This window comes from Mesoplodon bidens (genome assembly GCF_964165515.1).
Source record: "Mesoplodon bidens genome assembly, contig: HAP1_SCAFFOLD_210, whole genome shotgun sequence".
NCBI classification, from domain to species: domain Eukaryota; kingdom Metazoa; phylum Chordata; class Mammalia; order Artiodactyla; family Ziphiidae; genus Mesoplodon; species Mesoplodon bidens.
The window spans coordinates 705,362-775,231 of record NW_027671695.1 but is presented as its reverse complement, the minus strand read 5'-3'; the positions used below and the strand labels follow the sequence as shown (position 1 = coordinate 775,231).

General features: G+C 45.0%; 1 pseudogene across 1 annotated transcript; it reads right to left on the bottom strand.

Annotated features, from left to right (window-relative positions):
* Positions 1-12,350: 12,350 nt before the first annotated feature.
* Positions 12,351-40,024, bottom strand: LOC308611149 (transcription termination factor 1-like; annotated as a pseudogene). Its single transcript has 11 exons — positions 39,854-40,024; positions 37,142-37,346; positions 32,131-32,804; positions 30,575-30,801; positions 29,276-29,461; positions 28,261-28,339; positions 24,847-24,977; positions 21,547-21,781; positions 18,725-18,814; positions 17,065-17,130; positions 12,351-12,839 (listed from the first exon to the last, which is right to left on the bottom strand). The product of its transcript is annotated as a transcription termination factor 1-like (transcript).
* Between the last annotated feature and the right edge of the window lie 29,846 nt (positions 40,025-69,870).

Below are 69,870 nucleotides of genomic sequence, written 5' to 3'. Positions count from 1 at the left end.
TGCAGTCAACTGCAACTTTGAAAAAATCAAGGTACTGAAGTACAAATAAAATGTTGTATACATTTTTTTTTTTCTTTTTGCGGTACACGGGCCTCTCACTGCTGTGGCCTCTCTCGTCGCAGAGCACAGGCTCCGGACGCGCAGGCTCAGCGGCCATGGCTCACGGGCCTAGCCGCTCCGTGCAGCATGTGGGATCTTCCAGGACTGGGGCACGAACCAGTGTCCCCTGCGTCGGCAGGTGGACTCTCAACCACTGCGCCTCCGGGGAAGCCCAAAATGTTGTATACTTTAAAATAATTATTAACAGAGAAGTTAGTTAGCAAAATAAACTTTCTAGTAAAAAAAAAAATTATGGAGGCTGCTTTTTATTTCACTCACTCAGAGAGCTGGCTTACTTCCACATTCCAGAAAGCAAACTAAATGTTCTCAAAGTAGATAGGAGGTACTGCCATATAACAGATAAGTGCCATGGAATTTAGAAAACAGAGAGAACAGTGCTACAGCAAATCAACAATAGAAACATGTTTCCATAGTTCCTCTCAAAGGCCATAAGTGGGTGTGGTTATGTTCCTAAAACTAAAATCATCATTGGCCTGATAGCTAAGCCCAAAAAAATCTCAACAGGGTATACTGAAATTTTTCTTTTAAGGGAAAACTGCTGGTAGATGACTATGAATCTTGCAAATTTTTGTACAATTCAGTTCTTCTGGAGGACAGTTTTGTTAAGTTCATCAGTGTTTTTACTGCTTGGAATCATTACTGAACCACAAATGGGGGAGTCCAGGGAATCCTCAAGCTGCATGACAGAAGTAAGAGCGGCTCCTGTGCATCAGAGAGACAGTATTTTTGCCAATAACATAGGATGCTTCACCAGAGGTATAACTGTAATTTTCTATTGACTTATCCAGGGGATATCATTTATCAATAATAGCTGGACAGAAACTTCAAATAACAATCACTTTCTTCTATCCTTCCTAGCTAAACTTTTTGAAAATTTATTTATTTTAAACTTCTTCACAATTGCTTTTATTTATTTTTTTCCTCGGCCACGCTGAGCGACTCGAGGGATCTTAGTTTAGATCCCTGACAAGGGATTGAACCCGGGCCACGGCTGTGAAAGCGCCGAGTCCTAACCACTGGACCACCAGGGAACTCCCCTTGAAAAAATAATTTAGATTCACTTCTTTAGCTCCTTTGCACTCTGGCCTCTACCTTATGTTTCACTGTATGTTTTCACAAAAGTCCCTAATAATCTCTTTAATACCAAATCCAGTAGGTTCTTTAATGGACTCCTCTAAAGCATATGAAACTGCTAAGCATGTATTCCTTAGCTACGACAACACAGCATTCTTCTCTCACTTCCTCTACCCAGCCCCCATAATCATCTGTTCCTTTTCCCCCTGCTTCATATCAACATTTCCAAAGGTTTGTCCTCAGGACTCTAACCCTTCATTCAATATCCTCTTTGTGGGTGACAATTCAACCTATTTCTTCAACTACTATTTATAATGAAGCTTCCCCAAAGACTGAGAACGTAGGTAAAACTCAATGCCATGTTTGTGTTTCAGCTACTCAATAAATGATAGCCTAGCCTAGAATTCCACAAAGATATACAGCTGCCCTTCAGTTTCTGCAGGGGATTGGTTCCAGGAGTACCCCCCATGCACACCAAAATCTGCAGATGCTCAAGTCCCTTCCATAAAATAGTGGAGTACAGGGAACACAGTTGGCCCTCTATATCCACACATGGGAAACCCAAAGATATGGAAGGCTGACCGTACTCAATATCCAACTGTACAGTGAATCTATACTCACTTGACAGTTGCCTCAAAGTAAACAGGACCAGAACAGAACAAAGTCCTTCCCGTCAATGTGTTATCTGTCCTGTATTCTCTGTATCCACGGTATTACCATGACTTCACTTTTCAAACCAGTAACCTGTGAATTCTCCTATGCTATCCTCCCTTAGCCCCCATCTCTACAAGTTCTATACAGTCTACCACCTTGATTACCTCTGTACTTTACTCTCAGTGAGACTGCCATTTCCTTAGTTCAATACATTTTCATTATTTGTCTGGATTACAGAAGAAACCTAAATGATCTGCCTCTTGTTTGATCCACCATCAATTCTTCCTCCAAAGTGCTGCCAAAGGCCAAAGCCAAAACCAGACTCTAAAAGCACAAATGACTCCTCTACCTTTGGCCGATAAAATTAAAATTTCTGACCTCACCACACAAGGCTCTCCATGACCTGGCTTCAGCATCATCTCTTGACATTCCCCCTCACTTGCACTTCCTAAAATGCTTCCTGGTGTTTGGCATTACCTGCCTTTATGGAAGCTCTTCCATCTGCCTTGGACACCTACTCTTCATACCTTTGCCTGCTTCTTAACCCTGGATGTGCCTCAGACTCACCAAAGGAACTTGGCAAAAAAAATTAGCAAAGGCACATGGTGAGATACCACTGAGAAAATTCAGATGCGTTCTAAAAAAGACTCCACCAGTACGTCTGATAAAAAGCCAGATTTGGGGGACATCCCTGGTGGTCCAGGGGGTAAGACTCTGCACTCCCAATGCAGTGGGCCGGGGTTCGAGCCCTGGACTGGGAACTAGATCCCACATGCATGCCGCCACTGAGAGTTCGCAAGCCACAACTAAGACCCAGCACAGCCAAAATAAATAAATAAGTAAATATTTCGGGGGCGGGGGTGGGAGGAGCCAGATTTGAGAACTACCTCTGAGCATCATCATGCCTGGAGGCTTGTCTGACTCATTCCCTACCTTCCAATCTGTCTTTGATGACTTTTTTCTCCATCCCCTCAGGACTTTGTACATGGTCTCTATCACTGCATTTACCATGTTAGGCTGAGCTGTTTACTTATCTGTCTCCCACCTACAAGCTCCATCCTCAGCAATTCTGCGTGTGTTAGGGGGCAAGGATCCGTTCTGTATTTTTTTTTCTTTTGTCTTACTTCTCAGTGCTTGGCACATAATAAGTGCCTGAAAAAAAAAGTCTTAAGTGTCTATTTAACAAATAACTGCCGGCACTTCCCTGGTGGCACACTGGTTAAGACTCCGCGCTGCCAATGCAGGGGGCCCAGGTTCGATCCCTGGGTCTGGGAACTAGATCCAACATGCATGCCACAACTAAGAGTTCGCATGCCACAACTAAGGAGCCCGCCTGCTGCAACTAAGACCCAATGCAACCAAATAAATAATAAAACATGTAAACATTTAAAATTAAAAAAAAAAAAAAAACAAATAATTACCTGGGGTAATGGCCTACAGCGAAGCCATCCTTTCAGTCGAGATTCCTGGGTTTATTTGAGAATGGGTGAGGATCTGCATTCATATATAACCAGACTCTGGCCCCCAACATTTCTGAAAAAGCAAAACAAAACAAAACTGAGGAAGTGGTTTTTAGACTCGCTCTCTCACCTGGGCTTCACATCAATCCTTATAAAGAACCACCAAATATTACCATTTGATGACAGGGCTCAAGCTCCCAGAGGTTAGACAACATGCCTGTGGATCTAACAAGGAATGAAGAAACAGTGCAACTGCCATTCTGACTCCACAGGGGGAGTGGCTCCACGGGGGACCTCGTCCCCACGCTGGGGACAGCGAGGCACTTTGTCATTAAGTCCCGCAATTAGCAGGTGAGTTCAGCCCTACGATCGTCAGTAGCTAACATCTCTGCCGCTTTGACTGACCAGCCAAGGGCTCTTCTTCCTTCGAGCCTCGGGCCCGATTCCTTCTGGGCCACACAGGTCTTGCCACATCGTCGCTCCTGGAAGGTGGGGAGGACGGCAAAGGGCCCTCTGGCTGGCTGTCAGCGCTCCATCGCCTTCAGGTGGGGCAGGGAGGGCTCAGGTGGCCACTCGGGAGGGGCACACTCTCCAAAGGCACGAACCCCAGCAGGAGAAAGCAGGGGGCGCCGAGCGGACAGAGACTTTCTGTAGTGAGACACCCCACTCACTCCCACAGAAACTACGCAGCGCCCAGACTCAGAAGAGCTCACACGGGACGGCACTGCAGACGACGCGAAGGGAGAGGACCGGAGGGCGCCCCAATGGGCGCCGCAACTGTCCTGAGGGACGCGGCCGAGCTCACGCCGCCCCTACCCCACCCGCCCGGGCCTCACACGCTGCGACGGTTACACCGTGCGCACTCCCACGCTCACCGGGCCAGCAGCCGTGAGTTCAACGCTCTCCTCACCCGTCTCGGCCTCCCCCCGGCCGCTAACCAGCCTCCGCCTCCATGCCTCAACTCAACAGTCGGCCGAGAACGGAAGTGCGGGCCTGCGATCAGTCGCCAACATCCGTAACCGACCACCCAACCGAAGAAGCCCCGAGCGCAGGACCCGCCCTCTGCGTGGCGTCGGCCGTCCGCAGGCCCCGCCCCGGCCGCCGCTTTCTTGTTTTGGTGCCCCGAGGGGCGGGGCGTGGGAAGAGACACGCCCGGGCTCCGCCTGGAGGCCGGGAAGCCCGGCGCGGCGTCACTTCCGGGCTCCCAGGGCCGCCCAATCAGGAGCGTCCGTGAGGGGCGGGGTCTGGGGGAAAGCTTGAGGCCGAGGTTCCACCGCGGCCTTGACCCGGATTTCTCCGGGTAGCGGCCGCCCACCGATGCGCCCACCCCGGGCGACCTGGACGCTTACCCTGCTGTCTTTTCCGCCCAGTCCTTTTTCTTCCCTTTTAGACGCCTCAGGAGTTTCAGCAGGGGTGTTACGGGTTGCGAAGGAATTGTTTTTCTCTTTCGATTTCCTTTAAAGACCTAAAATATAATATGTAATCAACACGTACTTTGGGGGAAGTATATACTTTGTATCATAGAAAAGGGATACATTAAGTATTGGAAAGAGGAAAAACAGTACAGAATATAACAGTAAAACCCCCTGGGAAGCCTACCCATTTTTTTTTTTCTTTTAACGCTTACTGCTGACTTCGACGATGAGGCGTCACCACTAGCTTATACTCTAATAGAGGAGACAGAAAAACAAATAATTACTAGTTCTGATCAAGGCTCTAAAGGAAAGCAGAGGCTGAGTTAGGCCCGATCCAGACCGGTCAGCCAGCGACGATCTTACTGAGCAGAAATCCCTAACCAAAGAATGAGAAGGGGTGAGCCAGGGAAGAAGTGGGCAGGGTCCTGCTGAAGAACATTCCAGAAAGAGGGCGTGGCTTATCGGAAAGCCCCGATGCCTGTTATGGAAATTTAACAATCCCAGCGGGAGGCAAAGACTGTTATTCTCGTTTCTAGATTTTTCTCTGTCAGGCAGACTGTTGGCCAAATTCAAATCCAGTGTTCAAATACGAAAGTTACAAAACTGTGCGGAACTATATTGCACTATAAATTGCGTAGGTATCCTTTTTAAAATAATATTAATACTTTTGTAAAATAGGGATCTGGCTGGCTATTAAAAAAAAAAAAAAAAACTTTTTCTGAAAGAGAAGATGGAAAAAAAAATCACTGGAATCTCTATTTCCCTGAGATAACCATTTTAATGTGTATCCTTGAAGAATGTATTACATACGTTTTTATTAAAGTAGCCATGAAAGGATATTTATAAAATGCTAAGCTACTCACCACAGTGTAAGAAACGGAATATTACCGTGAATCCTGAACAGAGGGGCTCCTCCATTTTATAGGGTAGCTTGGGCTAGGGACACACAGAAATGTTTTAACTTCTTATAAAATCAGAAAAACAAGTGGAATATTACGTTGAAGAAAATCTTTTAATATTTACCATTTATTTGTCTTTATACCAATACAGTCATAAAATATAAATTTTGGTATTTTTAAGGAGGAGAGTGCCCCTGAAGGCAAAAAGTGCCTAGGGCCACTGAAGCCATAATTTCATCCTGCTTTGGAGCCCGCTGTGGGTCTTTCCTTATGATATTACCACGTTTGTCTTTAATCTGTAAACATATGAAGCTTAGCGTGTTTTTGAGCTTTATCAAATTAGACTGAATGCATTTTTCCGTGAATTGCTTTTTATACTCAGAGATTCATTGACCCAAGGTATGCTCAGGAGTTGTAGAGCAAAAAGTTTACAAAACTTGAGGGGTGTCTTTAATATTTATTTGAAATGAATAGCACAAATTACAAATTTTTTAAATGGACAAACCCCACAAATACTAAAAATTCAGAAAAAAAAATATTTAAGCTGCAAACACAACTCTATAAAAGTTATATATTTGGGCTTCATACACTTTTATCTCAGCAATGAGGTTGAAGATCATTTTCTATACAAGGAACACAAATGTAATTCAGTCTCTTTTCTAGTAAGATTGATGAAATTTTATGGTGTTTATGAACATTTCAAATTAATACTTCGTTTGATAATATGCACATTTTAGGATTGTCAAGTTTAAAAAATTTGGATCAAGCCTTTTTTCACAGATAAGCTGTAAGAATTCAGAACACATAAAGTTTCTGGTGTAATGATTGAACCTAAGTACTTGGAATTGATAACACATTACTACTAGGTTGTCATAGATTTTCTCATTTTTAGATACAGATTGTGAGTTTTATATGTCAGTATTTTATGTCAAATTTTCAGTACTTTTTCCAGTTTGATCATTTGACTCATTACTCATCATTATTTGGATCATCAACAATCCAAGAACATGTTACACATTATTTCTATTTGAAATGGATCTGTTCTTAATGAATTACTAAAATATTTGTTATATTATAATTTCTATTGACTTCATCAACATTAACCTTCATTGTAGCCTCTTAGTCCATTATTCTGTCAACTTTATATAATTTATATACAATTATACACAATAAGTACACATTTTAGGTGTATGGTTGAGAGATTTTAACAACTCCATAATTTCATGTAACCATCTCTAATCATGATATAAAACATTTTCTTCCTGCCAGAAAAGTGCCCTTGGGACACTTGGCAGAAAATCTTCTCCCCATTCACCCAATGGAAACATTGATTTGACTTCTATCAACATATCTATCATCATAGATTAATTTAGACTATTCTAGAACTCTATCAATGGAATTATACACTATGTATTCTTTTGACCATCTGCTTTTGTTCAACAGGAAGTGTATGAAGTCCACAGATGTTACTGTATGTATCAGCAATTCATTTTTATTGCAGAGAAGGGTATCATTCAATGAATACACCACAATTGGGTTTTTTTCTTTTAGTCATCTACTGATGAATATTGGGTGGTTTCAAGTTTTCCACTGTTAATAGATAAAGCTGTTGTGAACACTACTGTACAAGTCTTTTTATGCTCATATGTTTTCATTTAACATGGATAAATATGCAGGAGTGGAATTGCTGGGTTACAGGGTAGGTGTGCCTTTAACATTACAAGAATTTACAAGCCATTTCCAAAGTGATTTTACCATCTTCAATTACCATAAACAAAGTATAAGACTGCCATTTGCTCCACATCCTTGTCAATACTACCCCTATTGTAAGTATTTTAAATTTCAGTCATCCCAATGGGTTAAAATGGTGCCTCATTTGTATTTCCCTAATGAATAATGATGTAGAACATCTTTTCTTTTCTTTTCTTTTGTGGAATGCGGGCCTCTCACTGTTGCGGCCTCTCCTGTTGCGGAGCACAGGCTCCGGAAGCACAGGCTCAGCGGCCATGGCTCACGGGCCCAGCTGGTCCGCAGCATGTGGGATCTTCCAGGACTGGGGCACGAACCCGTGTCCCCTGAATCGGCAGAAGGACTCTCAACCACTGCGCCACGGGGGAAGCCCTAGAACACCTATTCATGTGCAGATTGAGAATTAGTGTATCTTCTTTGTGAACTGACTGAGCTTTCAGGCAGAGCACAGAGGATTTTTAGGGCAGTGAAAGTACTCTGATATTAAAGGACTGATACAGGTCAGTATACATTTGTCCAAATCCATAGAATGTACATATCAAGAGTGAACCCTAATGAAAACTATGGACTCTGGGTGATAATGATGTGTCACCGCAGGTTCCTCAGTCGTAACAAATGTACTACACTGGTAGGGAATGTTGGTAATGGGGGATACTATGCATATGGCGGGGGGCAGCAGCGGGTATATCAGAAATCTCTGTAGCTTCCTCTGAATTTTGCTGTGAACCTAAAACTGCTCTGAGAAACTAAAGTCCTTTTTAACCTTATGGTCAAACAGCTCAGACGTTTGAATGGAAATGGCAGGTAGGTAGATTAATATTTTAGCCTGGAGTTTGGGGGAGAATCTGACCTATAACTACACATTTGGGAGCCATCAGCACATAGATGTTATTTCGAGGCACCGGGAGAATGTGAAGAGTCCAAAAAGTCTCGAGGAACATGAGCATTTAGAAGTTGGGGGCAGTTGGGGGAGTGTAGCAGAAAGTGGTAATTGATTCTACCTGTATAGAATCAAAGATAGCTAATACTGGGCTTCCCTGGTGGCACAGTGGTTGGGGGTCCGCTTGCCAGTGCAGGGGGTGTGGGTCCGTGCCCCCGTCCGGGAGGATCCCGCATGCCGCGGAGCACCTGGGCCCGTGGGCCATGGCCGCTGGGCCTGCGCGTCCGCAGCCTGTGCTCTGCGGCGGGAGGGTCCGCAGCGTTGAGGGGCCCACGTACCACAAAAAAAAAATAAAAAATAAAAAAGATAGCTAACACCATGGCTTGTTTGTATGGTGATAACAATGCAGAATAGAGATGAAAATTGGGAACAATTGTCCACAGGGGTATTTACCCTTTCAGCCATTTAAGGAAGGTTGAGCTAAATCCGAGCTCCAGACATGAGCCCAGATGGGTTGAAGACCATCCTATTTTTTGTGGCTACAGTGATGGCTCAGAGTTGGGCACAAGCTCTAATTTGGGCACTGGGAACGAAACCCAGGACTTAAGCAAGAGCTATTGTTCTCTTCTCTGAATGGCATCCTCTATTTAAGTAATAATAAGGATGCTATAACATGGGGCTCTATGAAGGCACCCCTCAGGACCAAGGGGCCCCTTGTGTGGATTGAAGATGAAGTGGATTCTGGAGAAGGGAGAGCTGAGAATCAGCAAGAAAACACATTTTGGGGACTCCGAGTAGCTGGATCCATCCTCTCCCTCTGGATTTTCAGTCTGAGAGTCCCCGGATTCCTTTGAGCTATCTGAGTCTCATTTTCTGGCACTTGCAAGTCAAGACTTCTAACCTATAAACTCACAATCCCACTCCCCGGAGAGAACCACTGTCAACACTTTGGGTTTAATTCCTCCGTTACTCTGTAATGCAACTCTATTTACACATTTTTTTTTCTTTTTTGGCTGCACCACGCGGCATGTGGGATATTAGTTCCCCCAACAGGGATCGAACCTGTGCCCCCTGAATTGGAAGCAAGGTGTCTTAACCACTGGACCACCAGGAAGTCCCTATTTTTTTTTTACTGTTACAAAATTAAGAAGATAATATGTACACTTCTGAATGAAAAACAGTATATATTTTAGTTGATGATACTGTTTACCTTGTATGTTAAACAAATCTATCACTATCATTATTTTTTTTAATTTATCTATTTATTCATGTCTGTGTTGGGTCTTTGTTGTCATGCGTGGGCTTTCTCTAGCTGCTGCGAGCAGAGGCTGCTCTTTGTTGTGGTGCGTGGGCTTCTCATTGCAGTGGCTTCTCTTGTTGTGGAGCACGGGCTCTAGGAGCGTGGGCTTCGGTAGTTGTGACACACAGGCTCAGTAGTTGTGGCCTGCGGGCTCTAGAGCGCAGGCTCAGTAGTTGCGGTGCATGGGCTTAGTTGCTCTGTGGCATGTGGGATCTTCCCAGACCGGGGATTGAACCCATGTCCCCTGCATTGGCAGGCAGATTCTTAACCACTGCATCACCCGGGAAGTCCCTCATTATCATTCTTTAATTACTGCCTAATATTCCATTCTAGGAATACACCATCATATATAGTAAATTTCCTATGAAAGAACATTCATTTTTCTAGTTTCCATATTATAAATGTGCCATTCTTTTACACTAGTTCTATTATTTCTTTAGGTCCTAGAAGTGAAATTGCTGGACCTCAGAATATGTACATTCTTAAGGCTTTGATGTATTCTACCCGATTGTCCTCCAAAAGGAACATGTAATTTATATTCCCATCAGCCTGAAGATTGGTATGTTTGACAGATAGAAGGAGGTGACTAAAGGCAAGATGCTTATTAAAAAGAAAATATTCATTTGTTCTGGGACTTCCCTGGTGGCGCAGTGGTTAAGAGTCCGCCTGCCAATGCAGGGGACATGGGTTCACCTCCTGGTCCAGGAAGATCCCACATCCTGCGGAGCAGCTAAGCCTGTGCACCACAACTAATGAGCCCATGGGCCACAACTACTGAAGCCCACATACCTATAGCCCGTGCTCCACAACAAGAGAAGCAACCAGAGTGAGAAGCCCGTGCACTGCAATGAAGAGTAGCCCCTGCTCTCCGCAACCAGAGAAAGCCTCTGCAGCAACGGAGACCCAACACAGCCAAAAATAAATTAATTAATTAACTTTTAAAAAGAAAATACTCATTTGTGCCCTGAATATTTATCGAGTGTCTATTATTTGCACAACACCATGATAGGTGCTGTGGATATACTGGTGAATGAGGACTCCTAAACTTGTTTCTCTCTATTCTTCCTTCTCTGATGACGGCAAGCTTGGAAACATGTCTAGCTTTGTGGATGAATTAACCAACATCACACAGCATGATGCTACACTCAGGAGACAAGGGTGCTGCACCTTGGCCCAGAGGGTGGCCTCACTGTATGGGATATTGCTCACCCACACCTTCCTTTCTATGTTCTCCCCTGTACAGATGAGGCTAGAAGCCTGGGCACTTTATTCCCCTTGCCAGCAAGGGAAGTCTAACAGAGGCAGTTTTTCCAGAAGCAATGGAAGAGACTGCTGGATTCTTTGTTTTTTCCAGTTAAACACCAGAAGAATTCTGTGACTGGCTTTGAGAGGGCATCTTGTATGAAAAATACTTATCTTTGAACACTAGAATCACACTCGGGAAGATGAGATACGCACACCATGACAGGCACATGGGAACCGAAACCAGCTTCCAGGAACACAAACGTCCCTGTACCACTTACCTAATACGCACACACACTAAAATATACATCTAAACAACTGAAACACAGAAAAAAATGGCATGCATTATTAAAATTGTTAACATTCTCTGTTTTGCTGAATGCACGTATAGTTGAATCCACACCATGAAAATGTTCATTGGGGAATTCCCTGGCGGTCCAGGGGTTAGGACTCTGCGTTTTCACTGCCGAGGGCCTGGGTTCAATCCCCGGTGGGGAACTAAGATCCCATAAGCTATGTGGCACAGCCATAAAAAAAAAAAAAAACAAAAAGAAAATGTTCCTTGGACATGACTACCCTCTGCTGCCATTAGAGGGACTTGGGATCCTGTTGTTGTATGAAAACCATTAGTTGTAAGTATTTTCAATATGATAATTTTCAATATAATAGCACAGAAAATATTAAATCAACTCATGTACTCGCCTTTCTTTTCACATTCAGACAAACTTGAATATGAAATGTGAATCAATTTTTAATGTTCCACAGTATGTTATTATTTTCATACCCTTCCTTTGGCTGTTGCACCTTCTTCAGTAAAATCAATAGTGGAAATAGCATTATTGACACGTACATAAACACAACCAGACCTAGAAAAATGGACAAGAGAGTATCAGCCGCTTAACATTGTTCATCTCCGTCTTCTCCCTCACTGTCATCGTCACAACAAAAGATGTCTCGAAACAGGAAGACTGGCTTGGGGGTTGCCAGAGTCTGGATCTCAGTCCCGTTTTTCTCCATCTTCTTCTCTAATTTTTCTTTAAGCAACGGTAGACTAGTCTCATGAAGGTAGTCTATAATCTCTAAAGAAAAGAAACTGAATCTTGAGATGATCTGACAAAGCCTCTTCCCAAGGTCAAAGGACGGACGGCACAGATGATGACAATGCATTGTTACTGGCACTACTGTGTGCAAGACCTGGCTCTAACTGCTTTATTCATAGTCACTCATTCAATCCTCTCAAAAATGCTATGAGGTAGGCACTATTGTTCACCCGTGTTTCAAATGAGGCATAAAGACATGAAGCTCATCCAAAGTCATAGAGTCAGGAGGGCGAAGCCAGGATTCAAACCCAGGAAGTGCTGTCCGCTGAAAGCAAGGAGCATTTTGTCACACACTGCAGGGTGCAGTGTTACCCGAACCAGTGGTTCCCAAACAATGATGCTGGGCAGGCCACTGGCGACTCATCTGTGAGCTTGTTAGAGAAAAATCTAGCCTCTGGACCCAGACTAGAGACTAGGATCGACTGGGTCTGGGATGAGACCCAGGTATGTATCTTTTTTCCCAAGTTCCCCAACTGACTCCGATAGTCCAGGTTTGGGAATTACATATGTAAACCACCTACAAATGGCTGCAGAGAAGAAACTGTACCTCCAGTTTTTTGTGGATCAGTGGGTGTGCAGGCATGTGGTGTGAGCATGTGTGCTGTGCAATCCAGAAGCACTCGCAGCTCCTCACCCAGTGCTTGCTAAACGCCCGGCGGCCTGGTGACCACACTTCTCAAGCTCATTATCTCATTTAGTACTTTTGAAAGTCCTGTCAGGTAGGGGTTATAATTTGCCAATTTTTACCATTTTCCATTTGAAGAATCTGAGGTTCCCAAAAGTCACTACCCAAGGTCACACTACCAGCGTGTGTCCCCATATGCTGCGTTTTTAACTATTCAGATATCGAAAATACTGACCTGGAAAAGTCTTCTTCTGCCAAAACGGAACACAGGAAGCTTTCAGCTTATAAAATTTACTTTGGACATAAGATGGAGGAACACCCCTTTAGAAAGGAAAAGGTGTCAAAAAGTTAGTGGCAGTTTAAAAATTAATCATTTCAGTCCTGTGTACTAAGTGCATTGATTGAGGGGTGGTCTACAGACCTAAGCAGCTTTCTTAATCCTCATGTCTACACATGTGAGAAAAATAAGACACGTATGAAAAGCTATTGTTCATCTGGTTAAACACACACACACAAAAGGAAGAAAAACAGAAGTACAACAACACGGATTCTGTCTAAACTAGAATAATCTAAACTACCAGTTGAGAAGACAAGGTGTAACACTAGCTCACAGGGGCTGATGCTAACATTGTCTTCAGCCCCACCCTGAGGGCTCTCCGCAGAGCAACAAATAACGCTCACGACCACTCTGTGTGGGGCCTCCTATGCTTATCCCTCGTTTTGGAGATGGGGAACCCAAGAGAAGATGCCCAAGATCTTACAGTGAATAGGGGGGAAGGGCTGGGACTTCAATTGGGTCCACTCCAAATTCTACTTTTTTCTTTCTTTTTTTTTGATATCAGTGTTTTTTAATGGAAGTATAGTTAATTTATAATGTGTTAGTTTCAAGGGTACAGCAGAAAGATTCAGTTGTACATATATATATATATATATATATATATATATATATATATATAATTTTTTCAGATTTTTTTCCATTATAGATTATTACAAGATATTGAGTATAGTTCCCTGTGCTATACAGTAGGTCCTTATTGTTTATGTATTTTACATACTGTAGTGTGTATATGTTAATCCAAGCCTCCTAAGTTATCCCCCTACCTCCCGCCCGCTAACCCTTTGGTAACCATAAGTCTGTTCTCTATGTCTGTGAGTCTATTTGTGTTTTGTAAGTAAGTTCATTTGTATCAGTTTTTTAAAGATTCCACATATAATTGATATCCTATGCTATTTGTCTTTCTCTGTGTGGCTTATTTCACTTAGTATGATCATCTCTAGGTCCATCCGTGTTGCTGCCAATGGCAACATTTCACAAATCCTACACTCTTAACCACTACCTTCAGGCTAACTATATATTTGTCACAATGCAAAAGCAGGGGTCTGGATTTTTTACTTTACAAAGCTAAATAAAGTGGATGCTTACGATATTCTGGTGAGTCAAATCCACTTTTCATTTACAATAAGTAGGACGGAAACAACCACATCTTAAATATTTTTTTAAAGTGAAAATCACTAACTTCACTTCCTGGGCACTCATTTCCTAAGCCACAAAAGCGTGGCATATTTGTTTCAGTAATTAATTAATCTAGTTGTTATATGATTAGTGGGAATAACTGGATCTGCTAGGTATGTGGAAGTACAAGATGGCTGGGCTCTCTCTGCCTCTTCATGGCAGCAGCTGCCCGCCGCGTGTGCATGGCATGACACGCACTGTCTCCTTGCTGTCGTCCTCATCACGGTGCTGTTACAATGCTGCGCAGATGAGGAAACCGTGACGCAGAGGCAAGTGAGGGAATGACCTGCCCAAGGCTGGCTAAATTAGGAGCAGAGTCCCAGGACTTGACGCCCGGTCCACCTGACTGCAAAGCCCAAGATCTAGGGCATCTATGCCTTCCCTCTTCCCACAGCGCCCCACACACAGGTTGTTCTGCAGATCAAAGCTCAGGCTTCAAGAAGTAACAATAACTGACCTGGACATTTTCAAACGAAGTAGGTGTTACATCTCATTACGTGGAGATGCTTTCTTTAAAATCCTGCATAAACAATTCACAAGGGAGGCTTAACGAACCTGAAGAGATCGAACTTCTAATTTAATTATTTTCACTGTTTTAATTCGTTATTAAAACTTTGAGGATGTACTATTTCCAATGGTATTTGACTGGATGCCATGATGTCTGTTTTACAGCTTTGAGATTTCTAAACCTTAACCAGAACAATCAATATTTAAGTATATAATTCTACTTAAAATCATTAAAAACCCATTTTAATTTAAGAAATGTGATCTGAGGCAATGTCACAAGATACACAAACATTTATTGGAAAAGTCAGATTTTTCAAAAGGGGTTTGATATTACAAAGGGAGGGAGCTGTCGACATGAATACTTCTTAGGATGGGAGTTGGTGGGGTACACAGCAGGACAGCCTTCCTTCAAAGCCCCTAACACCCTCCCCTCTCAGGGACCCACACCCAAGAGCTGGTGCCCCACCCCTGAGACGAGCTAGAAGAGGAAAGGGTTTGGAACCATGGGCATGTGTCTGTGACTCCCAACAGGGCCTGCCACGAAAAGATTCCAATTCTCCAAGTTAAAAAAAAAGGACTGATTGTTCTTTGTCCATAATCCCAAGGTGTAAATAACTAACCAGCAGAACCAGTTTACACCCTTCCTAATGGATCAGTGACAACCTCACGCCAGCAGCCACGTTTCTGAAAGGCAGCCAGGTTGTGGCAGCCCTGTTCCCCTCAGCACCCTTCCCGAACTAAAGGCCAGACAGTCCCTCAACATCCCCACCTCCCAAAGCCCACCAACCCCTGAGCCCTGTGATGCTCAACAGTTTGCATTGCTTAGAGGGACTGTGCTTTGCCAGCCAGCTCTCTGTTGCTTGGCCAGCAGTGAACTCAGGTCTTCAGAGTGATGGCCTCTCCTCCAGTGGCAGGAACTGATTGAAAATGCAAGGACCATAGCAATGAAGACAGACAGTGACAACCGATGAAATCTCACTCCTCAGAGGAGAAATGCAAAGGAACAGCACACCGAAACCACTGAGGCAAATCCGAAGAGGAACAGGAGCTTGATGTGGTCTCAAAATATCTCCCCGTGGCCGTTTCTTTTCACCAAGAGAAAAACTTACTTTTCTACAGTGGGGCAGTGTGGCAGAGGCCGCCAGAGCCAGGGGATCAAAATCAGAACCACATGCCTCATGATGGGATGTGACATGGTGACACAAACACAGCCTCCCCCGTGACTGATTCCCGTGTAAAATACAAAACCCGAATCTAACAGTGAAGAAGCGTCTGACAAACTCCCCAGCTGAGGCAAGTTCTCCACAATGACTAGCCTGTATTTTCCCACAATTTCAACATCGTAGAAGACAAAGACATTAACAGATACACACTACTGTATATAGAATAGATAAACAACAAGGACCTAGTGTATAGCACAGGGGACTATATTCAATATCTTGTAATAACCTATAACGGAGGGACTTCCCTGGTGGTGCAGTGGCTAAGAATCTGCCTGCCACTGCAGGGGACATGGGTTCGAGCCCTGGTCCAGGAAGATCCCACATGCCGCAGAGCAACTAAGCCTGTGCACCACAACTACTGAGCCTGTGCTCTAGAGCCCACGAGCCACAACTACTGAGCCCACACGCCTAGAACCCGTGCTCCTCAACAAGAGAAGCCACCGTAATGAAAAGCCCGCGAGCCGCAATGAAGAGTAGCCCCTGCTCGCCCCAACTAGAGAAAGCCCACGCGCAGCAATGAAGACCCATCACAGCCAAAATTAAATAAATAAGATAATAAATATATTTGAAAAAATCTATAACAGAAATCATTTTGCTGTACACCTGAAACATTGTAAATCAACTATACTCCAATAATTAAAAAAAAGAAAAGAAAAGGCAGAACAACTCTGCTGTTTAGAAGACTCTAAGGAGACAGATCCTGGACTGGATCTTAAATCAGGGGGAAAGTGTTATAAAGGACAGGACTGGGACGCTGGGTGAAATTTGCATGGGGGCTGTGTTTTAGACAATAGTAGTGCATCAGTGTCAGGTGCCCTCAGTACGATCACTGTGCTGATGCAGAATAACAGCCTTGCTGAGGACATGGCGTCCACCACTAACACTGAAACGGTTAAGGGAAAGAATTCTATTCCCTTGTAGAAGGGAGCGGGAAAGGGAGGGATGATAAAGTCAATGTGGCAAATGGTAAAAGGCTAATTATGGGCAAAAGGACCATGGGTTCTTCATCACAGTCATAGCTGGTGTGCTCCATGAAGCTTTTAAGAGACTCTGCACACATTTCATTCACTCTTCTCAGGTGTCTTGGGGTGGAGGTGGTGGTTGGAGCGGAGGGAGGACTGGTCTGATTTACCTGGTCTGGTACGTAGACAGGGTGTTCCCAATACATATATACACAAATACAATTTATAGATGAGTTCCATAAGCAGCAGGAATCTCAGTCCTGTTCTTCAAATCTGAGAGGCATTTATTAGAACTCCTCTCTGATTTTTTCATTAGATTAATATTAAACAAATGGCCTTACCCTATGGTGCTAGCAAGATCTTCCCAGTCTATTTCATTAACATCTTCCACATTTATTTCATTCAACCTATGAGAAAAAATAAAAATTAAGTTTTCAAGCCAAAAATCAACAGGATCCACATCTTCATGGGCTCACAGAATATTAAGAGCTGGAAGGCCTCAGCGTGTTCACCCCTGCTCCAGCTCCCCTGTTACACAGGCCCAGTGTCACTGGCATGCTAACCCAAGGTCAGCCCAAGGTCTTGGGCTGAGCTACAGACCAAAAAATCACCCTTCCTCCTCCTGAGCCCTTTGCATCTCCCACCAAGCCTAGTAAAAAACACAACTTCACAAGGAACTATATTAAATATGCTGTGATAAACCATAATAGAAAAGAATGAAATATGAAAAAGAATATATATATGTATAACTGAGTCACTTTGCTGTATAGCAAAGGTTAAACACAACATTGTAAATCAACTATACTTCAATTAAAAAAAAAAAAAAACACAGGGACTTCCCTGGTGGCACAGTGGTTAAGACTCCACACTCCCAATGCAGGGCGCACGGGTTCGATCCCTGGTCAGGGAACTAGATCCCACATGTATGCCACAACTAAGAGTCTGCATGCCACAACTAATGAACCTGCCTGCTGCAACTAAGACACGGCACAACCAAATAAATAAATACAATATTAAAAACCAACCAACCAAACAAACAAAAACACAACTTCACCATTCAATGTAGACACACAAGAGTAGTATACATGTGTACTCAGCACTTACTAAGTGACAAACACTGGGTTAAGACCTTGATACCCACTAATCCATTTACCCTCAACACCACCTGATGAAGCTAGGGGATTATGTCCTTTCCACAGGCCAGGAATCAGGGTTGAGAGCTCGGGTCATTGGCTCAAGGTTTCATGACTCATAGGTGGTACCCACATTGGAACCCAGGCCTGCCTGACGTGAGATGCCCTCCTTGGCTCTGCTAGTCTCTGCTGTCTCTGGTAGAGGAGAAAAACCCCAGCCAGGCCAGCGTGGAGAACGAGGAAGCCCACCAATGAAGGAGAAGCAGGCTTCCTGACAGAGCGCAAGAATAATGAAGCTGGACAGGGCGGCCAGAATCCAAAGGTTTCTTCTGCTCTTTGCTGTTCCTCATTGGACATGAGGCCAGGTCCACTAGACTCGCAGTCTTTGTAAAACAGTTCTGTGTCTCCCTGTCGATCAGGGGAGGGAGGACTCTGCACGGACCAGGAACTCAAAGACAAAAGTAAAGACCAAGCAGCAGTGACGCCAACTAATGCATGCTAGAGAGCAGTAGGGCTCGGCCTGAAGTATTTACCTCCATTTTCCAATGGACAGAAGTAAGCAATGTCTATGTGAAAGCCTTAAAGACTCAAAGAGCTATGTTTATTGAGTGCATGCTACGTTTTGCATGCATTATTTCATTTCTTCGGCCAATAACACTAAGAGGCAGGTACTGTTATTATCATCCTCATTTAAGATGAACAAACCAAGAACTAGAAAGGCAGGAAACACATCCAAGGTCATGCACGTAGAAAGTGCTGGAACAGGAATATGAACCGTGGTAATCTTACTGCAGATTCTGCTGTTTAACAATTACTCTTTGGCTAGAGAGGAAAACGGGTAAAATATCGTCACTTTCTATTTCTGTACCTTTCAATGAGGTTGATCTTGGCCTGTAGGGCATTAAGTCCCCGGTATACGTCCCGACCATTTGTCCTCTTCTTGGTTAGAATTTCCGTCCTACATTGAAAGAAAGAAAAACAGTTTATTTTCGGGGTAAAGTTTCCATTAAAATGTCCTTTGTTTTCCTCATTTAAATTGTCCTTATTCAGAACCACTTTATAACTTTTGCAACTCATCACAGCTAAGATTTACCACCATCAAGAATATACCTTTTTAAAAGTTTTTTAAAGTGGGAGAGGGTAAATAAAGAGATAGAAAGTTGATGGTTATTGAAAATGAGTGATGGATACAAGGAGTTCTAAGTTGGTGTGTGTTACACAATTTCCATAATAAACAGTATAATAAAAGGGAGGAAAAAAAAAGAATAAGCCTGCTTGCAGGTGCTAAAGGATGCTGTGTAGACTCAATTTATTTTTGCTTGTTTATCAAACAGAGAGATATTGCTCTTATTACCATTATAGCTGCTGAAACACCAAACTACACAGATTTACTAAAGTGATCAATGACTCCATGATTCCTCTAAGGCCCCAAGTTCAAGGCTGAGGGAAAGGGTTCCCTGAAGTTCCTAATGAGAGAAGCAGCCCAATTAAAAATATTTAAAAAGTGCTTCTCTTGAAGAGTGAAATCTGTCACAATCTGATGGACAGATCATGAGCTGTGACATTTACTTTCTTGAGCAGGGAGGTACATGAGGCACACACAGAGAAACTGAGAGTTTTTACTAATAGCCGCCCATGTTCACTGGTTTGAAATGTACCCGCTGATGCCATTTCAATGTTTCATGAAGTAAACCTATGCTCAGCATTCAAGTTTCCTACTTTTTTCTTCAAATTAAAAAAGAACCCTTGCATGTTATTTAATTATGCTGATTCTGAAGCACGGCTCCCCTTCATCATTTCCTTTTTAAGACACTGACATATCATCTTCCAACCGAGGCTTTATAACCCACTCCTTTTTTAAAAGTAATTAATTAATTAATTAATTATTTTTGGCTGTGTTGGGTCTTCATTGCTGAACGTGGGCTTTCTTTAGTTGTGGCGAGCAGGGGCTACTCTTCATTGCGGTGCATGGGCTTCTCATTGCAGTGGCCTCTCTTGTCGCAGAGCACGGGCTCTAGGCAGGTGGGCTTCAGTAGTTGTGGCACACAGGCTCAGTAGTTATGGCTCACAGGCTCTAGAGTGCAGGCTCAGTAGTTGTGGCACACGGGCTTAGTTGCTCCACGGCATGTGGGATCTTACCAGGCCAGGGATCGAACCCGTGTCCCCTCCATTGGCAGGCGGATTCTTAACCACTGCACCACCAGGGAAGCCCCCACTCCTTTTTTTTTTTTTTTTTTTTTTTTTTCGGTACGCAGGCCTCTCACTGTTGTGGCCTCTCCCGTTGCAGAGCACAGGTTCTGGATGCACAGGCTCAGCAGCCATGGCTCACAGGCCTAGCCGCTCCGCGGCATGTGGGATCTTCCTGGACCAGGGCACGAACCCATGTCCCCTGCATCGGCAGGCAAACTCTCAACCACTGCACCACCAGAGAAGTCCCCACTCCTTTTTTTAAGCCTAAGATATAGGGGTAGAAAGGGCTCTGGTTCCTCCATATTACACACTTCCCCCCCAAAACATTATCTGTCCTTATTTCCTGAGGGTAGTCTTCTAGTAAGATAAATATTCTACAGCAGAACTGTAAGGTATATAAACAATACTCAGTATAATCTAGCAGTTTGCTTTTAACGTACAACATGCCCACTCTGGATTTCATTCTTCTTTAATGGTCAAGATGACGGAGCCCCCTTTATGCAGGATGATGGAGCCCCGTTTATACAGGAGACCTGGGTCGTGGGCTGTAGAACCACTGCTTCAAGCTGTCATGTTGCAGCTGAAAGTTAGCTCGGAATCCCTCCAGGGCTGGGAAAAGCTACGTTGGGCAAAGAACATGCAGCAGCATCTGGACCGAAACTACTTCTTCATGATGGATGTACCTAAAGATGTTCTAGGATGAAAGAGTATGACTGCCCTGCTTTGGATGAAGACAGAGGAACTGCTGAATTAGAAAGCACAAGTAAAAAGGTGGAGGTATTACTGATCACTACACTTGTGATTTCCCTCCTAAATATCCAGACGTTAATTTTGTATTTCTTTCATGCTATAAATAGGTAACAATCTTGTTTTATGAAGAAAGGGACAGAGTGAAGAAATCAGAAGTCAATATTCAATATTAAAAAGATTCAAGTTCTGTTTACAAAACAGAAACAGACTCACAGATACAGAAAACAAACTTATGGTTACCAAAGGGGAAAGGGGGCAGGAATAAATTTGAAATTGCAGATTAGCAGATACAAACTACTATATATAAAATAGATAAACAACAAGGTCCTACTGTACAGCACAGGAAACTGTATTCACTATCTTGTAATAAGTTACATTGGAAAAGAATCAAAAAAAATAATATATATGCACAACTGAATCACTTAGTACACCAGAAACTAACACAACATTGTAAATCAACTCTACTTCAATTAAATAAATAAATAAATAGAATAAAAAGGTCCAAGTTCTTTATGAAGAAGCCACACAATGAATCAGGGGTGGTTAAATGCTAACTTAAATCAGCTTTCGATATTGAAGTGCTTGGAGCAGCGGATTAGAGAGGATCATTCTTGACCTACTGTGAGGCTTTCCACGTGGTCGTTACAGATATTCTTAGTAACCTCAGCAGTCCACCCCTCTCCGGAAGTTGCTGAGAGAGGGGCAGGGAATGCTTCTTGTTGAAATTTATGTAAGAAGCCTCAAACTTACCACTTACTTTGACACTGCATCCAATTCCTGGTTTCCACTTTTGCCTCCACTTCTACCCAGGATATGCCTTTGTACAGTTTTTCCCAAACAACTGACAGGCGACCTTCAGGATTCTCTTGGAGTTTAGAATCCATCTCGTTTAGCTCCTGGGGAGACATTTCCTTTAGAATCACTTCTTCAACAGCCTTGATTAGTTTCTGGGTGTCCGTCTTGCTCCAAGCACCATGATTTCTTTCTGTTGACATAAAAGGATGGTCTTGAAGTTGCTCATCTATTTGCTTTCAAACACAATATTAACAACAAAATGATGATGAGGGGTATCTGTCATTTGACATCTCTCCAAACCCACAGAAGCTACAACACCAAGAGTGAACCCTAATGTGGACTGTGGACTCTGGGGGGTTAAGATGTGTCAAGGTAGCTTCACGGATTGTAACAAATGGACCACTCTGCTGGGGGGTGTTGAGAATGGGGGTGTGCCGTGCATGTGTAGGGCAGGAGATAAGTAGGAAGTCTTTGTACCTTCCTCTCACTTTACCTGTGAACCCAAAACTGCTCTAGAAAAATAGTCTTTTTTTTCCCTTAATTTATTTATTTTCTTTATTTTTTTGGCTGTGTTGGGTCTTAGTTGCGGCACATGAGATCTTTGTTGAAGCACGTGGGATCTTTTGTTGCAGCGCAGGCTCTTTGTTATGGTGCACGGACTTCTCTCTAGTTGTGGCGTGTGAATTTTCTCCCTCTAGTTGTGGTGCATGGCCCCTGTAGTTTGTGGCATATGGGCTACAGGGTGCGTGAGCTCAGCAGCTGTGGAACACGGGCTTAGCTGCCCCGCGGTATGTGGGATCTTAGTTCCCCGACCAGCGTCCCCTGCATCTGAAGGAGGATTCTTTACCACTGGACCACCAGGGAAGGCCCAAAATAAAGCCTTTATAAACAAAAAGGTAAATCAGACACTTTTCAGAAGACAATGGGCAACATCTCAATTACACAAACATAAAACTATCAGTTATGCACTTCCCTGGTGGTGCAGTGGTTAAGAATCCGCCTGCCAGTTCAGGGGACACAGGTTCGAGCCCTGGTCCAGGAGGTTCCCACATGCCGGGGAGCAACTAAGCCCACGCGCCGCAACTATTAAGTCTGTGCTCTAGAGTCCGCGTGTCAGAACTACTGAGCCCTTATGCCACAACTACTGAAGCCTGCGCACCTAGAGCCCGTGCTCTGCAACAAGAGAAGCCACGGCAATGAGAAGTCCGTACGCCACAACAAAGAGTAACTCCCGCTCGCCACAACTAGAACAAGCTCGCGCGCAGCAATGAAGCCCCAACGCAGCCAAACAAAACAAAACAAAACCAAAAAAACTATCAGTTACATGCAAATCAAAATGAAACTACGAAAGTGGCCAGAGTTTCCTTTTAAGGACCAATCACACTCACACACACATACACACACACACACACATACACAACCAACTGCAAAGAAAAAAAATCCTTTCTTAATGCAATCTTTTTTTTATCTTCGAGAAAGCTGTTCTTCCTGTTTCTAAGAGTAATACCTACTGCAAGAAATTGTGAGGTTCCCAAACATTTAGTGGAAAGAGAATAACCAAACGACTTTCATGTTATATAAATAACTCTCCCCAAGAGTTTCTGGAGTGAAATTAACAGCTACAATGGCGTCACCACAGTACTTGATGAAGGCACCTGTGAATTTCTTTTTTTCTTTCTTTTTTTTACATATTGCACTCATTAAGCTATTTTTTTTAATTAAAAAACATTATTTGGCTGTGTTCGGCCTTAGCTGCAGCACGTAGGACCTTCGTTGTGGCACACAGGTTTCTCTCTAGATGCAGAGTGTGGGCTTAGTTGCTCTGCAGCATGTGGGATCCTAGTTCCCTGACCAGGGATCAAACTCATGCCCTCTGAAGTGGAAAAGTGGATTCTTAACCACTGCACCACCAGGGAAGTCCCAGCACCTGTAAATTCCTAAAGCCAGTCCTTGGTGCAGGGCATCAAAAGCTTCTATGATTCGCTCTTCTTGTCTACATGCTCACAGTCATGCTAAGGAAGAGGCCGCAAGCTGGAAGGCTACAGATATCTTCGATCTGGCCTACAGAATGTTATTGTTACTATTTCCCCAATAACAATTTGGATGAATATTTAAAAATCAAGAGAATCCCAAGAGGGTTTTCCCTGGTAGGGCAGTGGTTAAGAATCCGCCTGCCAACGCAGGGGACACGGGCTCAATCCCTGGTCTGGGAAGATCCCACATGCCATGGAGCAACTAAGCCCATGCACCACAACTACTGAGCCTGCGCTCTAGAGCCCACGAGCCACAACTACTGAGCCCATGTGCCACATCTACTGAGCTTGCGCTCTAGAGTCTGTGCGCCACAACTACTGAAGCCAGCGCGCCTAGAGCCCATGCTCCACAGCAAGAGAAGCCACCACACTGAGAAGCCCGCACACTGCAACAAAGAGTAGCCCCTGCTCACCGCAACTAGAGAAACCCCGCTCACAGCAACGAAGACCCAACACAGCCATAAATAAATAAATAAATAAATAAATAAATAAATAAATTTATTTTAAAAAAGAGAGTCCCAAGAAAAAAAAGATCTTGATTTCACACACACGTGCAAATCCAGATGTTTGCTTTACTTCTTGGAAACTGGCAGAATTGGCTGTGCTGAGTCTTCGCGTGGCACCGGTGGCCAGAGTTGGTGGCACAAAAGGCGTGGTCTCCACCACCTCAGAGTTTACCACGTGCGGACATGCAGACGCCTTGCTGGGACCCGCTGCACGGCTCTGCCTGCAGGGCCGGAGCATGTGAGCCTCTGGGCTGAAGCTAACACCCACTAAGGACTGTCTTCTGAAAGCAACTGGGGACTTTTTAAGGTGAAGAATATAACCAAGGAAGCTTTTTATGAAAGAAGAGAACAGACAAGAGACGACTGACACTGGCTTTGGGAAACGTCCCTGACTAACAGGCCCTCCCTTTGATGGTTTCCCTGGTCACCTGGGGGAAAGGACCTTGGTGGCCCAGGTTCTCCTGCCCACCGGCTGAGTGGGTTTCAGTTTACCTGGCAGTTGGAGTCACACTGAAAGCTACTGACATAACGTGTGGCAGAAATCAGTCTGGTGAATAAAGGCTGCATCAATATGCATGAAGAAATAAATGAATCAGTAAGAGAATGGCTGAAAGAGTGATGACTCTCTCAGAAGACAGGCCTGCAGTGATGCCTGGGCCCTGGGCCACTGTGGGCTGATTTGTTCACCAAAGTGGGCTCTAGAGACCACGACTTACAACTGCTGATCTGGGAGAACTTCAGGGCCACAGAGAGGCTACTTCCAGACATCATCTCGCCAATCTTTCTCCAGTCGTTTCCATGGAGGGACTGGTATATCTTTAGCTTCTCGGTATCTCCTTTGCTATACCTTAGAGGAAGGGAAAACAGATCACAGCTAAGCGTTAACCACAAGCTTAAAACCACTATTCTCACTGCAGCACGCTGCGACGCTGGGAGAAGCTGTATAGGGCGGGCTGTCAGGAAACCTGCTCAGCGCAGTCCTACCAAGGTCCTGAGCCCAGATACTTCCTGTCTCGGCATCACAACCATGAGCATCCTGTAAGTCAGTCACCGCAGTCCCTGGCTCACTTACACAGAGGCCAGGACAAATAATCTGATCATGCTATTCCCCAGCCAAATCCATAAAGGCTTCACACAATAAAACCCAAACTTCTGACTGTGCCTGCAAAGCTCGGTGCTCCCTAAGTTCAACCCTATTGGCCTTATCGGCCTTTCTCACCTCGAAGCCTCTGGACCTGTGTTGGGAATGGCCTCCCTCCACCGCTGGAAAGCTCCTGCAAGCTCTTCAGAAGCAGCTTAAATGGTGCATCTTCAGAGAGGGCTTCCCTGACCACCTGGTTGGAGGTGTCCTGCTGTCCTCTCCCACAGGACACTCTGCTGCTCTCTCACTGCCCCCATCACCACTGGCAACTGTACGCTCGTGGCTTCCCTGGTTTATCTGACCCGTCGTCTAGGCCACCACTGGCCAATGGAAATATGAGCCACAGATGTCATTTAGAATTTTCTAGTGGTCAGGTGAAAATTAATTTTATTAATTTTTTTAAAGATAATTTATTGGCTCAGGCAATTGAAAAGTCCAGATACAAGTGGGCCCTAGGGTGAGCTTAATCCAGGAGCTCAGTCAAATCACCAAGGACCACTTTCCACCATTCCACTCTGCCTTCCATGTGTTTGGGGGTTTTATTTAGCGGCAGCATGCGGCATGTGGGATCTTAGTTCCCCAACCAAGGATCAAACCCACACCCCCTGCAGTGGAAGCACGGAGTCTTAACCACTGGACAACCAAGGAAGTCCCTAATTTTATTTAGTTTTAATGAATTAATAACATATCTTGTTTAACTCAATATACTAAAAATGCAGCCATTTCAACATGTAATCCGAACCTAAAAGTATGAATGAGATACTTTACACTCTCTTCTCCACACCAAGCCTTCTAAGTCCATTGTATACTTCACTCTTCAGCGCATCTCAGCTTGGACTAACCATAGTTCAAGTGCTCCATGGCCACATGAGGCTGGTGGTCACATGGATGGACAGCACAGCTCTGGAGGGGAAGTCCTCGGAGGGTGGGGACCCTGTCAGTTTTCTACACTTTGGAACCCGGTAATGCTTGACAGACAACAGATGCTCAATAAAGATGAGACAGGGACTTCCCTGGTGGCGCGGTGGTTAAGAACCTGCCTGCAAATGCAGGGGACATGGGTTCGATCCCTGGTCTGGGAAAATCCCACATGCTGTGGAGCAACTAAGCCTGTGCGCCACAACTACTGAGCCTGAGAGCCACAACTACTGAAGCCCGTGCGCCTAGAGCCCATGCTCCACAACAAGAGAAGCCACCGCCATGACAAGCCCACAAACTGCAACGAAGAGTAGGCCCTGCTCGCCACCACCAGAAAAAGCCCGTGCGCAACAACAAAGACCGAACACAGACAAAAATAAAAGATGTGACAGATGCCTTAGCACAAATCGGTCACAGTTTAAGGAAGTTAAGAGGCAGCAATCCCACATAAAAGCAAATACATTAAAAGAAAAGAACTAAAGTGCACTATAATATATGCAGATTTTGAGATTAAACATCTTAAATGTTTAAGGGGAAAAAAGCCATCATTATGACATTTTATAATTCCTTTTTGGTGGGAAGGAAGAGGGGTCAGAAGTGGTAGTTTATGTTATTACTAATGCAACACAAAAGCAGCCCTAATAAAATACTAACCATTTCTAATGAGGATGATCCACAACTACCGGGGGACAGTAAGATCCTAGCATTCTCAGAAATGGATCTAAAATGCAGAGCATGGTGAACAGAGATGCGAAATCCTTCACCATTAAGAATCAAGCTTTTTAGCAGTTTCCTTTATAAGGCAAGCAGGGTCTTCCTGAGATTTAAAACAAGACTTAAAAGTACCCTTGAAGCAACAAAAAAGAGGACATGAGAGAAAAACAGAGTGTACGAAAATGAGGAAACAGGTGTACTGACCTCCATGGCCCCTTGGAGCCTTACAATTCTTTGATTTTTGACTTTCTATGGTTTTTTCACTTAAGAGTTCCTTAAGTTGGAAACATACTTTAAGGGTAAATGGTCAGCACAACACAAGTAATATGGTACCAGTGAATGAACTTTATTATCAGAATGACAGACCTTCATTATTTGAAAAATGCCATTTCCCACAGTGATGTAACAGGTAGAAAAACAGGTTACCTCACTCATTTACCAAAAGCATCATTTTGGTCCCACTTAAAATGTCACCCTTAGTGAATTTCCTTAAAGTACATGGCGGGGGCTTGGGAAAAAGAGAGGGCAGGTTTCAGTCTGTGTGGAGGCGCCTTTCCTCTACTTCCGGTTTATTTCTTTTGGTAAAAATTTTTAAAAAGAAGCCGAGGTCATATCAATGTTACGTTCTGATAGTACCTATGTCCTGATTCAAGATCACGGCGCTCAGTAGGACCCAACTGGCCGTGACAGATTCACTCCATCTGCCTCCTGGAAGTGAGATCAGTAGTTGAGCCCTAGGTGGCTGTCTGGGCCCTCAAGGGTAGGAGCTGATGCTTTCTCCCTCATCCCTTTGTCCTTAAGCAGAGTGCTTACCCACCACTGACGCTCAGTCTACATTTGATTTATTTGGAATGTTGGAAACAGAACATAATTGGGTATTTTATTTAGGAAAAAAGGGAGGACAGAAAGGCTACCGCCACATGAAGCTCTGCATTGATGTTACCGAATCACACTTAAATGACCTCACACAAATGCTCACCCCCACCTTCAAATATTTACTGAAAACCCAAAGCACTGGGCTCAGTGCTGAAGGGCACACATCACACTGAGAAGGAACGTCTGGGTTCGCAAGGAGCTTACAACTTAGGAGACTGCCGAGAAAACTGCACAGGTGACGCTAAGAGGCAGCGCGTGGAGAATGCTACAATTGACAGCATAAAGTAAAAGCCAGGGATTTAGAAAGGGGAAGATGACAGAAGATTTATTCAAGAGGTGGAAACTGAAAGGGACTTTGGAGACATACACCTGACGGCACATCTGGTTTCACACACGAAACTCTTCACGATTTTGTTGTGTACGTTTTGATTTACAGTATCAGCAAAGACTAGAGAAATGCTCTGCTCAAGTTTTTTCTTACCTGCCTTTGTAATTGTTGACATCAAACATCTTCTTTGCTCGACAGTATATGAGTTTCCAGGGCCAGGCAATGCCCTTACCTAAAGTCGGAAGAGAGGTGGTCAGAGGGACAACCGGAGCGTGGCATGAAACACAGTCGCAATTATAAAAGAAACCCAGAAGGGCCCCTTTTTACAGCACACGCTATCCTAGACCCCAGGTGGAGGGTGCGGTTTCCTATGTCCTGCAGAAAGCCGTCTTGGGGAGCAGATATACAAAATCCCCAGTTTCCGTGGCCATCTCTGGAAACTAGATGCTTAGTATGTAGGGGCTCTAGCTTCTGTTCTGCTAAATTCACGGAAAAGACCCTTATTAGGCAAAGAGCTTTTACCGTAATCTGGAGGTGGAGGACACACTCCAGCAGCTCCCCATAAGATAAACAAAAAAACTTTGCAATTGAATAAGCTTCTTCCTGCTTTGCCACTCTAAAGATGAAAGGATCCCCCAGCAGGGGCTCACTGTTCTGTTTTCCTTTGTGCATTTCACCTAAGAAATTATCCTCTTTAAATTCAAGAGAGATTTTTTTTCCAGTCCAAACCTACATTGCTTCGTGACCTTCTAACTTCCCCAGGATACCTCCAAGAGGAGGGTTCCAGCTCAAAGCGCAAAAATGGCTCTACTTAAAAAAACGTCTGAGACTCTGGTGTATACCAGAGTACTTTGTGCAGTGTATGCAAAAAATACACAATAGAGGTCAAGAAGAGAAACCAAAACCGTAATTGTTACCAAGTAGGAAAGCTGGAAGCTGATCATCTAATTTGTTAGAAAATCTGTAAAAGCACTATCCTTGGGAGACGTGAACACATTCCAAATCCCTGAACGTATAGGCTGGCAATAAAAATACTATTAACGTAGCAGCGGCTAACATGCACTGCATGTACTGGACGGGCCAGGCATTGTGTTCAATACTCACCATGGTTATCTGTGCAAGGCTGGAAGGCTGCAGATGGTCAAAGAGGCCACAGTTCTAAACTTACCAACGTGCAATCTAAACGAGTACTTTCTTTTTAAGTCGGTGATTAGAGATTTCTCCTCTGGGTATCTGTCTGTGTACAGCAGCTTGTCTGCATTCTCGATTCCTGTCAGAGACAGAAATTCTCGCACATTTTTCTCTAACTGCTTATTTTCCTTCACGGAAATCTTGCCAAATTTAATAGCGACACCTAGGATTTGGGGAAGGAGAAAAAGGTACACAACTGTCAACAATGAATGAAAGCGAACCACCGTTTTGTCTTTAGCAATCACAACAGCACCCGTCAGCTCCTCCCCACCTATCGGGGAGCAGCCCCTGCTTGTGCCCTTGACATTGGCTCTCCTGCAGAGTTCGGCCAAAGCCACACTGTCCTCCCAAAGTCTTCCCTGGCCATCCTACTCCAATGTGACCTTTCTTGTGTCATCAATTCCTTTTTACACAGTTATTTAAGAAATAAATTAACAGTAATAGATATTCATTAAAAATTCAAACAGTGTTGAAATAAAAGTTTAAAAGAAGCGCCCCCCCCCCCACTTCACTATCCTCTGCCCCTCCTCCCCCCAAGGCAGTGCTGGGAACTGGGTGGCACAAACATGAACATGTATATTCTCTACGAATATATGTTGGGGGGAGGTGGGGACAATGTCACTGCAATTTACGTTCTATTCCTCGTCATAACTCAAAGCACTCAAGTCTCCTTATTATTGACTGCATTACACAGTACATTTTCCTAATCTTAAACTTATTTTAAAAATCTTTTATCACTTGCAGTACACAACCTTACATTTGTAGTTCATTCTGAAACCCAATAAGCTTTCTGGGAGGTTCTTGTAACACAGTGAAATCAAGAAGGAGACCAAGCTGGGTGTTGCCTGAAGCCATGCCCACTACAACCAGCTCACCCTCAAATTAATATCCTTGAAATTACACCTCATCAAAGCTGATGATGTTGATATGCGTGTTTTAATTTGATTTCACTTGTGCCCCCCTCCCAGTGTCTCAACCACTTAACCTCCTCCCCCTCTTCTTCCGGGCTTGATCTTCTAGTCTGTGGATCACCTGGATCCATTAGTCCCGTTTTTCCTCGCCTCCCCTACCAGAAGTTGGGCACAGAGGAGGAAAACTAGTGCACTTCAGTTTGGTAATTTTACAGTGCAGATAATGATTCTGGAAGGAGATAAAGCTGAAAGTAGCTAAGGGATGCTCTTTGTGAATCTATAAATATGAACCACTCACAAAAGAAAGTCAGGGCTAGTTACGCATATAGAAAAGTTCAACAAATATTCAAGTCCCACAAGCTTACCCTGGGCTTTAAATTCTTTAAAGCGTCCCAAGTCATCCCGATATATTCACTTAATTGTAGTGGCAGCCCTCTCCTTGATATCAGGGAGGAACTCCTGGAGCTGCCTCACAGTGGAATCCAAATCCACGTCTGAATTATCTGAATCTCTCGAATCTTCAGATAAATATTTCGTTTCAGGATCTTTAGCCGACTCCAAATTGCTTTCTTCTTCATTTGTGGGTTCTAATCTAAGGAGAAAAACTGGATTGATTAACACTGACAGGTCACGTGCCCTAATGGCTTTCAGATTCTTTCCTTACAGTGACTCTCCCTTTGACTACGACAGCATTAAAGCTGGAAGGGATCTTGGAGTTGATTCCGTCTGTGATGTCTGAACTCTTTAATGTAGCTTTACTAACTTGGATACACCTCAGAGGCTGCCTGGAAGGTAAACATGTCGCCTTAAGCCCTATTTCCACCAGGCATTGCTTATGTTACTATTTCTCAACTGTATTGTTTCAGATATTGACTTCCTCATAAGCTCAGCCCTCTTCTACACCCATGGATACTCAAGACACCTCCCCCCCACCAATGAGTCGTTTTATAATAATGGTTACTAATTAGTTAAGTCAATATTCAGGGTTTACATCGTTACAATTGCTTCCTTGCAGTTAACAATGGCCACATATTTTCCCCTTGGCAGTATAAAGAAAACATAGTCTTCTATGTATCTATCACTAATTCATTCCCACAGACTTTCTGCCAGATGTGCAAAGGTGTTCTCAGCCAAGGGCATCAGCTAACCACCCAGACAGGAAACTGAAACAAAACAAAAACAAAAACAAAACTGTACGCATTTGTCTGAGCAAAGGGTCAACAGCTTTCACAGGTCCACAGCCCCATACAAGTTAAGAACCACAGGCCGAGAACATTCCTGCATCATTATCAGTGATCTAAAAATGTCCCCAAAGAGAGGGCACAGAGGATGATGTGAGTTGGGCCCTCTGCCATTTAACTTCTATGTGAAACTATTTTAAGCCAGGACAATCTAGCAAATGTAAGAACGTCACAGAGTAGAAAAGGGGAGAAAACCTGTCCCAACTCCCAGGAACTGAAATAAAGTGCTTCAAAAAAATTCCTGCATCTACTCATCGGCCAGTATACTTAAATGATAATTATATAAAGAACGATATCTAAGTTTCTTTTATTAGGGAGAACCCTAAGTCAAGTTTTTTTCCTGTTCTGTGGCATTCTAAGTTCTCTGATCCTTTCTCCTCTCTCTGTACATATAGACAAGGTAATTGTGGGGTCTTAAAATTCTTTTTAAACTTATACATAGAATTTCAGGGCTGGAATAATTCTTAGTGAAAACAGACTGTAACTGCCTTATTTTGTACATGAAGAACGCAAAGTACCTGCCAAGTTACTCAGTTAAATGTGCACGACATCCTATACATTCGATGGTCTATCTCTTTATGATTTCTGCCACTTCCTATGGCCGTGCTGAACAAAGAGGTAACGGGCAGACTTCACACCCAAGACGCACACCATCAGAAGGCTCTACACCCACACGTTACCTCTGCACCTCTTCCGAACAGGCCTGGGGTTTCTCCTCTTGTGGCCTGGGTTTCACACTTTCTTCAATCAAGGTACCAGTACCTTCCACTGAATCAAAGCGCGTGTCCTCAGAGCTCGTCCTGAGCACTGAACACTCACCAGCAGGTGCCACGGCAGTATCAACAGAAGATCTTCTCTTCCTTTTCTTAGACTTTTTCTTAAGGCCACTGGACTCCTGATTGCCCCCTGCAGTCCCGACCTCACCAATCACTTGAGATCCCTCTGAGTATATGTTCTCAGCGCTCTCAGGCGCAGGCAAGGCCTCGAATTCCTGGTCACTTGGACGCTTCCTCTTTCTTGTCTTAGACTTGCTTTGATCTGCAGACACTGGTAGTTGTGCGATTTCACCTTCTTGGCCCATGGGAGGCTGGGGTTCCTGCTCTTGGGATTCTGATCTGGGCAGGGTGATGCTTGCACCCAGACTCTCCTGGACAGCATCACAGGACCTGACTTTCCTCCGATGTTTTTTTATGCTTTTTCCCCCGAACTTTATCATGCAGTTCTGACTCATTTTCACGTGACTTAGTAACTAAATGTGCTTCAGGCCCTTTTGTTGACTTTTGCCGCTTGCTTACATCAATGTAAATGACATCGACATGCTTTCTAAAATTCTTGGGTGTGTTCACAATGTTTTCTTTTTTTTTTTAATTCTGTCTCAATTATCCTTTATTTGTAGTTTACCTTGAATTACTCTGGTAACCTATTGAAGTTTTTTTTTTCCCTCCAATTCGCGCTGTCTCGGCGCACGTACGTGTCACCAGCTCTTTTTTTTTTTTTTTTTTTTAATTTATGGCTGTGTTGGGTTGGGTCTTCGTTTCTGTGAGAGGGCTTTCTCCAGTTGTGGCAAGTGGGGGCCACTCCTCATCGCGGTGCGCGGGCCTCTCACTATCGCGGCCTCTCCCGTTGCGGAGCACAGGCTCCAGACGCGCAGGCTCAGCAATTGCGGCTCACGGGGCCAGCCGCTCCGCGGCATGTGGGATCCTCCCAGACCAGGGCTCGAACCCATGTGTCTGGCATTGGCAGGCGGACGCTCAACCACTGCGCCACCAGGGAAGCCCCCACAATGTTTTCTTTATCCACCAGGATGTACACAATACCTGTTTCCTTATAGACTCCCAAAGCACATTTTCCTCTCTTTTTATTCTTTTTCGGTATAGAAGTGGTCTTTTCAGGCTCATCACACATTTCTGATTGTTTCAAAGCAGAAGAAACAAGATGCTGGGCATCCTTTCTCTTTTTTTTTTTACCCTTAGTTATGTCAGCCGGTTTCTTTGCCAGGGAGGAGTCTCTGAATCTTTCATGGGGATGCCTCCCATGTCTCTCCTTATGTACAGAATGCTTGATCTTTTTCTAGACGAAAACTGGAGTGTGGGTTTCCAATCTGCTTGATCCTCCTTCCATTTTACTCCTATAGGGAAACAGAACCACATGGTTTCTTTTTGCAGAGCATTTTAAACATTAGCCTCAGGAGGAAAAAAAAAATCACACAAAAACGAAACTGCAGGACAAATGGCAAGCCTGGAGTCATGATTATAAGTTTTCCATTATTCTAAATGTGTAGCAAGCTCACTGTAATTCACTTGTCTGGTTCCATTGCCTTTATGATATGGAAAAAATATAGTTAATTGAGAACAGTGCTCTGCCATGATCGGGCCCTTGTTCCCCCATGGCCTCATCTTCTACCTCTCCTCTCAAACTCTGTTGCTCCAGCTACACGGGACTATTTTTTTTTTTTCGGTTCCCCAAACATGCTCCAATCCTTTCCCTGGCTTGAGGTCTTATAAATCACGACTCCCTCACTCTGGGCCGCTCTCCGCTGTCTCCTACCCCTCCCTGCCTCCTTTCATCCTTCAGAGCTTGGCTTGAGCATCGCTTCTTCCAGAAAGCTTTAAAAGAATATAAACATTATGATACCATGCATCCTGAGTTAAGACAATATAAATGTTATGATGACGTGTATATTGAGTTAAGAGAATACATACATGATGATGCCATGTATGTTACATTCAAAACACAAAATCGTTTCATGTATCTTTTCTGAATGGATACATATGTAGTAAAACTATGAATAGAGCACGGGGAATATAACTGGTAAATTCAGGGATTAGGGACAAGTAGAGAGCCAGTTACTCTTATATCTTCAATCTTTTATTTCTTAACTGGAGTAACGAGTACAGGGGTATTTGTTATATTTTTGTCTACTCTTATTTGTCTACTCTTTTAAAGTGAACTGAAATAGTTCACTTTCTAAAAAGCAAGGGGCAGAACAAGAATACAGACTCCTTTCACTGAAAAATAAGCATTAAGGACTTCCCTGGTGGCGCAGTGGTTAAGAATCCACCTGCCAGTGCAGGGGACACGGTTTCGAGCCCTAGTCCAGGAAGATGCCACGTGCCACAGAGCAACTAAGCCCTTGCACTACAACTACTGAGCCTCTGCTTTAGAGCCCATGCTCCACAACAAAGAGTAACCCCCCGCTCGCTGCAACTAGAGAAAGCCTGCGGGCAGCAACGTCGACCCCACACAGCCATAAATGGATCAATAAATTTATTTTTAAAAAATACAAGCGTAAAAACAAGCAACTGAAGGATGTAAACATACTGTTTCAAGTATTTACCAAAAAGAGAGAGAGAGAGAGAAAAGAAAGAAACCTTTCCTGACCCTTTGAGCTTGGTCCATTCCCCAAATGCTATACTTTCATAGCAAACTATTTTTCTTTTGTAGCATTTAGCCCAGCTGTGGTTCAGAGCGGGAACATCAAGTATCCACTGACCTCAAACTAGTAGATCGCATCTTTGAGAAAGAGGCTGAATGGGCCTTGTTAGTGTCCAACAAAATGTCCAAGTTCTGCAATAAGTTGGAATGAAGTTTAATAAGGCTCCAATGTCAATTCTTATACAGAGCACGTGCATCCTGGAGTTTAAGTACAGGAATAGAAATGTACTTCACAAAAGACATGGTTAAAAATATAATTTTACAAACACATCTTACAACTCTCCTTGCTCCGTATTGCTTCTGGGTTTCAATTTTTAAGATTTTATTTCTCTGCGACTAAAAGTAATACTAAAGGTAATACGTTTACATGGTTCAAACATCAAAATAATCTGCCCTTATTTTCCCTCCTTTCTCACAGAGAAGGCAGCATCTGTATATTCTGATCTGCATTTTGCTATTTTCACTTAACAACAGATCCTGGAGACCTCTCTGTGTCAGTGGTCTTTCAAGTCTGAATGCTTAAGCACCTTTTCTACCAGAAGGTACCTACTTTCTCCTCGGTAGTCAAGAAACTATAAGAATTGTCTAGCTGGAAGGATGGGGAATAACAAACATATGGACTGATACCTATAAGCCAAAACTACCAGCCTCAGGATCTCACCTCCAACGGAGGCAACAGGAGCTTTGGTTAAGGCCTTCCTACCTGGTGTCACCCAGAGATGCACAGAAACCCCTTCTTAACCCACTTCTTTGCAGCTTCCATCTCCAAGACACGCCCCCTGAGACTGCTCCAGTTAGAGTGCCTATGACCTTAGAGCCACTAAATTCAAGAGATACTTTCCTGGCCCATCTTTCAGGATCTCTCTCTCTCTATCTCTCTCTCTCTCTCTCTCTCTCTCTCTCTTTGGCTGCACCACGTGGCTTGGCGGAATCTTAGTTCCCTGACCAGGGATCGAACCCGTGCCCCCTGCAGTGGAAGCACAGAGTCCTAACCAATGGACCACCAGGGAATTCCCTCAGGATCTCTCAATAACAATGAACAGAGCAGATAATTCCTTTTAGTATTTTTACCTTCCATTAGTTTCTTTCTTTCTTTTTGTAAATACCTTCTATGCTTCTCCTTCTGGTCTCTTGAACTCAGCACCACGTTTTAAATATATAGTCACGTCCCACTAAAACCTTCTTATGGCTTCTCCATTATTCTTTGTAAGTTTATTTATTTTATTTTATTTATTTTTGGCTGTGCTGGGGCTTCGTTGCTGTCTGTGGGCTTTCTCTAGTTGCCGCGAGCGGGGGCTACTCTTCATTGTGGTGTGCAGGCTTCTCATTGCCATGGCTTCTCCTGTGGCAGAGCACGGGCTCTAGGAGCGCAGGCTTCAGTAGTTGTGGCGCACAGGCTTAGCTGTTCTGAGGCATGTGGGATCTTCCCGGGCCAGGGCTCGGACCCGTGTCCCCTACACCGGCAGGTGGATTCTTAACCATTGCACCACCAGGGAAGTCCCTCCATTATTCTTAAAATAAAGTTCCAAATCCTTACAGACCTACCATGCCCTTCATGAGCTAGTCTAGTCCATGCCTACCCCTCCACCGCTCATTTCTCCCTGGGTTTCAGACATCCTGTCTTCTTTCCGTTCCCAGAATACACCGTGATCCTTCTCGTTATCAGGGACTTTACAAAAGCATCTCATTTCCCCAGGAATGCCTTTCCTCCGTTACCTTTCTGCGCTATAACTGGTCTAAGTTTGAAACTCACTTTCTCTCATCACTTCTGGGTCCCGCCTTCTCGTTACAATGTTTCTCAACAATCCAGCTGCTTGCCTACTGCACTTCGCTCCGTTGGGACAGAACCGGCCTCCTAAGGGCTGGGATCTTCTCGTCCGTCTGGCTCCCAAATGATTCCCCGGCATTCGATATGTATGGATATACATTTACTCACACTTATTCGGAACATACCACTTCCCGCCTTTCAGGGACGTGCCCAAGCCTGGTCCCGATCCCCTCCCCACTTTGGGGTGCCCTGGAGACCCTGCTCTGCCCCGAGGTGGGCGTTCCGGGGCTGAGAGGGAGGAACGAACGAGAGGTTCCCGAGTGGAGGGGCCTGGAGCGGCTGCGGAGAAAACAGGCGCCACCCTCATCCCTGGGGACCTGGGCCAAAGGCGGGCCTCCGGGGAGGTGAAGACAGCAGCCACACACCTCTCGGCTCAGACACGCCAACTGGGAAAAAAGCCGGAGCAACTATAAGGCGCTTTCACTTACCTTCCGAACGCGTGGCCACCTGCCTTCCAATCCGGAAGTGCTGGTGTGGCGAAGGCGGAAGTGGGTGTGTCACTTCCGGCCCGCCCCCTTCGGCATCGCCCTGCCGTAGCAGCTCGCTGGCTGTGGGGCTGTGACTCGCGTCGTTTTCTGCCCAATTTGCTCCCGGGCTTGTTGCGAGTGGGGTGGGACAGGGTAGAGCGGGATCCTAAAACTAAGAAAGTGGGACAGAGCCCTTCCGCCGACTTGCTTATTCGTGCATGCATGCCATTTATTCAACAGTTTTTTTTGCTGAGGTCCGTCTGCAGTCTAGGAGTGAACAAGATGCTGAGGGCTAACCTGAGGAAGACAGAAAACAAACTAATCAACCAAGATAATTTCAGATTATCCTCTAAGGAAAATAGATCAGAGTAATGTGATAGGGAGCGACTAGGGACAGTGAGAGCTAGGTTAGATAGTAAGGAAGGCCCTTGGACGAGTGACCGTTGAGTTCTAAATGAAAAGGGTGAACAAAAATCGATGGAAGAGTGTTCCAGGCTGGGAGCAAATCCAGGGGCCCTGAACTTGGTTGCTGCAGGAACTGAAAGAAGGCCAGGGTAGCGGGAGCACCGTGAGTGACGGGGACAGAGGTAAGGGGTGAAGTCAGGGGATGGCAGGGGGTCAGCGGTGTGGAGTCTAATGCATATTGAACTTAGGTGGAGGTTAGAGGTAGAAGAAACCTTGAAGATCTATTCCGATTCTCCCATTTCCACTGAGTCCTGAAGAAACTTAGCTTATGATTAAAAGTAAAGCTTTAAGCAGGCCATCAAGTCGAGGCCAGTATACATGCCACCCAAACTTTTAGTCTTACTGCATAGTGAAGACAATCACACCAGCAAAGAGATTTCTCATGGAATCCTATAACAACCCCCTGTTTTAGGAAATCTTTATTAGGTAATATCAGCCTTACTTTGTGGATGAGAAAACTAGGGCTTCATGTAACTTGTCACAGGGGAACTTATGTGGCCCCAGCTAGGATTCAAACCTGTGATCTTCCTACTACTGCAGTATCCTGCGCCTTGCTGCACCACCTGACTTCCTCTGTGTGAGCTGCCAAGCAGCTTTGATTAAAAAGTGCACAACACGCACTTATGTGAAAGTCTGAAAGTGAAGCAGACTAGAGAAACCATAAAGCGTACATCATACACCTGTCACCACCCAAGGGCCTCTTCAGGCCTTGGATGGACAGTCGGAAGTCTGTCTGATTTGCTCTGGAAAGGCAGTGCTGCTGTTGTCCACTGTTGCTGTGCAAGGCCGTGCAGTGAAGGTTTGTTGTCTGTGCAACTTCTCTGTGGTGAACCCTTTACCCAGAGCCTTGTGGATATTTGCACATTTAATGAAGATGATAATGATGGGTGAATGACGGCACTAAAGGCTGGAACTAGAAGGCAGACTAGGGATCATCCAGGCTAGTGGTTCCCAAAACACTGCACCAATCACTCGGGAAGCTCTTAAAAAGTGCAGATTTCCCACTTTGCATACAGACTGCATACCAGGCACCATTATTGTGACATTGAAATCCATAGACATAATAGCATTGTAGTTCTGTGTGAGACTGTCCTTGTTCTTGGCAGGTACATGTATTTAGGGTCAGATATGATGCTGTCTGCAGATCTTTTCAAAATGGTTTAGCAGTGTGTGTGTGTGCATGTTCACACACACACACAGAAAGTAAACGTGGCAAATACTAAGGACCAGTCAATCTAGGTGAAGTCTATATGGGTTTTCCTTGTACTCTTCTTTCAAAGTTTCCATAGCTTTGAACTTAAAAAAAAAAATCCAAAGGGGAAGAAGGATTAAAATACAGATTCTCAGATCCCATTTCCAGATATTCTGATTCAGTGAATCTGTATTTTTCAACTTCCCTTTTTTCTGTTGCACAAAGTTGGGTACCATTGATTTCATTCAACTCTAGACTTTCCCCCCCTACACATTTCACAGAAGAAAATACCGAGGACCCAAAAGGTGACTAATTTGAGATCACACAGTGGTTTAGCAGTAACATCAGGCTTGGCATGCGGATTTCTATTTCATTCTGAAACACGTAACGCTCTGCCCCGGTGTGTGTGTGTGTGTGTGTGTGTGTGTGTGTGTGTGTGTGTGTGTGTGTGTGTGTGTGTGTGTGTGTGTGTGTGTGTGTGTGTGTGTGTGTGTGTGTGTCGCTGGGAGAAGTGGGAAGGGGCGGCGAGAGGGGTCGTGGTGAGTGGGGGGGTGTATGTGTCTTTGACTTGGAAGTCAAGTGTAGCTGGCCTTCTAGAACTCCGTCGCTTTTAACACAGCCCAGTGGTGATTCTTGGGTTTTTCTCAGGTCTACTTAAGAAAACTCAAAACACGTCCACTGAGGTGGCCGCCAAAAAGTTTCCTGAAAGTAAATCGACCAGCCCTGTTCCAGTGCCATTGGTCTCCTGTCACCATGGAAACGGACGGTTCCATTCTTCCTCAAGGGGTGGTCGTGATTTTCTCTCCTTTTCGAATCCACAGCGCAGAGCCCAGAAGGCGCTCTCAGGAGCCAGAGGGGCTTTTGTAGGTCTTAGTGCTCCTTGCAACGAGGGGGCGGCGCGAGGTGGGCGTGCCTCGCTCCGGAGGGAGCCCGGCGTCTGGTGTCCACCCCGGCGTCCGGGTGGTATGTCCCGGGACTGGCGGAGGGCCCCTCCGAGTTCCGCACCAGCCCCCTACCTGGGAAGGCCGCTCGATCCAGCCGGCTGGTCGACTCGCCACGATCCCCAGGATGCCAGAGGCCAGGACCTCCTGCCACGACCTCACGCGACGGAAGAAGAAGCAGCCGGTGCGCCACACCGTCAGCCAGATCTGCCTGCCCCCGCGGCGGCCCCTGACCGTGGCCGACATCCAACCGGCCATGGAGAATGAGAGGCTGGGGGTCGTGCGGGATTCCATGTTTCAGAACCCGCTCGCTCATCGTCAAGGTGAGCCGCCCCCACGCCCTTCACCCTCTTGCACTCGTCCCCTCACTGGGCACCCACGCGGCCGGGGGTTTCCACCCATCCTGCCCCAGCCCCACCGCCCCGCTCCAAGCCTGGCACTGGGAGCTCCAGCTGTGGTCCAGACAGACCTGGACCCCCAGGCGGTCATGGGCAGGCCGCATCACCTCGCTGAGCCTCAGTTTCCTCATCCTCAAAGTGGGAGGATAATGGCACTCATTAAAGGGAGTGACTGGGAAGATTGTATAAGGTAATCCCTGTGAGATCCCTGACACGTGGTAAGTGCTCCACGTTGGCGGCTATTTGCATATGTATTCACGCAGGGTGAACCCCCAGGGTGACAGACAGGTAGCAGCACCCTTACCACCAGCCAGCCCTCGCAGGGTGCAGGCCGCCTGTCCCGATTCCCCTGAATGCCTGGGCTGCTGTTATGTAGCCAGTGTTCTGTACGTCCCTTGGAAGCATCACATCACACGCTAATTTCCACCCAATCATACTCTTAACCAGAATTACGACCCTAAGAGACAAAAAGCGCGAATCTCTGCCCCAGGAGTCCCACAGACACAAACGAGCGAGGGAGCCGCCGTTTCCAACTAGGTCGCCGCCTCTTTGATCGCACGCTCCCTTACATTAGTCACGTTTCGGGAATGGTGATCACCCAACGCTGGCGTGGCATCAACGCTCCTTTCCGGGGCCTCAGGGAAGGTCAAGTTGAAGTTTGGCGCTTGGGAAGCTGGTCATGGAGCAATTTTATCTTGCGCCACTGGAGGGCAGTGTGCCTTTAAAAATGTGCGCAGTTCCCCAGATTCCGGGGGTGGACGGCGCAGGTGATAACCGTGGATTCAGTAACAATTATTTATCTGAACGCCAGGAGCTGTTTAGAGCCCAGAGGTTTTGGTTGTTGTTAGTTTTTTGTTTGTTTCGTACAGGGAACCTGGGCTTTCTTAACATCGTGGTAGAATTAGCTGAGTTAACTGGCTCCTGTGAAAACATGGATTCTCTGCTCTTGCCCTACCCAAACTGTTTCCTGGACCAGCAGCTGGGAGAAGCTGGCTTATCACACTAGGCACCCTTCCATCTAACACCTCCCCTTCCTAGGCCTCCCAAAGTGGAGCAAAATCCTTCACTTATTTATAGGTGAGAAGAGCCACTCTCAGAGGACAGATGGCACAGACAGATGGGGTTCACCACTCTGGGATCAAGGGGAGAATCAATTTCCTCACCTCTGATCATTGCTTTTACTCAAGCAGTTACTGGGGGACCAACGCCTTCCTAGTGAAATACAAAATGGACAGTGTAATGGAGTTATTCTCCATGGTGAATTAAGTGTGATGCACACCCCAAGCTATAACATAGCCATAGAGACACATACATACATATAGGTATATGCATAGATATATACACCTTGTATATACACATATGTATGCACACATACACACATGTGTATGTACAATATACATGTGTTTAACATGTATAACATACATCTCTAAGTAAACATTTCCCCTCCCATTTTTCCTTTTGCTCGTGCTGCATATCAAGAAAGACAGTATTTGGCCTCTGGATGGCACTAGCTGAACAGCTTCCAGATGAATTCAGTCCTAATTCCTGAACTTGAACTTTGGGTTGGAAAACGTGCGGGAGACACTGACCCACCACCGAGGGTTCTGTCTTCAGAGCATGTGACACAGAGCAGGGCTGCCCCGTCAGCGGTGACTCGGCTCAAGCAGCAGGGGGCGCCCTGGTGATCGTGCCCAGCTTGTCTCCTGTCAGGAAAGCAGGTGTTTCCTTCTTACTTTTCTCCCTCCAGTTCTTGATGGGCCGTAAGGTAGTTTCAGTAGCAGTGAAGATTATGTCCACATTTCAATACTGACCACCACCACCAGATTTTTCTACTAAAATCTGGCCTAAGTAAAAGCTGCAGAAACATTGAGAGCAAGGAGTAACCTTGATTATTACCTTCTTCAGACCCCTCCTTACACTGGCGACGCTGAGGAGGTCTGTGGTGGGTTCTTTGTGCCAGGTTCTGGCAGAGCCAGGGGTATAAGCTTCGTTCACTGGCTCCCAGCCCAGCTTTACTTTTACCACTCCAAAAAGCTTCCTCTATTTTAAAGGAAATTTAAATTATGAAAAAAAAACTTTGAGGTTTTCAGCTCTCAAGAAAAGAAGATTGAAAGTATCCAAGATGGTGGAGCCTTTAAAAAAATCTTTTTAAACAATAATGTATTGCTGAAATTTCTGTTGAGGCATGGCTTGTGGATTTCTTGACTGTGGCATGTCAGTTTCACAATCCCAGATTTTCAAACCCTTGTTTCTGTGCGAGTTCTCATTGTGTGCAGCAGAGGTGGGAGTGCCCTCTGCCTGGGGTGTCTGCAGGAGAATGATTGGAACTGAAGTATATTTTGGTTTTGTCTCCGTCTGAATCTGAACGTTGCATCTGTATTGGGGGAACATAGCACCTGAGAAAGAGTCATTGACTCCCCCATGTTGGGAGGTTGTTGCTCAGATTGTTTTCTCCAGTGAATAGGATTGCAATTTTCTTTTTCATTTAAAATGCAGACACACTGCCTGAACGAACACAACACTGCTGTTTCACACCCATGGAATTTACCGGGACGTACACACATCAGTTATTCAAGAACATGTCTGCCAGATGTCACCGTAACCAAGTGAAAAGTGAAAACCTCAGACATCCAAGCAGATATTTTATCAGCAAGAGCTCAACAACTCTTTGCCTCATTTAAAACCAAGCCAGCTGGCTATTGAGTGGGGCTGATTGAAACAACTGCATGTTTTAATGTGGCCACAAGAAGATGCAGGTGTTTTCCATTAGAAAGGGCATCTATTCTATTGTATAAAGTGACGTGTGGTTAGCCAGTTTTCCTTCAAATGTGACTCTCTGGGAAGAATAAAATTAAATAGAGAAAGAGCCAGGCTTCTCCCTGCTTGATTCTCATTTCCCCAGAACTCTGTGACTCAACAGAGGATCCTGCAACAATAGCCTTCAAGGCTCCTTTACAGAACCTGTCAGGGTGCACCCTTCCTGCCATCAGAACTCGACTGATATCCTGTCAATACAATTATGGGGAGAGACTGTTTGGTTTGCTCCACTGACAGCCTTGAATCTTCTGTTGCCCTGGAGAGGCAGGCTAGGTACAGGGGTGGAATTTATTGAATTGAGCATCCTTAGAGTGTGCAAATGATCACGGCACCCGATGTTTTTCATAATTTCTCACCGACTCTGTTTTTCGGTGGGGCTTTGTGTCACAAACAAGAAGCGTGTACATTTGTAGATAGAGCTATAGAATCACGTCATTCTGGGGTTGGAAGGAAGCTTACAGCCATCTAGTCCAATTCCTTTTTTGAGGCTATTAAGACCCAGAGAGGGGAAGAGACTCACCCAAGGCACTACCCTGACCTGGTCACAGAAGTGGGGTGAGATTTATGTCACCTGACTTCCAGACCCATGCTCTTTGGCCGCGATACACAATTAGTTAATGAATGACAAGCCAGATTGGTTATATCTCTACATCAGGCAGTCAAAAAAATGTTCATTGCTGAGTCCGGTTCCATTATTGTTTCACTCAACATTCCTTCCAGAGTGAACTCTGCTAATTTCTTGGGATTGGTTGACAGCCAAGAAATATTTATTGAATGTTTACTGAGTACTCTGCACCAACCTAAGCTCTCTTGGGGGCATAGAACCAAGTTCAGAACTTAGCTCTTTCCCATAAGGAATTAATTATCTAGTTGGGGAGACAGAATATCTATCTATATCATTATATATATGTATTTCATATGTATGACATATATATTGCTTTGCATAGCCCCTGCATCAAAGAAAGCTCTCAGGAAACATTAGCTCTTACTCTTGTGCATGCGCGTGCGCACACACACACACACACACACACACAGAGATAAGACAAACAATGTCATGGGTCACGCCCCTGTAAGTTTCAAGTTTCTGCACTACCCAGAAAGGTTCAGATTTGTGGGGAGGAAACCCTGAGCACGACTCAGGAGGCTTTATAAAGGAACAGTCCTGAAACTGGACCTTGAAGGGTGAAAATGTAGACTCTGATCAGGAATGGAGATTGGGAGAAACTCAGCCCTCTGGGGCCAGATGACTCGCCCCTCCTTAGATCCTAAGGTTTCATAGACTTTCACCCCAACCCGAGTTCTATTTCCTAAGACTCAGCACCGCTGCTGGGATTCTTATCATCGTCTTCACGGGGAAGAATTTATTTAGAGCCAGTGTGTCCAAATTGGATGCTCTACAAAATTAGGCAACCACACTCAACCACACTAAGAGCCTAACATCTCTAATAAATATTGAGGCTGGTGAACATTGGCACATAGGTAGAGACAAATGCAAAGAAGGTGGGCAGACAAACACACAGTCGGGCAAACAATCCATCGTAGGTCAGTAATTTTTTTTTTTTTTTTTGGCTGTACGTGGGCCTCTCACCGTTGTGGCCTCTCCCGTTGCGGAGCACAGGCTCCGGACACGCAGGCTCAGTGGCCATGGCTCACGGGCCTAGCTGCTCTGTGGCACGTGGGATCTTCCCAGACCGGGGCATGAACCCGCGTCACCTCCATCGGTAGGCAGGCGGACACTCAACCACTGCACCACCAGGGAAGCCTCCGTTGGTCAGTATTTTTATCATGTTTGAATGAAATGGGAAAACGTTATATTCCGCTATGTATTGCAGAGAATATGCCTTTGATTGCTCAGATCCTTTTATGTTCAATTTACAATGTAACTGGAGAAGGTAAAACACAAGGAAGGGGGGCTGAAACTGAGCTACCCACCTTAACGACCCAGTCTTGGCAGGCTGGTGGGCAGTTTTCATTTTTCTAGGGAAAGCTATGTGGTTGTCGATCCCTGCAACTCTTTCTCTCTCGGTCCTTTTTTTTTTTTTTTTCTTTTTTCGTCTTTTTAAATGAAAGCTTCCAGCTTCCTGGCGCCTTGGCACATCCTTCGGTGAGCAAGGGTGAGCAAGCAGGGGCTGCAGCAGTGCCCAGCCCTGTGGTCGGTTCAGAAAGGAGACCTGCTCCCTCCCATGCTTTTTACCACTGGCCCGGGTCGGGGGGTGGGAAAGATCTGCTGGAGGAGGGGCCCACCTTCCTCTTTGTTTCTCTAAAAAAGGGGGGCTTTGGCTTTGCAACGTTAATGAAGACCACAGAATGTGGGTTCCTGGGGGATGAGCTCAGCCCCCTTTTGAACACTCCTCACAGATCAGTGGTGGGAAGGCCGTTCCTCCAGGAAGAATTCTGAGTCCTGGATGAACAAGTCGGCAGTGGCTTCCAGACCTTCCAGAATCTTCCAGGCTCAAGTGCTGCTCATAGTAGAATTTAGGCCCCTTTTCCTGTATTTGAAAGACAAAGTTTTCTTGCTTTATGACTGGGCCTGCGGACAAAATTTCAACCCCCTAGTTCTTTCTCTTTTAAAAGAAAGCATTTATTTATTTATTTTTGGCTGCATTGGGTCTGTGTTGCCGCGTGCGGGCTTTCTCTAGTTGTGGCGAGCCAGGGCTACTCTTTGTTGCTGCGCACGCGCTTCTCATTGTGGTGGCTTCTCTTGTTGCAGAACACGGGCATGCCGTGTTATAGGCATGCTGGCTTCCACAGTTGTGGCACACGGGCTCTAGAATGCAGGCTCAGTAGTTGTGGCATGTGGGCTCAGTAGTTGTGGCTCACAGGCTCTAGAGCACAGCCTCAGTAGTTGTGGAGCACAGGCTTAGTTGCTCCACGGCATGTGGGGTTTCCCTGGAGCAGGGCTCAAACCCGTGTGTCCCCTGCATTGGCAGGTGGACTGCTAACCACTGCACCATCAGGGAAGTCCTTGATATTATCTTTAAAGCGATGAGGAGTTTCATGGAAGGGGTGTCATGACAGAATTTGTGTTTACAAGACACTCTGGCCACAGTGTGGAAGACAGAGTCAAGGGGACTGGAGTAGAGAGGAGGAGCCAGTTGGGAGGCAGTTGGAGTAGTGCAGGTGGGAGGTGATGGCTATTTGGAGTACGGTGTGTTGGTGGAGAGAGGGGGCAGTGAAAGGATTTGAGAGCCACGGGGATGGGTTCACAAGGAAGAGAGGACGAGGGGTCAAGGATAAGCTTTGGTTTCTAATTATGCAGCTGGATGCATAATGGCCCATTTACGAGTCAGGGAACAAAGAACCAACAAGAAAATCATGGCTTTAATTTTGGACTTACTGACTTTGACATATTATTGACAAACAGGCAAGGAGAGAAGTGGCTTGAGATACACATTCCTGTGTCACCTGCATTGAGGTGGTAATGACGGTGCTGAGGGAGAAAGCGGAGGGTGGCAAGAGGAGAGGGGCTAGCCTTGAGCTTAGTGATTCTCGAAAGCTTAAAGGCCTTGTAGAGGAGGGTGAACCTGCAAAGGAGGCGGAGGGGCAGGAGGAAAACCAGGACGATGCTGTATATCACGAAAGGGAAGAGAGCGCTTTCAGATGAAGGGACTGTTCAAGAGCATCAGATGCCATTGAGCGGCCAAGCGAGGCGTGACTGAAAACTGCTCATTGTGTTGAGCAGCGTGAAGGTCATTGGTAATGTGAGAGAGCTGCTTTGTGGAGTGGAGGGATTGGAAGGCAGATGGTGGAGGAGGGTAAGAATAAGTGGGCAGTGGGGATTCCCTTCTGGCACAGTGGTTAAGAATCCGCCTGCCAATGCAGGGCACACGGGTTCGAGCCCTGGTCCGGGAAGATCCCACATGCCGCGGAGCAATTAAGCCCGTGTGCCACCACTACTGAGCCTGCGCTCTAGAGCCCACGAGCCACCACTACTGAAGCCCATGTGCCACAACTACTGAGCCCACGTGCCTAGAACCCGTGCTCCACAAGAAGAGCCCGTGCTCCTCAACAAGAGCCCGTGCTCTGCAATGAGAGGCCCACTCACCACAATGAAGTGTAGTCCCTGCTCGCCACAACTAGAGAAAGCCCACGCACAATAACAAAGACCCAACACATCCAAAAATAAATAAAATAAATGAATTTATATAAAAAAAAGAGTAAGTGGGCAGTGACCATGTAAAGACAGAAGGATGGATAACTCCTTTGGGAATTTTGGCTGTGAAGGGCAGGGGAGAGACAGCAATGGGTAGAAGAAGGAGGACTGAATAAAGTGATTTAGTTTTGCTGTTGTTTTAATGGGAAAGACTTGAGCATGGTTCAGAGTCAATGGAGAGCCTCCAGTCAGCACTGAATGCACAGAAGAGAGGACGAAACTGTATTGTTTAGATCCCGGGAAGGGCCGAATGGAAGTGTTCCTAATAGAGGTGGACAGAACAGCCTTTGACAGGAGGAGAAACACCACATCTGGCCCTTCGGGGGAGGGCGTGGATAAGACATGTGCCTATGGAGGAAGTTTTGTACTTGGTGTCAGGAGGGCGGGGGAGTGTAAGTGGATGACTTGAGATGTTATCAGTAACTTATAAAACAAGAGTGCCTAGTGAGAGTGAGGTTTGAGGGCAGCACTGAGATTTGGAGAGGCCTGAAGGAGCTTTGAAATAGTCATTGTGAATCATGAGAGCGAGAAAACTGTTGGAGACTACTAAGGGGATCCCAGGCAATTTGGGAGTAGGTCATCATGAGTTTAGAGTTAAGCCACAAAAGCTGTTTTGTGATTTTCTCCAGTTACACTTGATTACCACCTAAAATATGGGGTCAGCCACTTCAGTTTGCTAGGGCTGCTGTAACACAGTACCACAGATTGAGTGGCTTAAACAACAGAAATTTGTTTTCTCTCATTCTGGAGGCTGGAAGTCCAAGATCAAGGTGTCAGCGGGGTCGGTTCCTTCTGAGTTCTGTGAGGGAGGGAGGTGTTCCAGGCCTCTCCCCTTGGCTTCTAGATGGCTGACTTCTCCCTGTGTCTACACGTCTTCCCTCTGTATGTGTCTGTGACAAATTTCCTGTTCTTACAAGGACACCCGTCATATTGGATTAGGGCCCACCCTAGTCATCTAATTGTAACCTAATCACCTCTGTAAAGACACTATCTCCATATGTGGTTCCATTCTGTGGTACTGGGGGTGTAGGATTTAGCATATGAATTTCTCTGCAGGGGGGTTCAATTCAGCCCATAATATAAACACGTACACTCAAGTTTTCAGCTAAGAATATAAAAAGTAAAATTGTACCGGTGTTAATAAAGGGAAGGAAGCTGAGAAAGGGAGTCAGTTTATGAGGGAAAGGTGAAAGGAAAGAAGGGAATCAACTGTTTATGTCCAGGATGAGATGTCCAAATGACCTATTTGTTGACTGGCTACTAATACTGCAGATTTGGAAGAAGATAATGCCATGGGAAACACACCACACTTACAATGATAGAATAGCCAGGAAACTCTATCCTGAACTTTATGGTGACATGATTTATCATGGTCTCCAGTCTTTATTGTATGAGGAAGATCAGAGAGAGACGCAGACAGAGACAGACTGACACACACCAACAGCAGTGTGGCCACACTTAGAACCCAATGGGCCAATTTTTACCCCATGCCGCTTCACTTTACCTTCGGTTTTACTTCTCTTTCAGTAGGCCTGGGATACAAATGAAGAATATCTCTTCAAAGTGATGGTGTCTTTCTCCATGAGAAGAGTTCCCAACAGAGAAGCAACTGAGTAAGTAAGCAATGAAAAGTCTAAATTGACTGTTTGCAGCATTATTTGAGACAGGACGTTCATTGAAAACTCAATCTTGAAAATAATGTATACCTCAAATTTTTAGGGACACACTTTTTAATTTAACATTAAAAAGAACCTTTATAATCTAGCTCAGCTTATAGTTTATATCATGTTCAAACAATGCTCTTCATTCAATAGGCACTATGAAGATAAATACAAAAATTTGTAGTTACATGTCATAAGCTTTCTACATTTATATATATATGTGTGTGTGTGTGTGTGTGTGTGTGTGTGTGTAATATATATATATATATATGTATTATATATATATATATATATATATATATAATATATATATTTATTTTTTTTTTCTTGCAGATAGATAGATAGATAGATAGATAAAGATAGAAAGAAAAGAGTTCGCTTCTCATTGTATTGGTCTGCTCTGGCTGCCATAACCAAATACCACAGACTGGGAGGCTTACACAACAGAAATTTATCACAACAGAAATTTATTTCTCACAGTTCTGGAGGCTGGGAACTTGAAGATTAAGATGCTGACAAGGTAGGTTTCATTCTGGGGCCTCTTCTTTCAGCTTGTAGGCAACACCAAATCTTTGTATGCTCACATGACCTCTCCTTTGTTGAGGGGGAAGTGGCAGGGGAGAGAGTGAGCATTCTGGTGCCTTTCTGGATGAGGGTGCTAATCCTCTCTATCATGGCTCCACCATTATGACCTCATTTAACTGTAATTATCTCCTTATAGGCCCTATCTCTAAATATTAATACATTCACATTTGGGGTTAAGACTTCAACATGTGAACTTGGGGCCAAGGGGATAAGTGCACAGCACTCCTTTTGAAAATAACTTACATATGTATTGGTTCATCGCACTGTTGGTATCTGTCACAGCACCTTGTTTATTTTCTTCAGAGCCTTAGTCCAACTTTTAATAGTTTTACATTTGAATCTGTTCTTCCGAAGGAATCTTCCCTATTTGTGATGTTTCCGTCCATCTCCATTTGTGATTAGGGTAACACTCCTGGTTTCTCTCTACTCCCTTACTTCACTCTTCCCTTGAGAGGTGAAATGACTGATTTGATTGGTGGGCTGGAAGGATAAACGGGGCATGGGTTCCCTTCTCATGAGGAGCCGGCCTGCCCTCTGCACACATTTTTCTGTGCTGCTCCCCACACTAAGTACAGAATCAAGCCCTGCCTGGGCAAGCTCACACACCCACATGGTTGTCCGTGCTGTCTGTAGCTGTAGACTGTTTAGATTGGTAGGGGCCAGATCCTAAGGTGTTAAATATCTTGCATATTACACCAGAATATCGTGATACCTGCCTCGGTTCAGCTCTGCCTGGGTCAGTGTAGATGAATTTATCTCATCACAGGATATTTTTAAAATTAAGAAGGAAACTTGCCCCCTGATAAAAGTCATATCCTCCCACGCAGCCTTTTATTGTGGTCTCCTGTCTGCTTCATTCTTTTGTCTTAATTTTATTGAGAACTTGACAAAGAGGGTTTCTATTTATTGTCTTCCTCAGACTCAAAATGTATCATGCATGGACTGTGAATATAAGGGATAAAAGAGAAGAGGAACATTTGGGGGAGCAATATAAACATATGATATGTGGATTTGTGTGTACACAAACACACACATATATACACAGCACATGTATGTATTTTAAGATACGTAACATGCTCACATGATTCAAAAAAATTAAAAGAAGGAGGTGTAAGGTAAAAAAACAAATGATGCCCTACGTGAACTTTACTCCTGTTTTATAGATTTTTAGAAAAGATATATTTGCCTTTATCTTATGCTTTAAACAGAAGCATTCTTTCCAAAACAATTTATAATAACCTTTTAAAAATAAAAAATGAGAAGGTTGCCTTCCAAGAAATGAAAAAGGGAAAATATAAGGAGAAGAGGGAACCCATGTACACCATTGGTGGGGACGTAAATTGTACAGCCTGTGTGGAAAACAGTATGGAGGTTTCTCAGAAAACTAAACATAGAACTACCATATGACCCCGCAATTCCATTCCTGGGTATATATCAGAAAAAAAGAAAATCCCTCACTCAAAAAGATACATGCACCCCAATGTACACAGCGGTGTTATTTACAATAGCCAAGACACGGAAGCCACCTAAGTGTCTATCAACAGAAGGATGGATAAAGATTATGTGGTGTACACACACACACACACACACACACAGAGAGACACACATACGCATACACATACAATGGAATACTACTCAACCGAAAAAAAAAGAATGAAAACTTGCCATTTGCAACAACGTGGATGGACTTGGGAGGCTATTACGCTTAGTGAAATAATAAGACAAGTACTGTATGTTATCACTTATATGTGGAATCTAAAAAGTAAAGTAGTGAGTATAAGAAAAAGAAACACACTCAGATATAGAGAACAACCCAGTGGTTCCCACTGGGGAGAGGGAAGGGGGAGGGGCAAGATAGTGTTAGGGGGTTAAGAGGTACAAGCTACTATATATAAAATAAGTAAGCTACAAGGATATATCATACAGCAGAGAGAATAGAGTCAGTATTTTATAATAGCTATAAATGGAGTTATAGCCTTTAAAACTGTAAATCACTGTGTTGTACACCTGCAAATTATATAATATTGTACATAAACCTATACCTCAATTTTAAAAAATGCAAAAAAAAGAGAAGAATATAAGGAAAAAAGCCTCTGGTCATCTCACAATGCTAGCCCCTCAGCTAGTCTCTTTTTATCTTATTGTCATGTTTGATCAACAGATTTTATACATTGCTGTGTTCATTGTATTATTACTTCCTCTTAGTACCTAAATTACACCTTGTAACTGACTGTGTTATATCACATTTCCATCCTTAGTAAAAGTTAATTTAAATATATAACATTTCAGATTAGTTTTGAGGAATTGACTTTGGGAATTTTATTTTTCGGAACCCAGACATTGTAGGAGTCTGTGCATATGTAATCTGGTTTATTTGCAAAGGTGTTTTAATTGGAACTGGGTGCATAGGCTATATAGAGGCTTTTGTTGCCAGTGTCAGTTGAAAAATTGAAAAGTGCAAACCTAGATTGGGGTCAACAAATTGTTTTCCTGCGAACGCTCAGGCAGCTGGAGTCCCAGCAGCACTGCGCTCAGGGGGCTGGGGGCTGAGGGCTGAGGGCTGCCTCATGAATCAGGATGTGTTTAAGATGCAGTACACGTGCTGCCCCCCAATAGTGGCTGCTTCTTTACATGAGCAGGTTTCCTCTATGGGAAAGGGCACCACAGGATGCAAGATGAATTGGAAACAGCTTCCCAGACAGGCTGGCTCTCCCGAGTGTGGTGGGTAATAGAAAGACACCACTAGCTTGGCAAATGGATCAGATTTTAAACGTGCTTTTCAGAGGTCTTTTGGTGCCAGTGTGAGGCAGAGTGGATTCTACAGGGTGGGAAGAATGCCTGTTAGGATGGCTTTAGACATTCAAATCTTGAACATTGGCCGTTTTTTTACATCTATTTTTTCCTATCCTGTCACTGCTTATTCTATGGATACTGCAGAAAACTCAGACCTACTGAGATGCGCTGGGTGGAAGATGTAAAGAGTAACTCAACAAAGATAGTCAAATAATGAACAGAGTAATGAAGACTCTCCGTCCCACCTTTCACCCAGTCCTAACTATGGTATCTCATATCGAGCGTGATGACGTCCAGTGACACAGGGCTCAGTGTCTCCTCTACATATTTGGGAACCTACCGCCAGCCTACCCTTGACCCAATATAAGCTGGATTGACTCTGCAAGAGGGTGTTGTTTCTAAAGCGAGGTCCTGGCCACATCCATGAAGGACTTGCAGGAGAGCTGAACGGGTGCAGTCACCATGACCCCAAGCGGGTAGTGGAAGAGAATGTCGATGGTCCGAGAAGCAGAGGGCGAGGCCCTGCAGAGAGGGTGTGGCGTGTCCACGGCCTTCCCCACAGGACAGGGGCGGGGTTGGGCCCCAGTGTGGGTGCACCACGCAGCCGGCTGGGAGCTGACAGCTGGGTCCATATGATGAGTTAGCGCCCAGGCCACACTAGTGGACCCCTTGCGTGTTCTCCTGCCCACCTCAGGTCAGGCAGCGCTGCTAGTAGAGAGAGGAGCCGTCTGTGAGAGGAGAGAGGGGCACATCACTCCCCAGCTTGCAGGCGTTCCCAGGGCCACTTCCAGCTGATGCCACCAGAGTAGCAGCACCTGGAGCGCGAGCCACCGTGATGGTGTCCCCAGCCACTGAGACTATCCCGTGGGTGGAACAGAAACTGGCGCCTAGCTCTTAGCTGGAGAGGTCTGAGGGCAAAGGCTGGCTTGAGGCTCCGTGGCTGGGTGAGAGAGGGCGGCTTTTCCAACAGCCTGCACTCGGATGGCTGCCCGGGGACAAGCAGAGGCCTCCGGAGGGAGCTGCACGAGTCGCTGCCTGTGGGGCCCGAGAGCCAAGTGAAGGGCCGAAGGAAGGCGGCAGAGCGGGCAGGGAGGGGCGAGATGGAAGCCTTCGGCCAGACTGTGTCGTCCTTTTCAGGGGCAGGGGCAGTGCGCAGGCCCCCAGACCTGTCTCCTGAGGCCCCCCGGGTGCACTCTGGGTGGAGAACGCGAGGACCCGCCCCGACAGGAGCCACCAGCGGCCAGCGGGCAGCACAAGGAGCCTGGCTTGGGAAAATGAAGCTTGCCTTTTTCTCTCCTGTCGGATCCCCGCCCTCTCCCACCTCCCTTTTCCATCCCCCAGTGAGCAGGACTGTGGGGAGGTAAGGGGCGAAGCGCAGGAGGGGTGGAGCCAGGAGAGTCAAGGAACAGAGCACGCCGCTGAGGCTAGCACGGCCGGGGGAGGGAAGCTGTGTGTTAAGGGCGGGAAGACAGTGCGTCTAGGTTTCGATCAGACTGGCCCGAGCTCTTTAAGGGCCAGAAATGACAGGCAAGCTCCATTGCGCCTCCTCGCGGTGCTGTCAGGGAGTGAGGGAGAGAAAGAGCTGACAGAGCGCCCAAGGCAGTGGTGTGAGAAGCAGAAGCCTCTTCCTCATGGCGCTCTCCTGAGGCCGCCTGTGGGCTGCACTGCTGGATGGGGGCCAGAGAATTAAGTAACCTGTGTTGGAAGCCTGCTGTGTAGGCTGCTAGGTAGGCCCTGAGATTTAAATGATGGGTAAATCCAGGTCCCACACAGCACGGGCCCACACACAAGAAGCCGGCCCTGGGGGTCATGGAAGACGGACGAAATGTGACAGAAACAAGACAGTTCCTTTGAAAGCATTACTTACAAATCTTGATATCAAGTGGTTTTCTTGCTCTTCCCTGGATTTTCGTCAAAGTACAATGGAAGAGGGAAGGACAAGTTTAAGTGGTAGAAAGTTCTGGTTTCATTAGATCAGATTACTCGAAGGTTTCTTGGGACTTTGACTGAAGATGGTAAACAGGTGTTTTCAAGTTTTTACAAGAAGGTTTAGGCCAGATTTTCTAAAATCCTTTCATAGGAATTTTTAAATGTTGGAAGTAGTATTATCTCAGGAAAATATGATTAAGTTTAAACTTCAGTCTATTTTCCAGGTGAACTGAGAAATCTAATTGCCTAGTTTACTCCAATATTGGTTTTGTAGAATAATTTTAGCAGGAGAGGCAGAAGAGTAACTCAGGCATAGTGTTCTCTTTCTGAGTAAAATGATGTAGGGCACGGAGTGGATGTCTTCCTCTGCCTAATTAGTCAGGGATAAGCCTTGTGATCTAAGAACGAACAACATGCTCTTGTATCCACCGTAAGGGGATGAACGGTCTCGTGCCTGTTAAACAGCAGCACAGCTCCTATTTAGTCCTTTGATTTCCAGAAACAAGAGCCCGATTCTTCCCACCCTAGTTGGCCCTGTCTGGCGCCACTGATGAGAAGTGGCAGTGGAGCCAGTTCTTAGACAGTTACCTTCAGACCAGGGCTTCCCACCCTCAAGGAATGGGAGGGGACATTTCTACCCTTTTAGTTTTTGCTGACAGGAGTAATTGTATATGTATAAATATTACAGCTTTGTGAAACAGTTGGACAAAATTGTTATTCCAGTGAATACAAAGGATTCCATCAGACCCATCTATATTTACAAATCTTGAAAGTGTAGGTTTGCTGTTTAGCTGTGCTAATGCCATTTCAGGCATTTATTTATTTATCTATCTATCTATCTATTTATTTATTTATTTTTATTGAGGTATGATTGACAGACCACATTATATTAGTTGCGGGTATACGACATAATGATTTGATATTTGTGCGTATTGTGAAATGATCACCTCAGTAAATCTAGTTAACATCTGTCACCGTGCATTGTATTATAATTTTTTTTTATTGTGATGAGAAGTTTGTAAGATGTAGGCACTTCAGTTTATTTATTACATCAAAACATACTTTAAAAGACATGCTTAGTTCAGTCAGTGCTGTTGGCTGATTAATATTTCATTTTGTGCAAATCTTAGAGGACATTCTGTGATGACAAGTATTAAGGATCATTGTGATCACACGTGTTTGGAGCATTGTGATGACAGAGATCATGGATCATTTTGAGTTCAAGGAGCATGAGCATTGTGATGACAAGAGCAGGAAGAAATGTGATCCCAAGGTTCATGGAGGACTGTGATAACAAGCGCATGGAGCATTGTGATGACAAGGTCATGTAGTATTTTGCTGACACAGGCATGGAGCATTGTGATGACAAGGGTCATGGATCACTGTGATAACATGCATCAAGGATCATTGTGCTTACAGGGTTCATGGAACTTTGAGATGACCAGGTCATGGATCATTGTGATGACAAGGTCATGGAGAATTTTGATGACAAGATTCCCAGATCATTGTGTTGTCAGGGGTCATGGAGCGTTGTGATGACAGTGGTCATGGAGCATTGTGATGACAGGGGTCATTGAGCATGATGAAGAGAAAGTCATGGATCATTGGGCTGAAACTGTTCCTGGAGTATTGTGATGACAGTGGTCATGGTGTATTGTGATGGCAAGGGAATGGAGCATTGTGCAGACAAGTTCCTGAAGCATTGTGATGAGAAGACCATGGAGCCTTGTGATGAAAAGTCTCATGGAACATTCTTATGAAAAGGGGCATGGAGAATATTGATTACAGGGGTCTGGGAGCACTCTGATGACAAGTGTATGGAGCATTGTGATGAGAAGGCCATGGAGCTTTCTGATGACATGTATCATGGAGCTTTGTGATGACAAGGACATGGAGCATTGTGATTACAGGGTTCCTGGAGCATTGTGATGAAAAGGGCATGGAGGCTTGTCATGACAGCGTTCAAGGAGCATACTGAAGACAAGTGTCAGGGATCATTGTGATGACAAGTGTATTGAGCATTGTGATGACAAAGATCATGGAGCATAGTGATGAGAAGACAATGAATAATTGTGATGATGAGCGTCATGGGGCATTGTCATGACAAGTGTTATGGAACATTGAGATCACAAACGTTTGGAACATTCTGATGAGAGAGGTCATGGAGCATTTTGATTTCATTTTGATGAAAATAGCCTGAAGCATTAAGATGATGGGCATGGTGCATCATGATGACAGTTTTCGTGGAGCATTGAGATGAAAAGGAGCATGTAGCATTGTGATAACAGGGATTTTGGAGAATGTTGATGACAAGAACATGTAGCATTGTGATGAGAAGGCCATGGAGCATTCTGGTGACATGCGTCATGGAGCGTTGTGACAACCAGGGAATGGAGCATTGTGATGGCAAGACCGTGGAGCATTTTGATGAGAAGACCATGGATAATTTTGATGACGAGTGTCTTGGAGTACTGTAATGACAAGGGACAGCATTGTGAGAAAATGTGTCATGGAGCTTTGTGATGACAAGTTTCATGGAGCATTGTGATGAAAAAGGTCATGGAACTTTCTGCTGACAAGCCTTGGAGTATTGTGATGACAATGGCATGGAGCATTGTGATGAAAAGGGCATGGATCATTGTGGTGAACAATGCATGGATCCTTGTCATGACAGGGCTCAAGGAGCATTCTCAAGACAAGTGTCAGGGTGCATTGTGATGACAAGTGTATTCAGCATTGTGATGAAAAATGTCATGCAGCATTGTGATGACAAGGGCATGGAGTATTGTGGTGACAGGCATCATGGAAAATTGTGATGACAAGTGTTATGGAACATTGTGATCACAAGGGATTGGAGCATTGTGATGACAGAGGTCATGGATCATTTTGATTTCAAGAGAAATGGAGCATTGTGATGACAAAGGTATGAGGCAATAGGATCCCAAGGTTCATGGAGGATTGTGATGACAAGCGCATGTAGCATTGTGATGACAAGGTCATGTAGCATTTTGCTGACAAAGTCATCGAACATTGTGATGACAAGGGTCATGGAGCATTGTAATGACATGCGTCAAGGAGCATTTTGATTACAATGTTCATGGAGCATTGTGATGACAAGGGCATGGATCATTGGGATGACAAGTTTCATGGAGCCTTTTGATGACAAGAGTCCCGGATCATTGTGTTGTCAGGGGTCATAGAGCGTTGTGATGACCGTGCTCATGGAGCATTGTGATGGGAAGGTCATGGAGCATTGGGCTGAAAATATTCATGGAGTATTGTGATGACAGGGGTCATGGAGCATTGTGATGGCAAGGAAATGGAGCATTGTTATTAGAAAGGAATGGAGCATTGTGATGAGAAGTCCATGGAGCTTTGTGTAGACAAGTGTCATGGAATATTCTGATGAAAAGGGGCATGGAACATTGTGATTACAGGGGTCTTGGAGCATTGTGATGACAAGGGGATGGAGTATTGTGATGAGAAAGCCATGGAACATTATGATCACATGCGCCATGAGATTTGTGAATGACAAGGGCATGAAGAATTGTTATTACAGGGGTCTTGGAACATTGTGATAACAATGGTCATGGAGCCTTCTGATGATAAGGCCGGGGAACATTGTGATGACTGGGGTCATGGAGCATTGTTATGACAGTGATAAAGGAGCATTGTGATGAAAAGGGCATGGAGCATTGGTGTGAAATATTTCATGGATTATTGTGATGAGTGGGCATGGAGCATTGTGAAGACATGGGCATGGAACACTGTGATACATGGGTCATGGAGGATTGTAATGACAAGGGCATGGAGCATTGTGATGAGAAGGGCATCGAGCATTTTGATGAAAAGTGTCATGCAACTTTGTGATGACAAGGACATCGAGCAATGTGATGAGCGGGTTCATGGAGCATTGTGATGACAATGGCATGGAGCATTGTGATTACAAGTTTCATGGAGCATTGGGATGACAAGGGAATGGATCATTGGGATGACATGTGTCATGGAGAATTTTGATGACAAGAGTCCCGGATCATTGTGTTTTCAGGGGGCATGGAGCGTTGTGATGTCAGTGCTCATGGAGCATTGTGATGAGAGGGGTCATGGAGCATTGTGATGAGAAGGTCATGGAGCATTGGACTGAAAATGTTCATGGAGTATTGTGATGACAGGTGTCATGGAGCACTGTGATGGCAAGGGAATGGAACATTGTGATGAGAAGGGAATGGAGCATTGTGATGAGAAGACCATGGAACTTTGTGTTGACAAGTGTCATGGAACATTCTAATGAAAAGAGGCATGGAGCATTGGGATTACAGGGGTCTTGGAGCTTTGTGACGACAATTGCATGGAGCATTGTGATTACAAGGTTCTTGGAGACTTGTGATGAAAAGGGCATGGACCATTGTGATGAAAAATGCATGGGGCCTTGTCATGACAATGTTCAAGGAGCATACTGACGACAAGTGTCAGGGAGCATTGTGATGACAAGTGTATTGAGCATTGTGATGACGAAGGTCATGGAGCATTGTGATGAGAAGACCATGTATAATTGTGATGACGAGCATCATGGGGCGTTGTGATAACAAGTGATATGGATCATTGTGATCACAAGTGTTTGGAGCATTGTGATGACAGAGGTCATGGAGCAGTTTGATTTCATTGTGATGACAATAGCATGAAGCATTATGATGATGGGCAAGGTGCATTGTGACGACAGGGTTCATGGAGCATTGAGAGGAAAAGGGGCACGGACCATTGTAATTACAGGGGTCTTGGAGCATTGTGATGACAAGGGGATGGAGCATTGTGATGAGAAGGCTATGGAGCATTCTGATGACATGCGTCTTTGAGATTTGTGAATGACAAGGGCATGAAGCATTGTGATTACAGGGGTCTTGGAGCATTTTGATGAAAAGGGCATGGATCATTGTGATAACAAAGGCATGGAGCCTTGTCATGACAGGGTTCAAGGGGCATACTGATGACAAATGTCAGGGAGCATTGTGATGAAAAGTGTATTGAGCTTTGTGATGACAGAGGTCATGGAGCATTTTGATTTCATTGTGATGACAATAGCATGAAGCATTATGAAGAAGGGCATGGTGCATTGTGATGATAGGGTTCATGGAGCACTGAGATGAAAAGTGTCATGGAGCATTGTTATGGCAGCGGTCTTGGAGCATTGTGATGACAAGGGCATGGAGCATTGTGATGAGAAGGCCAAATAGCATTCTGAGGACATGTGTCCTGGAGATTTGTGATGACAAGAGCATGGAGCATTGTGATGACTGGGGATTTGGAGCATTGAGATGAAAAGCGGTATGAAGCATTGTGATTACTGGGGTAATGGAGCATTGTGATTACAAGGGAATGGAGCATTGTGATGAAATAGGCATGGAGCCTTTTCATGACAGGTTTCAAGGAGCATTCTGATGACAAGTGTCAGGGAGCATTATGATGACAACTGTATTGAACATTGTGATGACAAAAGTCATGGAGCACTGTGATGACAGGGGTCATGGAGCATTGTGATGAGAAGGTCATGGAGCATTGGGCTGAAAATGTTCATGGAGTCTTGTGATGACAGGGGTCAGGGAGTATTGTGATGACAAGGGAATAGAGCATTGAGATGACAAGACCCTGGAGCATTGTGATGAGAAGTCCATGGAGCCTTCAGATGACAATTTTCATGGAGCATTCTGATGAAAAGGGGCATGGAGCATTGTGATTACAGGGGTCTTGGAGCATTGTGATGACAAGGGCATGGAGCATTGTGATGACAAGGTGGTGGAATATTTTGATGGCAGGGGTCATGGACCATTGTTATGACAGTGGTAATGGACCATTGTGATGACAAGGGCATGGAGCATTGTCTATAATGTTTCATGTATTACTGTGATGAGAGTGGGTATGGAGCAATGTGATGACAAGGGCTCGGAACACTGTGATACATGGGTCATGTTGGATTTTAGTGACAATGGCATGGAGCATATTGATGAGAAGGGCATCAAGCATTGTGATGACAAGCGTCATGGAGCTTTGAGATGACACGTTCATGGAGCAATGTGATGAGAGTGTTCATGGAGCATTGTGATGACAATGGCGTGGAGCATTGTGATGCCAAAGGTCATGGAGTTTTGTGATGACAAAGGTCATGGAACATTTTGATGACAAGGGCGTGGTGCAATGTGATGAGAAGGGCAGAGAGCATTGTGATGACAGGGTCATGGAGCAATTTGATGAAAAGGGTCATGGAACATTTTGATGACAGGGGTTATGGAATATTGTGATGTCAAGGGTCATGGAGCATTGTGATGAAAAGGGTCATGGAGCATTTTGATGACAGGGTTTATGGATCATTTTGATGTCAGGCATCATGGAGCATTTTGATGATCAAGACATGTAGCATTGTGATGACAGGGGCCATGGGAAATTGTGATGACATGGGTGAGGTAGTATTGTGATGACTAGTGATGGAACATTGTGATATCAGAGGTGAGAGAGCATTTTGATGAGAAGTGCTTGGAGAATTGTGATTACAATGTTTATGGAGCATTGTGATGACAAGTTTGTTGAGCGTTGTGATGAGAAGCGCATGGCATATTGTGATGACATGTGTCATTCAGCATTGTGCTGACAAGCACATGGAGCATTGTGCTGACAAGGGTCATGGAGCATTGTGCTGACAAAGGCATGGGGTATTGTGATGACATTTGTCACAGAGTATTGTGATGAAAATTTCATGGATCATTGTGGTGACAAAGGTCACAGAGCCTTGTGATGACGAGGGCATGGACCATTGTGATGAGAAAGGTCACGAAACATTGTGATGACAGGTGTCACAGAGCATTGTGATGACAGGGGTCATGGAGCCTTGTGATGATAAGGGCATGGAGCATTGTGATGACAGAGACATGAAGAATTGGTCTGACATGTTTCATGGATTATTGTGATGGCAGTGGGTATGGTGAATTGTGATGACAAGGGCATGGAGCATTGTGAAGACAAGGCCATGGGGTATTGTGAAGACAGATGTCACGGAGCATTGTGATGACAATTGTCATGGTCCATTGTGATGACAATGAAATGGAGCATTGTGATGCCAAGTGTCATGGTGGATTGTGATGACAAGTGTAATGGAGCATTGTGATGACAAGTGTCATGGAGCATTGTGATGTCAAGTGCATGGAGAATGGTGATGATATGGGCCATTGAGAATTTTGATGACAAATTCATGAAGCGTTGTGATGACAAGTGCATGGAACTTGCTATGACACGGGTCATGGAGCATTGCGTTGACAAGTGCATGGAGAATTCTGATTACAAGAGCATGTAACATTGTGATGAGAAGTGTCATGGAGCATTGTGATGGCAAGGGTCATGGAACATTGTGCTGACAAAGGCATGTAGCATTGTGATGACAAGGGTCACAGAGCATTGTGATGAAAAGTTTATGGAGCATTGTGGTGACAAATGTCACAGAGCCTTGTGATGACGAGGGCATGGACCATTGTGAGGTGTGATGACAAAAGTCATGAAACATTTTGATGACTGGAGTCACGGAACAATGTGATGACGGGGGTCATGGAGCATTGTGATGACAGGGGCATGGAGCATTGGTCTGACAATGTTCATGGATTATTGTGATGACAGTGGGCATGGCTCATTGTGATGACAAGGGCATGGAGCATTGTGATGACAAGGTTATGGAGTATTGTGAAGACAGTTGTCAGGGAACATTGTGATGACATATGTCATTGTTCATTGTGATGACAATTGCATGGAGCATTGTGATGCCAAGTGTCATGGAGGATTGTGATGACAAAGGTAATGGAGCATTGGGCTTCCCTAGTGGTGCAGTGGTTGAGAGTCCGCCTGCCGATTCAGGGGACACGGGTTCAGGCCCCAATGTGGAAAGATCCCACATGCCGCGGAGCGGCTGTTCCCGTGAGCCATGGCCGCTGAGCCTGAGCGTCCGAAGCCTGTGCTCTGCAATGGGAGAGGCCACAACAGTGAGAGGCCTGTGTACCACAGAAAAAAAAAAAAAAAGGTAATGGATCATTGTTATGACAAGGGCTTGGGGCATTTTGATGACAAGGGTCATTGAAAATTTTGATGACAAGATCGTGAAGCATTGTGATGAGAAGCACATGGAGCTTGCCATGACAGGGGTCATGGAGGATTGCAATGACAAGTGCATGGAGAATTGTGATGACAAGAACATATAGCATTGTGATGAGATGTGTCAAGGAGCATTGTGATGACAAGGACGTGCAGAATTGTGATGACAAGGGACATGGAGCATTGTGATGAGCAGGGCATGGAGCATTGTGATGGCAAGACCGTGGAGCATTGTGATGAGAAGACCATGGATAATTGTGATGACGAGTGTCATGGAGCACTGTAATGACAAAGGGCATGGAGCATTGTGAGGACAATTATCATGGAGTATTGTGATGATGGGGCTATGGAGCATTGTGATGACAAGGGTCATAGAGTTTTGTGATGACAATGGTAATTTAGGATTGTGATGAAAAGCGCATGGAGCATTGTGATGACATGGTCATGTAGCATTTTCTGAAAAAGGCTAGGAGCAGTGTGATGACAAGGGTCATGGAGCACTGTGATGAAAAGTGTCATGGAGCATTGTGATTACATTGGTCATGGAGCATAGGGATGACAAGTGCATGGATCATTGTGATGACAAGTGTCATGGAATATTTTTATGACAAGAGTCCCGGATCATTGTGTAACCACAATGCTCCTTGACACATGTCATCAAAATGTGCCATGCGCTTGTCATCATCATGCTGCACAACCTTGTCATCACAATGCTCCATAAGCCTTGTCATCACAATGCTCCTTAAAACTTGTCATCACAATACTCCATGCACTTCTCATCAAAATGCTCTCTCACCACTGATATCACAATGTTCCATCACTAGTAATCACAATACTCCCTCACCCTTATCATCACAATGTTCCATGACACCTATCATCACATTGCTACACGCACTTATCATCACAATGCTCCATGAACCCTGACATCACAATGTTCCATAACCCCTGTCATCAAAATGATCCATGACCCTTGTCATCAAATTGCTCCATGAGCCTGTCATCACAATGCACCCAGCCTTTCTCATCAAAATGCACTACACACTTCTCATGAAAGTGCTCCATGACTTTTGTCATCACAATGCTCCATGTCCCTTTGGATCACAATGCTCCATGCCATTGTTATCAAATTGCTCCGTGAAACTTCTCATCACATTGCTTCATGCCATTCTCATCACAATGCTCCATTCTCTCGTCATTAGAATTCTCCATGACCCATGTATCACAGTGTTCCGTGCCCTTGTCATCACAATGCTCCAAGACCCCTGTCATAAAAATGCTCCATGACACCAGCCATCACTATATTCCACGGCCTTGTCATCACAAGGCTCCATGACCCTTGCAATCACAATGTTCCACGACCACTGTAATCACAATGGTCCATGCCTTTGTCATCTCGAAGCTCCATAACGCATGTCATCAGAATGCTCCATGGCCTTCTCATCACAATGCTCCATGCCCTTGTCATTACAATGCTCCTAGTCTCCTGTAGTCAAAATGTTCCATGCCCCTTTTCATCTCAATGCTCCATCAACCCTGTCATCACAATGCACCATGCCCATCATCATAATGCTTCATGCTATTGTCATCACAATGAAATCAAAATGCTCCATGACCTCTGTCATCAAAATGATCCAAACCCTTGTGATCACAATGTTCCATAACACTTGTCATCACAACGCCCAATGGCCCTCGTCATCACAATTTTCCATGGACTTCTCATTACAATGCTCCATTAACTTTGTCATCTCAATGCTCCCTGACACTTCTCATGAGTATGCTCCTTGAACCCTGTCATGACAAGGCTCCATGCCTTTTTCATCACAATGATCAATGCCCATTTCATCACAATGCTCCAAGAACCCTGTAATCACAATTCTCCATGCCTTTGTCATCACAAAGCTCCATGATATATGTCATCACAATGCTCCATTGACTTCTCATCACAATGTTCCATGCCCTTGTCATCACAAAGCTCCATGACGCATGTCATCAGAATTGTCCATGGCCTTCTCATCACAATGTTTCATTCCCTTGTCATCACAATGCTCCAATACCCATGTAATCACAATGCTCCATGCCCCATTTAATCTCAATGCCCCATGAACCCTGTCATGACAATGCACCATGCCCTTCATCATAATGCTTCATGCTATTGTCATCACAATGAAATCAAAATGCTCCAAGACCTCTGTCATCACAATGTTCCAAACCTTGTGATCACAATGTTCGATAACTTTTGTCATCACAAATCCCCATGACGCTCGTCATCACAATTATCCATGGTCTTCTTCTCACAGTGCTCCATGACCATTGTCTTCACAAGGCTCAATACACTTGTCTTCGCAATGCTCCCTGACACTTGTCATCAGTATGCTCCTTGAACCCTGTCATGACAAGGATCCATGCATTGTTCACCACAATGATCCATGCCCTTTTCATCACAATGCTCCATGCCATTGTCATCACAATACTCCAAAGGCTTGTCAGCAGAAAGTTCCATGACCTTTTTCATCACAATGCTCCATGAAACTTGTCATCACAAAGCTCCATGACACATTTTCTCACAATGCTGTCCCTTGTCATTACAGTACTCCAAGACACTCGTCATCAAAATTATCCATGGTCTTCTCATCAAAATGCTCCACGGTCTTGCCATCACAATGCTCCATTCCCTGGTTGTCACAACGCTCCATGACGCATGTCACCAGAATGCTCCATGGCCTTCTCATCACAATGCTACATGTTCTTGTCATCAACATTCTCCAAAATCCCTGTTATCACAATGCTACATGCTCCTTTTCATCTCAATGCTCCACGAAAACTGTCATCATGATGCACCATGCCCATCATCTTAATGCTTCAGGCTATTTTCATCAAAATGAAATCAAAATGCTCCATGACCTCTCTCATCAGAATGTTCCAAACGTTTGTGATCTCAATGTTCCATAACACTTGTCATGACAATGCCCCATGACGCTCATCATCACAATTATTCATTGTCTTCTCATCACTATGCTCCATGATCTTTGTCATCACAATGCTCAATACACTTGTCATCACAATGATCCCTGACACTTGTCGTCAGTATGCTCCTTGAACGCTGTCATGACAAGCCTCCATGCCCTTTTCATCACAATGCTCCAGGAACCCTGTAATCACAATGCTCCATGTCCTTGTCATCACAAAGCTCCATGATACATGTCATCAGAAAGCTCCATGGCCTTCTCATCACAATGCTCCATACACTTGTCATCAGAGTGCTCCCAGACCCCTGTAATCAATATTCTCCATGCCCCTTTTCATAAGAATGTTCCATGAGACTTTTCATCACAAGGCTCCATGGTCTTCTCATCACAATGCTTCAGGAACTTGTCTGCACAATGCTCCATTCCCTTGCCATCACAATACACCATGACCACTGTCATCACAATACTCCAGGAACAGTTTCAGCCCAATGATCCATGACTTTCTCTTCATCATGCTCAATGACCCCTGTCATCACAATGCTCCATGACCACTGTCATCACAACGCTCCATGACCCCTGACAACACAATGATCTGGGAATCTTGTCATCAAAATTCTCCATGACCTTGTCATCACAATGATCCATGACCTGGTCATCTCAAAGTTCCATGAACCCTGTAAGCACAATGATCCTTGATGCATGTTATCACAGTGATCCATGACCCTTGTCATCACAATGCTCCATGCCTGTGTCAGCAAAATACTACATGACCTTGTCATCACAATGCTCCATGCGCTTGTTATCACAGTCCTCCATGAACCTTGGGATCACATTTCTTCCTGCTCTTGTCATCACAATGCTCATGCTCCTTGAACTCAAAATGATCCATGATCTCTGTCATCACAATGCTCCAAACACGTGTGATCACAATGATCCTTAATACTTGTCATCACAGAATGTCCTCTAAGATTTGCACAAAATGAAATATTAATCAGCCAACAGCACTGACTGAACTAAGCATGTCTTTTAAAGTATGTTTTGATGTAATAAATAAACTGAAGTGCCTACATCTTACAAACTTCTCATCACAATAAAAAAAAATTATAATACAATGCACGGTGACAGATGTTAACTAGATTTACTGAGGTGATCATTTCACAATACGCACAAATATCAAATCATTATGTCGTATACCCGCAACTAATATAATGTGGTCTGTCAATCATACCTCAATAAAAATAAATAAATAAATAGATAGATAGATAGATAAATAAATAAATGCCTGAAATGGCATTAGCACAGCTAAACAGCAAACCTACACTTTCAAGATTTGTAAATATAGATGGGTCTGATGGAATCCTTTGTATTCACTGGAATAACAATTTTGTCCAACTGTTTCACAAAGCTGTAATATTTATACATATACAATTACTCCTGTCAGCAAAAACTAAAAGGGTAGAAATGTCCCCTCCCATTCCTTGAGGGTGGGAAGCCCTGGTCTGAAGGTAACTGTCTAAGAACTGGCTCCACTGCCACTTCTCATCAGTGGCGCCAGACAGGGCCAACTAGGGTGGGAAGAATCGGGCTCTTGTTTCTGGAAATCAAAGGACTAAATAGGAGCTGTGCTGCTGTTTAACAGGCACGAGACCGTTCATCCCCTTACGGTGGATACAAGAGCATGTTGTTCGTTCTTAGATCACAAGGCTTATCCCTGACTAATTAGGCAGAGGAAGACATCCACTCCGTGCCCTACATCATTTTACTCAGAAAGAGAACACTATGCCTGAGTTACTCTTCTGCCTCTCCTGCTAAAATTATTCTACAAAACCAATATTGGAGTAAACTAGGCAATTAGATTTCTCAGTTCACCTGGAAAATAGACTGAAGTTTAAACTTAATCATATTTTCCTGAGATAATACTACTTCCAACATTTAAAAATTCCTATGAAAGGATTTTAGAAAATCTGGCCTAAACCTTCTTGTAAAAACTTGAAAACACCTGTTTACCATCTTCAGTCAAAGTCCCAAGAAACCTTCGAGTAATCTGATCTAATGAAACCAGAACTTTCTACCACTTAAACTTGTCCTTCCCTCTTCCATTGTACTTTGACGAAAATCCAGGGAAGAGCAAGAAAACCACTTGATATCAAGATTTGTAAGTAATGCTTTCAAAGGAACTGTCTTGTTTCTGTCACATTTCGTCCGTCTTCCATGACCCCCAGGGCCGGCTTCTTGTGTGTGGGCCCGTGCTGTGTGGGACCTGGATTTACCCATCATTTAAATCTCAGGGCCTACCTAGCAGCCTACACAGCAGGCTTCCAACACAGGTTACTTAATTCTCTGGCCCCCATCCAGCAGTGCAGCCCACAGGCGGCCTCAGGAGAGCGCCATGAGGAAGAGGCTTCTGCTTCTCACACCACTGCCTTGGGCGCTCTGTCAGCTCTTTCTCTCCCTCACTCCCTGACAGCACCGCGAGGAGGCGCAATGGAGCTTGCCTGTCATTTCTGGCCCTTAAAGAGCTCGGGCCAGTCTGATCGAAACCTAGACGCACTGTCTTCCCGCCCTTAACACACAGCTTCCCTCCCCCGGCCGTGCTAGCCTCAGCGGCGTGCTCTGTTCCTTGACTCTCCTGGCTCCACCCCTCCTGCGCTTCGCCCCTTACCTCCCCACAGTCCTGCTCACTGGGGGATGGAAAAGGGAGGTGGGAGAGGGCGGGGATCCGACAGGAGAGAAAAAGGCAAGCTTCATTTTCCCAAGCCAGGCTCCTTGTGCTGCCCGCTGGCCGCTGGTGGCTCCTGTCGGGGCGGGTCCTCGCGTTCTCCACCCAGAGTGCACCCGGGGGGCCTCAGGAGACAGGTCTGGGGGCCTGCGCACTGCCCCTGCCCCTGAAAAGGACGACACAGTCTGGCCGAAGGCTTCCATCTCGCCCCTCCCTGCCCGCTCTGCCGCCTTCCTTCGGCCCTTCACTTGGCTCTCGGGCCCCACAGGCAGCGACTCGTGCAGCTCCCTCCGGAGGCCTCTGCTTGTCCCCGGGCAGCCATCCGAGTGCAGGCTGTTGGAAAAGCCGCCCTCTCTCACCCAGCCACGGAGCCTCAAGCCAGCCTTTGCCCTCAGACCTCTCCAGCTAAGAGCTAGGCGCCAGTTTCTGTTCCACCCACGGGATAGTCTCAGTGGCTGGGGACACCATCACGGTGGCTCGCGCTCCAGGTGCTGCTACTCTGGTGGCATCAGCTGGAAGTGGCCCTGGGAACGCCTGCAAGCTGGGGAGTGATGTGCCCCTCTCTCCTCTCACAGACGGCTCCTCTCTCTACTAGCAGCGCTGCCTGACCTGAGGTGGGCAGGAGAACACGCAAGGGGTCCACTAGTGTGGCCTGGGCGCTAACTCATCATATGGACCCAGCTGTCAGCTCCCAGCCGGCTGCGTGGTGCACCCACACTGGGGCCCAACCCCGCCCCTGTCCTGTGGGGAAGGCCGTGGACACGCCACACCCTCTCTGCAGGGCCTCGCCCTCTGCTTCTCGGACCATCGACATTCTCTTCCACTACCCGCTTGGGGTCATGGTGACTGCACCCGTTCAGCTCTCCTGCAAGTCCTTCATGGATGTGGCCAGGACCTCGCTTTAGAAACAACACCCTCTTGCAGAGTCAATCCAGCTTATATTGGGTCAAGGGTAGGCTGGCGGTAGGTTCCCAAATATGTAGAGGAGACACTGAGCCCTGTGTCACTGGACGTCATCACGCTCGATATGAGATACCATAGTTAGGACTGGGTGAAAGGTGGGACGGAGAGTCTTCATTACTCTGTTCATTATTTGACTATCTTTGTTGAGTTACTCTTTACATCTTCCACCCAGCGCATCTCAGTAGGTCTGAGTTTTCTGCAGTATCCATAGAATAAGCAGTGACAGGATAGGAAAAAATAGATGTAAAAAAACGGCCAATGTTCAAGATTTGAATGTCTAAAGCCATCCTAACAGGCATTCTTCCCACCCTGTAGAATCCACTCTGCCTCACACTGGCACCAAAAGACCTCTGAAAAGCACGTTTAAAATCTGATCCATTTGCCAAGCTAGTGGTGTCTTTCTATTACCCACCACACTCGGGAGAGCCAGCCTGTCTGGGAAGCTGTTTCCAATTCATCTTGCATCCTGTGGTGCCCTTTCCCATAGAGGAAACCTGCTCATGTAAAGAAGCAGCCACTATTGGGGGGCAGCACGTGTACTGCATCTTAAACACATCCTGATTCATGAGGCAGCCCTCAGCCCTCAGCCCCCAGCCCCCTGAGCGCAGTGCTGCTGGGACTCCAGCTGCCTGAGCGTTCGCAGGAAAACAATTTGTTGACCCCAATCTAGGTTTGCACTTTTCAATTTTTCAACTGACACTGGCAACAAAAGCCTCTATATAGCCTATGCACCCAGTTCCAATTAAAACACCTTTGCAAATAAACCAGATTACATATGCACAGACTCCTACAATGTCTGGGTTCCGAAAAATAAAATTCCCAAAGTCAATTCCTCAAAACTAATCTGAAATGTTATATATTTAAATTAACTTTTACTAAGGATGGAAATGTGATATAACACAGTCAGTTACAAGGTGTAATTTAGGTACTAAGAGGAAGTAATAATACAATGAACACAGCAATGTATAAAATCTGTTGATCAAA